The following is a 72,089-nucleotide window of genomic DNA, read 5'->3' on the forward strand; positions in this document are numbered from 1 at the left end:
CTCCATGGGAGTAATGTCTCAGACAGTGTACACTTCGATCATTCCCTGGAAGACCAGTAGTAGTTTCTGATGCACATCTGGAGGAATTCTGTAATCTGAGGACTATCAGAGTGTTGATGAAACACAGAAATTGCATCGGGATTGAATACAACAGTCACCAGGCGCTATTTCCGACATGGGAGTAATGTCTCAAACAGTTTACTCTTTGATCGTTCCCTGGAAGACCAGTAGTAGTTTCCGATGCACATCTGGAGGCATTCTGTAATCTGTGGACTATCAGAGTGTTGATGAAACAAAGAAATTGCATCGGGATTGAATACAACAGTCACCATGCGCACTTTCCTCCATGGGAGTAATGTCTCAAGCAGTCTACACTTCGATCGTTCCCTGGAAGGCCAGTAGTAGTTACCGATGCACATCAGGAGGCATTCTGTAAACTGAGGACTATCAGAGTGTTTATGCAACACAGAAATTGCATCGGGATTGAATACAACAGTCACCATGCGAGCTCTCCTCAATGGGAGTAATGTCTCAAACAGTCTACGCTTTGATCGTTCCCAGGAAGACCAGTATTAGTTTCCGACGCACATCTGGGGCATTCTGTAATCTGTGGACTATCAGAGTGTTGATGAAACAAAGAAATTGCATCGGGATTGAATACAACAGTCACCATGCGCACTTCCCTCCATAGGAGTAATGTCTCAGACAGTCTACACTTCGATCGTTCCCTGGAAGACCAGTAGTAGTTTCCGATGCACATCTGGAGGAATTCTGTAATCTGAGGACTATCAGAGTGTTTATGAAACACAGAAATTGCATCGGGATTGAATACAACAGTCACCATGCGCACTCTCCTCAATGGGAGTAATGTCACAAACAGTCTACGCTTTGATCGTTCCCAGGAAGACCAGTATTACTTTCCGACGCACATCTGTGGGCATTCTGTAATCTGTGGACTATCTGAGTGTTGATGAAACGCCGAAATTGCATCTTGATTGAATACAACAGTCACCATGCGCACTTTCCTCCATGGGAGTAATATCTCAAACAGTCTAAGCTTTGATCGTTCCCTGGAAGACCAGTAGTAGTTTCCGATGCACATCTGAAATCATTCTGTAATCTGTGGACTATCAGAGTGTTGATGAAGCACAGAAATTGCATCGGGATCGAATACAACAGTCACCAGTCGATATTTCCTATATGGGAGTAATGTCTCAAACAGTCTAAGCTTTTGATCGTTCCCTGGGAGTCTAGTAGTTTCCGAAGCACATCTGGAGGCATTCTGTAATAATTGGACCTTTCAAAGTGTTGATGAAACACAGAAATTGCATCGGGATTGAATACAACAGACACCATGCGCACTTTCCTCCATGGGAGTAATGCCTCAAACAGTCTACGCTTTGATCGTTCCCTGGAGGACCAGTAGTAGTTTCCGATGCACATCTGGAGAAATTCTGTAATATGTGGACTATCAGAGTGTTGATGAAACACAGAAATTGCATCGGGATTGAATACAACAGTCACCATCGGCACTTTCCTCCATGGGAGTAATGTCTCAAGCAGTCTACGCTTTGATCGTTTCCTGGAAGACCAGTAGTAGTTTCCGATGCACATCAGGAGACATTCTGTAATCTGTGGACTATCAGAGTGTTAATGAAACACAGTAATTGCATCGGGATTGAATACAACAGTCACCATGCGCACTTTCCTCCATGGGAGTAATGTCTCACACAATCTACGCCTTGATCGTTCCCTGGATCACCAGTAGTAGTTTCCGATGCACATCTGGAGGCAATCTGTAATCTCTGGAACATCAGAGTGTTGATGAAACACAGAAATTGCATCGCGATTGAATACAACAGTCACCATGTGCGCTTTCCTCCATGGGAGTAATGTCTCAAACAGTCTAGGCCTTGATCCTTCCCTGGAAGACAAGTAGTAGTTTCCAATGCACATCTGGAGGTATTCTGTAATCTGTGGACCTTCAAAGTGTTGAAGAAACACAGAAAGTGCCTCGGGATGGAATACAACAGTCACCACGCGCTCTTTCCTCAATGGGAGTAATGTCTCAAACTGTCATCGCTTTGCTCGTTAGCTGAAGACCAGTTTCCGATGCACATCTGGTGGCATTGTGTAATCAGTGGACTATCAGAGTGTTGATGATAACAGAAATTGCGTCGGGATTGAATACAACAGCCACCATTCGCACTTTCCTCCATGGGAGTAATGTCTCAAACAGTCTACCCTTTGATCGTTCCCTGGAAGACCAGTAGTAGTTTCCGATGCACATCTGGACGCATTCTGTAATCTGTCGAATGTCAGTGTGTTGGAAGACCAGTAGTAGTTTCCGATGCACATCTGGACGCATTCTGTAATCTGTGGACTATCTGAGTGTTGATGAAACACAGAAATTGCATCGGGATTGAATACAACAGTCACCATGCGCACTTAACTCCATGGGAGTAATGTCTCAAACATTTTACTCTTTGATCGTTCCCTGGAAGACCAGTAGTAGTTTCCGATGCACATCTGGAGGCATTCTGTAATCTGTGGACTATCTGAGTGTTGATGAAACACAGAAATTGCATCGGGATTGAATACAACAGTCACCATGCGCACTTTCCTTTATGGGAGTAATGTCTCAAACAATCTACGCTTTGATCGTTTCCTGGAAGACCAGTAGTAGTTTCCGATGCACATCTGGAGGCATTCTGTAATCTGTTGACTATCAGAGTGTTGATGAAACACAGAAATTGCATCGGGATTGAATACAACAGTCACCATGCGCACTTACCTCCATGGGAGTAATGTCTCAAAGAGTTTACTCTTTGATCGTTCCCTGGAAGACCAGTAGTAGTTTCCGATGCACATCTGGAGGCATTCTGTAATCTGTGGACTATCAGAGTGTTGATGAAACCCAGAAATTGCATCGGGATTGAATACAACAGTCACGATGCGCACTCTCCTCCATGGGAGTAATGTCTCAAACAGTCTACGCTTTGATCGTTCCCTGGAAGACCAGTAGTAGTTTCCGATGCACATCTGGGGTCATTCTGTAGTCTGTGGACTATCTGAGTGTTGATGAAACACAGAAATTGCATCGGGATTGAATACAAAAGTCACCATGCGCACTCTCCTCCATGGGAGTAATATCTCAAACAGTCTAAGCTTTGATCGTTCCCTGGAAGACCAGTAGTAGTTTCCGATGCACATCTGGAGGCATTCTGTAATCAGTGGACTATCAGAGTGTTGATGAAACACAGAAATTGCATCGGGATTGAATACAACAGTCACCAGTCGCTATTTCCTCCATGGGAGTAATGTCTCAAACAGTCTAAGCTTTTGATCGTTCCCTGGGAGACAAGTAGTAGTTTCCAAAGCACATCTGGAGGCATTCTGTAATCCTTGGACCTTCAAAGTGTTGATGAAACACAGAAATTGCCTCGGGATTGAATACAACAGACACCATGCGCACTTTCCTCCATGGGAGTAATGCCTCAAACAGTCTACGCTTTGATCGTTCCCTGGAAGACCGGTAGTAGTTTCCGATGCACATCTGGAGGCATTCTGTAATCTGTGGACTATCAGAGTGTTGATGAAACACAGAAATTGCATCGGGATTGAATACAACAGTCACCATCGGCACTTTCCTCCATGGGAGTAATGTCTCAAGCAGTCTACGCTTTGATCGTTTCCTGGAAGACCAGTAGTAGTTTCCGATGCACATCAGGAGGCATTCTGTAATCTGTGGACTATCGGAGTGTTGATGAAACACAGAAATTGCATCAGGATTGAATACAACAGTCACCAGGCGCTATAGCCTCAATGGGAGTAATGTCTCAAACAGTCTACGCTTTGATCGTTCCCTGGAAGGCCAGTAGTAGTTTCAATGCAAATCTGGACGCAATCTGTATACCTTGGACCTTCAAAGTGTTGATGAAACACAGAAATTGCCTCGGGATTGAATGCAACAGTCACCATGCGCACTTTCCTCCATGGGAGTAATGTCTCAATCAGTTTACTCTTTGATCGTTCCCTGGAAGACCAGTAGTAGTTTCCGATGCACATCTGGAGGCATTCTGTAATCTGTGGACTATCAGAGTGTTGATGAAACCCAGAAATTGCATCGGCATTGAATACAACAGTCACCATGCGCACTCTCCTCCATGGGAGTAGTGTCTCAAACAGTCTACGCTTTGATCGTTCCCTGGAAGACCAGTAGTAGTTTCCGATGCGCATCTGGGGTCATTATGTAGTCTGTGGACTATCTGAGTGTTGATGAAACACAGAAATTGCATCGGGATTGAATACAAAAGTCACCATGCGCACTCTCCGCCATGGGAGTAATATCTCAAACAGTCTAAGCTTTGATCGTTCCCTGGAAGACCAGTAGTAGTTTCCGATGCACATCTGGAGGCATTCTGTAATCAGTGGACTATCAGAGTGTTGATGAAACACAGAAATTGCATCGGGATTGAATACAACAGTCACCAGTCGCTATTTCCTCCATGGGAGTAATGTCTCAAAGAGTCTAAGCTTTTGATCGTACCCTGGGAGACAAGTAGTAGTTTCCAAAGCACATCTGGAGGCATTCTGTAATCCTTGGACCTTCAAAGTGTTGATGAAACACAGAAATTGCCTCGGGATTGAATACAACAGACACCATGCGCACTTTCCTCCATGGGAGTAATGCCTCAATCAGTCTACGCTTTGATCGTTCCCTGGAAGACCGGTAGTAGTTTCCGATGCACATCTGGAGGCATTCTGTAGTCTGTGGACTATCAGAGTGTTGATGAAACACAGAAATTGCATCGGGATTGAATACAACAGTCACCATCGGCACTTTCCTCCATGGGAGTAATGTCTCAAGCAGTCTACGCTTTGATCGTTCCCTGGAAGGCCAGTAGTAGTTTCAAATGCAAATCTGGACGCAATCTGTATACCTTGGACCTTCAAAGTGTTGATGAAACACAGAAATTGCCTCGGGATTGAATGCAACAGTCACCATGCGCACTTTCCTCCATGGGAGTAATGTCACAATCAGTTTACTCTTTGATCGTTCCCTGGAAGACCAGTAGTAGTTTCCGATGCACATCTGGAGGCATTCTGTAATCTGTGGACTATCAGAGTGTTGATGAAACCCAGAAATTGCATCGGCATTGAATACAACAGTCACCATGCGCACTCTCCTCCATGGGAGTAATGTCTCAAACAGTCTACGCTTTGATCGTTCCCTGGAAGACCAGTAGTAGTTTCCGATGCACATCTGGGGTCATTCTGTAGTCTGTGGACTATCTGAGTGTTGATGAAACACAGAAATTGCATCGGGATTGAATACAAAAGTCACCATGCGCACTCTCCTCCATGGGAGTAATATCTCAAACAGTCTAAGCTTTGATCGTTCCCTGGAAGACCAGTAGTAGTTTCCGATGCACATCTGGAGGCATTCTGTAATCAGTGGACTATCAGAGTGTTGATGAAACACAGTAATTGCATCGGGATTGAGTACAACAGTCACCATGCGCACTTAACTCCATAGGAGTAATGTCTCAACCAGTTTACTCTTTGATCGTTCCCTGGAAGACCAGTAGTAGTTTCCGATGCACATCTGGAGGCATTCTGTAATCTGTGGACTATCTGAGTGTTGATGAAACACAGAAATTGCATCGGGATTGAATACAACAGTCACCATGCGCACTTTCCTCCATGGGAGTAATGTCTCAAACAGTCTACGCTTTGATTGTTCCCTGGAAGACCAGTAGTAGTTTCCGATGCACATCTGGAGGCATTCTGTAATCTGTGGACTATCTGAGTGTTGATGCAACACAGAAATTGCATCGGGATTGCATACAACAGTCACCATGCGCACTTTCCTTTATGTGAGTAATGTCTCAAACAATCTACGCTTTGATCGTTTCCTGGAAGACCAGTAGTAGTTTCCGATGCACATCTGGAGGCACTCTGTAATCTGTGGACTATCAGAGTGTTGATGAAACACAGAAATTGCATCGGGATTGAATACAACAGTCACCATGCGCACTTAACTCCATGGGAGTAATGTCTCAAACAGTTTACTCTTTGATCGTTCCCTGGAAGACCAGTAGTAGTTTCCGATGCACATCTGGAGGCATTCTGTAATCTGTGGACTATCTGAGTGTTGATGAAACACAGAAATTGCATCGGGATTGAATACAACAGTCACCATCGGCACTTTCCTCCATGGGAGTAATGTCTCAAGCAGTCTACGCTTTGATCGTTTCCTGGAAGACCAGTAGTAGTTTCCGATGCACATCAGGAGACATTCTGTAATCTGTGGACTATCAGAGTGTTAATGAAACACAGTAATTGCATCGGGATTGAACACAACAGTCACCATGCGCACTTTCCTCCATGGGAGTAATGTCTCACACAATCTACGCCTTGATCGTTCCCTGGATCACCAGTAGTAGTTTCCGATGCACATCTGGAGGCAATCTGTAATCTCTGGAACATCAGATTGTTGATGAAACACAGAAATTGCATCGCGATTGAATACAACAGTCACCATGTGCGCTTTCCTCCATGGGAGTAATGTCTCAAACAGTCTAGGCCTTGATCCTTCCCTGGAAGACAAGTAGTAGTTTCCAATGCACATCTGGAGGTATTCTGTAATCTGTGGACCTTCAAAGTGTTGAAGAAACACAGAAAGTGCCTCGGGATGGAATACAACAGTCACCACGCGCTCTTTCCTCAATGGGAGTAATGTCTCAAACTGTCATCGCTTTGCTCGTTAGCTGAAGAACAGTTTCCGATGCACATCTGGTGGCATTCTGTAATCAGTGGACTATCAGAGTGTTGATGATAACAGAAATTGCGTCGGGATTGAATACAACAGCCACCATTCGCACTTTCCTCCATGGGAGTAATGTCTCAAACAGTCTACCCTTTGATCGTTCCCTGGAAGACCAGTAGTAGTTTCCGATGCACATCTGGACGCATTCTGTAATCTGTCGAATGTCAGTGTGTTGGAAGACCAGTAGTAGTTTCCGATGCACATCTGGACGCATTCTGTAATCTGAGGACTATCTGAGTGTTGATGAAACACAGAAATTGCATCGGGATTGAATACAACAGTCACCATGCGCACTTAACTCCATGGGAGTAATGTCTCAAACATTTTACTCTTTGATCGTTCCCTGGAAGACCAGTAGTAGTTTCCGATGCACATCTGGAGGCATTCTGTAATCTGTGGACTATCAGAGTGTTGATGAAACACAGAAATTGCATCGGGATTGAATACAACAGTCACCATCGGCACTTTCCTCCATGGGAGTAATGTCTCAAGCAGTCTACGCTTTGATCGTTTCCTGGAAGACCAGTAGTAGTTTCCGATGCACATCAGGAGGCATTCTGTAATCTGTGGACTATCAGAGTGTTGATGAAACACAGATATTGCATCAGGATTGAATACAACAGTCACCAGGCGCTATAGCCTCAATGGGAGTAATGTCTCAAACAGTCTACGCTTTGATCGTTCCCTGGAAGGCCAGTAGTAGTTTCAAATGCAAATCTGGACGCAATCTGTATACCTTGGACCTTCAAAGTGTTGATGAAACACAGAAATTGCCTCGGGATTGAATGCAACAGTCACCATGCGCACTTTCCTCCATGGGAGTAATGTCTCAATCAGTTTACTCTTTGATCGTTCCCTGGAAGACCAGTAGTAGTTACCGATGCACATCAGGAGGCATTCTGTAAACTGAGGACTATCAGAGTGTTTATGCAACACAGAAATTGCATCGGGATTGAAAACAACAGTCACCATGCGAGCTCTCCTCAATGGGAGTAATGTCTCAAACAGTCTACGCTTTGATCGTTCCCAGGAAGACCAGTATTAGTTTCCGACGCACATCTGGGGCATTCTGTAATCTGTGGACTATCAGAGTGTTGATGAAACAAAGAAATTGCATCGGGATTGAATACAACAGTCACCATGCGCACTTCCCTTCATAGGAGTAATGTCTCAGACAGTCTACACTTCGATCGTTCCCTGGAAGACCAGTAGTAGTTTCCGATGCACATCTGGAGGAATTCTGTAATCTGAGGACTATCAGAGTGTTTATGAAACACAGAAATTGCATCGAGATTGAATACAACAGTCACCATGCGCACTCTCCTCAATGGGAGTAATGTCTCAAACAGTCTACGCTTTGATCGTTCCCAGGAAGACCAGTATTACTTTCCGACGCACATCTGTGGGCATTCTGTAATCTGTGGACTATCTGAGTGTTGATGAAACGCCGAAATTGCATCTTGATTGAATACAACAGTCACCATGCGCACTTTCCTCCATGGGAGTAATATCTCAAACAGTCTAAGCTTTGATCGTTCCCTGGAAGACCAGTAGTAGTTTCCGATGCACATCTGAAATCATTCTGTAATCTGTGGACTATCAGAGTGTTGATGAAGCACAGAAATTGCATCGGGATCGAATACAACAGTCACCAGTCGCTATTTCCTATATGGGAGTAATGTCTCAAACAGTCTAAGCTTTTGATCGTTCCCTGGGAGTCTAGTAGTTTCCGAAGCACATCTGGAGGCATTCTGTAATAATTGGACCTTCAAAGTGTTGATGAAACACAGAAATTGCATCGGGATTGAATACAACAGACACCATGCGCACTTTCCTCCATGGGAGTAATGCCTCAAACAGTCTACGCTTTGATCGTTCCCTGGAGGACCAGTAGTAGTTTCCGATGCACATCTGGAGGCATTCTGTAATATGTGGACTATCAGAGTGTTGATGAAACACAGAAATTGCATCGGGATTGAATACAACAGTCACCATCGGCACTTTCCTCCATGGGAGTAATGTCTCAAGCAGTCTACGCTTTGATCGTTTCCTGGAAGACCAGTAGTAGTTTCCGATGCACATCAGGAGACATTCTGTAATCTGTGGACTATCAGAGTGTTAATGAAACACAGTAATTGCATCGGGATTGAATACAACAGTCACCATGCGCACTTTCCTCCATGGGAGTAATGTCTCACACAATCTACGCCTTGATCGTTCCCTGGATCACCAGTAGTAGTTTCCGATGCACATCTGGAGGCAATCTGTAATCTCTGGAACATCAGAGTGTTGATGAAACACAGAAATTGCATCACGATTGAATACAACAGTCACCATGTGCGCTTTCCTCCATGGGAGTAATGTCTCAAACAGTCTAGGCCTTGATCCTTCCCTGGAAGACAAGTAGTAGTTTCCAATGCACATCTGGAGGTATTCTGTAATCTGTGGACCTTCAAAGTGTTGAAGAAACACAGAAAGTGCCTCGGGATGGAATACAACAGTCACCACGCGCTCTTTCCTCAATGGAAGTAATGTCTCAAACTGTCATCGCTTTGCTCGTTAGCTGAAGACCAGTTTCCGATGCACATCTGGTGGCATTCTGTAATCAGTGGACTATCAGAGTGTTGATGATAACAGAAATTGCGTCGGGATTGAATACAACAGCCACCATTCGCACTTTCCTCCATGGGAGTAATGTCTCAAACAGTCTACCCTTTGATCGTTCCCTGGAAGACCAGAAGTAGTTTCCGATGCACATCTGGACGCATTCTGTAATCTGTCGAATGTCAGTGTGTTGGAAGACCAGTAGTAGTTTCCGATGCACATCTGGACGCATTCTGTAATCTGTGGACTATCTGAGTGTTGATGAAACACAGAAATTGCATCGGGATTGAATACAACAGTCACCATGCGCACTTAACTCCATGGGAGTAATGTCTCAAACATTTTACTCTTTGATCGTTCCCTGGAAGACCAGTAGTAGTTTCCGATGCACATCTGGAGGCATTCTGTAATCTGTGGACTATCTGAGTGTTGATGAAACACAGAAATTGCATCGGGATTGAATACAACAGTCACCATGCGCACTTTCCTTTATGGGAGTAATGTCTCAAACAATCTACGCTTTGATCGTTTCCTGGAAAACCAGTAGTAGTTTCCGATGCACATCTGGAGGCATTCTGTAATCTGTTGACTATCAGAGTGTTGATGAAACACAGAAATTGCATCGGGATTGAATACAACAGTCACCATGCGCACTTACCTCCATGGGAGTAATGTCTCAAAGAGTTTACTCTTTGATCGTTCCCTGGAAGACCAGTAGTAGTTTCCGATGCACATCTGGAGGCATTCTGTAATCTGTGGACTATCAGAGTGTTGATGAAACCCAGAAATTGCATCGGCATTGAATACAACAGTCACGATGCGCACTCTCCTCCATGGGAGTAATGTCACAAACAGTCTACGCTTTGATCGTTCCCTGGAAGACCAGTAGTAGTTTCCGATGCACATCTGGGGTCATTCTGTAGTCTGTGGACTATCTGAGTGTTGATGAAACACAGAAATTGCATCGGGATTGAATACAAAAGTCACCATGCGCACTCTCCTCCATGGGAGTAATATCTCAAACAGTCTAAGCTTTGATCGTTCCCTGGAAGACCAGTAGTAGTTTCCGATGCACATCTGGAGGCAATCTGTAATCAGTGGACTATCAGAGTGTTGATGAAACACAGAAATTGCATCGGGATTGAATACAACAGTCACCAGTCGCTATTTCCTCCATGGGAGTAATGTCTCAAACAGTCTAAGCTTTTGATCGTTCCCTGGGAGACAAGTAGTAGTTTCCAAAGCACATCTGGAGGCATTCTGTAATCCTTGGACCTTCAAAGTGTTGATGAAACACAGAAATTGCCTCGGGATTGAATACAACAGACACCATGCGCACTTTCCTCCATGGGAGTAATGCCTCAAACAGTCTAAGCTTTGATCGTTCCCTGGAAGACCGGTAGTAGTTTCCGATGCACATCTGGAGGCATTCTGTAATCTGTGGACTATCAGAGTGTTGATGAAACACAGAAATTGCATCGGGATTGAATACAACAGTCACCATCGGCACTTTCCTCCATGGGAGTAATGTCTCAAGCAGTCTACGCTTTGATCGTTTCCTGGAAGACCAGTAGTAGTTTCCGATGCACATCAGGAGGCATTCTGTAATCTGTGGACTATCGGAGTGTTGATGAAACACAGAAATTGCATCAGGATTGAATACAACAGTCACCAGGCGCTATAGCCTCAATGGGAGTAATGTCTCAAACAGTCTACGCTTTGATCGTTCCCTGGAAGGCCAGTAGTAGTTTCAATGCAAATCTGGACGCAATCTGTATACCTTGGACCTTCAAAGTGTTGATGAAACACAGAAATTGCCTCGGGATTGAATGCAACAGTCACCATGCGCACTTTCCTCCATGGGAGTAATGTCTCAATCAGTTTACTCTTTGATCGTTCCCTGGAAGACCAGTAGTAGTTTCCGATGCACATCTGGAGGCATTCTGTAATCTGTGGACTATCAGAGTGTTGATGAAACCCAGAAATTGCATCGGCATTGAATACAACAGTCACCATGCGCACTCTCCTCCATGGGAGTAATGTCTCAAACAGTCTACGCTTTGATCGTTCCCTGGAAGACCAGTAGTAGTTTCCGATGCGCATCTGGGGTCTTTATGTAGTCTGTGGACTATCTGAGTGTTGATGAAACACAGAAATTGCATCGGGATTGAATACAAAAGTCACCATGCGCACTCTCCTCCAAGGGAGTAATATCTCAAACAGTCTAAGCTTTGATCGTTCCCTGGAAGACCAGTAGTAGTTTCCGATGCACATCTGGAGGCATTCTGTAATCAGTGGACTATCAGAGTGTTGATGAAACACAGAAATTGCATCGGGATTGAATACAACAGTCACCAGTCGCTATTTCCTCCATGGGAGTAATGTCTCAAAGAGTCTAAGCTTTTGATCGTTCCCTGGGAGACAAGTAGTAGTTTCCAAAGCACATCTGGAGGCATTCTGTAATCCTTGGACCTTCAAAGTGTTGATGAAACACAGAAATTGCCTCGGGATTGAATACAACAGACACCATGCGCACCTTCCTCCATGGGAGTAATGCCTCAATCAGTCTACGCTTTGATCGTTCCCTGGAAGACCGGTAGTAGTTTCCAATGCACATCTGGAGGCATTCTGTAGTCTGTGGACTATCAGAGTGTTGATGAAACACAGAAATTGCATCGGGATTGAATACAACAGTCACCATCGGCACTTTCCTCCATGGGAGTAATGTCTCAAGCAGTCTACGCTTTGATCGTTCCCTGGAAGGCCAGTAGTAGTTTCAAATGCAAATCTGGACGCAATCTGTATACCTTGGACCTTCAAAGTGTTGATGAAACACAGAAATTGCCTCGGGATTGAATGCAACAGTCACCATGCGCACTTTCCTCCATGGGAGTAATGTCACAATCAGTTTACTCTTTGATCGTTCCCTGGAAGACCAGTAGTAGTTTCCGATGCACATCTGGAGGCATTCTGTAATCTGTGCACTATCAGAGTGTTGATGAAACCCAGAAATTGCATCGGCATTGAATACAACAGTCACCATGCGCACTCTCCTCCATGGGAGTAATGTCTCAAACAGTCTACGCTTTGATCGTTCCCTGGAAGACCAGTAGTAGTTTCCGATGCACATCTGGGGTCATTCTGTAGTCTGTGGACTATCTGAGTGTTGATGAAACACAGAAATTGCATCGGGATTGAATACAAAAGTCACCATGCGCACTCTCCTCCATGGGAGTAATATCTCAAACAGTCTAAGCTTTGATCGTTCCCTGGAAGACCAGTAGTAGTTTCCGATGCACATCTGGAGGCATTCCGTAATCAGTGGACTATCAGAGTGTTGATGAAACACAGAAATTGCATCGGGATTGAGTACAACAGTCACCATGCGCACTTAACTCCATAGGAGTAATGTCTCAACCAGTTTACTCTTTGATCGTTCCCTGGAAGACCAGTAGTAGTTTCCGATGCACATCTGGAGGCATTCTGTAATCTGTGGACTATCTGAGTGTTGATGAAACACAGAAATTGCATCGGGATTGAATACAACAGTCACCATGCGCACTTTCCTCCATGGGTGTAATGTCTCAAACAGTCTACGCTTTGATCGTTCCCTGGAAGACCAGTAGTAGTTCCCGATGCACATGTGGAGGCATTCTGTAAACTGCGGACTATCTGAGTGTTGATGAAACACTGTAATTGCATCGGGATTGAATACAACAGTCACCATGCGCACTTTCCTCCATGGGAGTAATGTCTCAAACAGTCTAAGCTTTGATCGTTCCCTGGAAGACCAGTAGTAGTTTCCGATGCACATCTGGAGGCATTCTGTAATATGTGGACTATCAGAGTGTTGATGAAACACAGAAATTGCATCAGGATTGAATACAACAGTCACCAGGCGCTATAGCCTCAATGGGAGTAATGTTTTAAACAGTCTACGCTTTAATCGTTCCCTGGAAGGCCAGTAGTAGTTTCAAATGCACATCTGGACGCAATCTGTATACCTTGGACCTTCAAAGTGTTGATGAAACACAGAAATTGCCTCGGGATTGAATACAACAGTCACCATGCGCACTTTCCTCCATGGGAGTAATGTCTCAAACAGTCTACGCTTTGATCGTTCCCTGGAAGACCAGTAGTAGTTTCCGATGCACATCTGGAGGCATTCTGTAATCTGTGGACTATCTGAGTGTTGATGCAACACAGAAATTGCATCGGCATTGCATACAACAGTCACCATGCGCACTTTCCTTTATGTGAGTAATGTCTCAAACAATCTACGCTTTGATCGTTTCCTGGAAGACCAGTAGTAGTTTCCGATGCACATCTGGAGGCACTCTGTAATCTGTGGACTATCAGAGTGTTGATGAAACACAGAAATTGCATCGGGATTGAATACAACAGTCACCATGCGCACTTAACTCCATGGGAGTAATGTCTCAAACAGTTTACTCTTTGATCGTTCCCTGGAAGACCAGTAGTAGTTTCCGATGCACATCTGGAGGCATTCTGTAATCTGTGGACTATCTGAGTGTTGATGAAACACAGAAATTGCATCGGGATTGAATACAACAGTCACCATCGGCACTTTCCTCCATGGGAGTAATGTCTCAAGCAGTCTACGCTTTGATCGTTTCCTGGAAGACCAGTAGTAGTTTCCGATGCACATCAGGAGACATTCTGTAATCTGTGGACTATCAGAGTGTTAATGAAACACAGTAATTGCATCGGGATTGAACACAACAGACACCATGCGCACTTTCCTCCATGGGAGTAATGTCTCACACAATCTACGCCTTGATCGTTCCCTGGATCACCAGTAGTAGTTTCCGATGCACATCTGGAGGCAATCTGTAATCTCTGGAACATCAGAGTGTTGATGAAACACAGAAATTGCATCGCGATTGAATACAACAGTCACCATGTGCGCTTTCCTCCATGGGAGTAATGTCTCAAACAGTCTAGGCCTTGATCCTTCCCTGGAAGACAAGTAGTAGTTTCCAATGCACATCTGGAGGTATTCTGTAATCTGTGGACCTTCAAAGTGTTGAAGAAACACAGAAAGTGCCTCGGGATGGAATACAACAGTCACCACGCGCTCTTTCCTCAATGGGAGTAATGTCTCAAACTGTCATCGCTTTGCTCGTTAGCTGAAGAACAGTTTCCGATGCACATCTGGTGGCATTCTGTAATCAGTGGACTATCAGAGTGTTGATGATAACAGAAATTGCGTCGGGATTGAATACAACAGCCACCATTCGCACTTTCCTCCATGGGAGTAATGTCTCAAACAGTCTACCCTTTGATCGTTCCCTGGAAGACCAGTAGTAGTTTCCGATGCACATCTGGACGCATTCTGTAATCTGTCGAATGTCAGTGTGTTGGAAGACCAGTAGTAGTTTCCGATGCACATCTGGACGCATTCTGTAATCTGTGGACTATCTGAGTGTTGATGAAACACAGAAATTGCATCGGGATTGAATACAACAGTCACCATGCGCACTTAACTCCATGGGAGTAATGTCTCAAACATTTTACTCTTTGATCGTTCCCTGGAAGACCAGTAGTAGTTTCCGATGCACATCTGGAGGCATTCTGTAATCTGTGGACTATCTGAGTGTTGATGAAACACAGAAATTGCATCGGGATTGAATACAACAGTCACCATGCGCACTTTCCTTTATGGGAGTAATGTCTCAAACAATCTACGCTTTGATCGTTTCCTGGAAGACCAGTAGTAGTTTCCGATGCACATCTGGAGGCATTCTGTAATCTGTGGACTATCAGAGTGTTGATGAAACACAGAAATTGCATCGGGATTGAATACAACAGTCAACATGCGCACTTACCTCCATGGGAGTAATGTCTCAAACAGTTTACTCTTTGATCGTATCCTGGAAGACCAGTATTAGTTTCCGATGCACATCTGGAGGCATTCTGTAATCTGTGGACTATCAGAGTGTTGATGAAACCCAGAAATTGCATCGGCATTGAATACAACAGTCACGATGCGCACTCTCCTCCATGGGAGTAATGTCTCAAACAGTCTACGCTTTGATCGTTCCCTGGAAGACCAGTAGTAGTTTCCGATGCACATCTGGGGTCATTCTGTAGTCTGTGGACTATCTGAGTGTTGATGAAACACAGAAATTGCATCGGGATTGAATACAAAAGTCACCATGCGCACTCTCCTCCATGGGAGTAATATCTCAAACAGTCTAAGCTTTGATCGTTCCCTGGAAGACCAGTAGTAGTTTCCGATGCACATCTGGAGGCATTCTGTAATCAGTGGACTATCAGAGTGTTTATGAAACACAGAAATTGCATCGGGATTGAATACAACAGTCACCAGTCGCTATTTCCTCCATGGGAGTAATGTCTCAAACAGTCTAAGCTTTTGATCGTTCCCTGGGAGACAAGTAGTAGTTTCCAAAGCACATCTGGAGGCAATCTGTAATCCTTGGACCTTCAAAGTGTTGATGAAACACAGAAATTGCCTCGGGATTGAATACAACAGACACCATGCGCACTTTCCTCCATGGGAGTAATGCCTCAAACAGTCTACGCTTTGATCGTTCCCTGGAAGACCGGTAGTAGTTTCCGATGCACATCTGGAGGCATTCTGTAATCTGTGGACTATCAGAGTGTTGATGAAACACAGAAATTGCATCGGGATTGAATACAACAGTCACCATCGGCACTTTCCTCCATGGGAGTAATGTCTCAAATAGTCTACGCTTTGATCGTTCCCTGGAAGACCAGTAGTAGTTTCCGATGCGCATCTGGGGTCATTATGTAGTCTGTGGACTATCTGAGTGTTGATCAAACACAGAAATTGCATCGGGATTGAATACAAAAGTCACCATGCGCACTCTCCTCCATGGGAGTAATATCTCAAACAGTCTAAGCTTTGATCGTTCCCTGGAAGACCAGTAGTAGTTTCCGATGCACATCTGGAGGCATTCTGTAATCAGTGGACTATCAGAGTGTTGATGAAACACAGAAATTGCATCGGGATTGAATACAAGAGTCACCAGTCGCTATTTCCTCCATGGGAGTAATGTCTCAAAGAGTCTAAGCTTTTGATCGTTCCCTGGGAGACAAGTAGTAGTTTCCAAAGCACATCTGGAGGCATTCTGTAATCCTTGGACCTTCAAAGTGTTGATGAAACACAGAAATTGCCTCGGGATTGAATACAACAGACACCATGCTCACTTTCCTCCATGGGAGTAATGCCTCAATCAGTCTACGCTTTGATCGTTCCCTGGAAGACCGGTAGTAGTTTCCGATGCACATCTGGAGGCATTCTGTAATCTGTGGACTATCAGAGTGTTGATGAAACACAGAAATTGCATCGGGATTGAATACAACAGTCACCATCGGCACTTTCCTCCATGGGAGTAATGTCTCAAGCAGTCTACGCTTTGATCGTTTCCTGGAAGACCAGTAGTAGTTTCCGATGCACATCAGGAGGCATTCTGTAATCTGTGGACTATCAGAGTGTTGATGAAACACAGATATTGCATCAGGATTGAATACAACAGTCACCAGGCGCTATAGCCTCAATGGGAGTAATGTCTCAAACAGTCTACGCTTTGATCGTTCCCTGGAAGGCCAGTAGTAGTTTCAAATGCAAATCTGGACGCAATCTGTATACCTTGGACCTTCAAAGTGTTGATGAAACACAGAAATTGCCTCGGGATTGAATGCAACAGTCACCATGCGCACTTTCCTCCATGGGAGTAATGTCTCAATCAGTTTACTCTTTGATCGTTCCCTGGAAGACCAGTAGTAGTTACCGATGCACATCAGGAGGCATTCTGTAAACTGAGGACTATCAGAGTGTTTATGCAACACAGAAATTGCATCGGGATTGAAAACAACAGTCACCATGCGAGCTCTCCTCAATGGGAGTAATGTCTCAAACAGTCTACGCTTTGATCGTTCCCAGGAAGACCAGTATTAGTTTCCGACGCACATCTGGGGCATTCTGTAATCTGTGGACTATCAGAGTGTTGATGAAACAAAGAAATTGCATCGGGATTGAATACAACAGTCACCATGCGCACGTCCGTCCATAGGAGTAATGTCTCAGACAGTCTACACTTCGATCGTTCCCTGGAAGACCAGTAGTAGTTTCCGATGCACATCTGGAGGAATTCTGTAATCTGAGGACTATCAGAGTGTTTATGAAACACAGAAATTGCATCTTGATTGAATACAACAGTCACCATGCGCACTTTCCTCCATGGGAGTAATATCTCAAACAGTCTAAGCTTTGATCGTTCCCTGGAAGACCAGTAGTAGTTTCCGATGCACATCTGAAATCATTCTGTAATCTGTGGACTATCAGAGTGTTGATGAAGCACAGAAATTGCATCGGGATCGAATACAACAGTCACCAGTCGCTATTTCCTATATGGGAGTAATGTCTCAAACAGTCTAAGCTTTTGATCGTTCCCTGGGAGTCTAGTAGTTTCCGAAGCACATCTGGAGGCATTCTGTAATAATTGGACCTTCAAAGTGTTGATGAAACACAGAAATTGCATCGGGATTGAATACAACAGACACCATGCGCACTTTCCTTCATGGGAGTAATGCCTCAAACAGTCTACGCTTTGATCGTTCCCTGGAGGACCAGTAGTAGTTTCCGATGCACATCTGGAGGCATTCTGTAATATGTGGACTATCAGAGTGTTGATGAAACACAGAAATTGCATCGGGATTGAATACAACAGTCACCATCGGCACTTTCCTTCATGGGAGTAATGTCTCAAGCAGTCTACGCTTTGATCGTTTCCTGGAAGACCAGTAGTAGTTTCCGATGCACATCAGGAGACATTCTGTAATCTGTGGACTATCAGAGTGTTAATGAAACACAGTAATTGCATCGGGATTGAATACAACAGTCACCATGCGCACTTTCCTCCATGGGAGTAATGTCTCACACAATCTACGCCTTGATCGTTCCCTGGATAACCAGTAGTAGTTTCCGATGCACATCTGGAGGCAATCTGTAATCTCTGGAAGATCAGAGTGTTGCTGAAACACAGAAATTGCATCGCGATTGAATACAACAGTCACCATGTGCGCTTTCCTCCATGGGAGTAATGTCTCAAGCAGTCTACGCTTTGATCGTTTCCTGGAAGACAAGTAGTAGTTTCCAATGCACATCTGGAGGTATTCTGTAATCTGTGGACCTTCAAAGTGTTGAAGAAACACAGAAAGTGCCTCGGGATGGAATACAACAGTCACCACGCGCTCTTTCCTCAATGGGAGTAATGTCTCAAACTGTCATCGCTTTGCTCGTTAGCTGAAGACCAGTTTCCGATGCACATCTGGTGGCATTCTGTAATCAGTGGACTATCAGAGTGTTGATGATAACAGAAATTGCGTCGGGATTGAATACAACAGCCACCATTCGCACTTTCCTCCATGGGAGTAATGTCTCAAACAGTCTACCCTTTGATCGTTCCCTGGAAGACCAGAAGTAGTTTCCGATGCACATCTGGACGCATTCTGTAATCTGTCGAATGTCAGTGTGTTGGAAGACCAGTAGTAGTTTCCGATGCACATCTGGACGCATTCTGTAATCTGTGGACTATCTGAGTGTTGATGAAACACAGAAATTGCATCGGGATTGAATACAACAGTCACCATGCGCACTTTCCTTTATGGGAGTAATGTCTCAAACAATCTACGCTTTGATCGTTTCCTGGAAGACCAGTAGTAGTTTCCGATGCACATCTGGAGGCATTCTGTAATCTGTTGACTATCAGAGTGTTGATGAAACACAGAAATTGCATCGGGATTGAATACAACAGTCACCATGCGCACTTACCTCCATGGGAGTAATGTCTCAAAGAGTTTACTCTTTGATCGTTCCCTGGAAGACCAGTAGTAGTTTCCGATGCACATCTGGAGGCATTCTGTAATCTGTGGACTATCAGAGTGTTGATGAAACCCAGAAATTGCATCGGCATTGAATACAACAGTCACGATGCGCACTCTCCTCCATGGGAGTAATGTCTCAAACAGTCTACGCTTTGATCGTTCCCTGGAAGACCAGTAGTAGTTTCCGATGCACATCTGGGGTCATTCTGTAGTCTGTGGACTATCCGAGTGTTGATGAAACACAGAAATTGCATCGGGATTGAATACAAAAGTCACCATGCGCACTCTCCGCCATGGGAGTAATATCTCAAACAGTCTAAGCTTTGATCGTTCCCTGGAAGACCAGTAGTAGTTTCCGATGCACATCTGGAGGCATTCTGTAATCAGTGGACTATCAGAGTGTTGATGAAACACAGAAATTGCATCGGGATTGAATACAACAGTCACCAGTCGCTATTTCCTCCATGGGAGTAATGTCTCAAACAGTCTAAGCTTTTGATCGTTCCCTGGGAGACAAGTAGTAGTTTCCAAAGCACATCTGGAGGCATTCTGTAATCCTTGGACCTTCAAAGTGTTGATGAAACACAGAAATTGCCTCGGGATTGAATACAACAGACACCATGCGCACTTTCCTCCATGGGAGTAATGCCTCAAACAGTCTACGCTTTGATCGTTCCCTGGAAGACCGGTAGTAGTTTCCGATGCACATCTGGAGGCATTCTGTAATCTGTGGACTATCAGAGTGTTGATGAAACACAGAAATTGCATCGGGATTGAATACAACAGTCACCATCGGCACTTTCCTCCATGGGAGTAATGTCTCAAGCAGTCTACGCTTTGATCGTTTCCTGGAAGACCAGTAGTAGTTTCCGATGCACATCAGGAGGCATTCTGTAATCTGTGGACTATCGGAGTGTTGATGAAACACAGAAATTGCATCAGGATTGAATACAACAGTCACCAGGCGCTATAGCCTCAATGGGAGTAATGTCTCAAACAGTCTACGCTTTGATCGTTCCCTGGAAGGCCAGTAGTAGTTTCAATGCAAATCTGGACGCAATCTGTATACCTTGGACCTTCAAAGTGTTGATGAAACACAGAAATTGCCTCGGGATTGAATGCAACAGTCACCATGCGCACTTTCCTCCATGGGAGTAATGTCTCAATCAGTTTACTCTTTGATCGTTCCCTGGAAGACCAGTAGTAGTTTCCGATGCACATCTGGAGGCATTCTGTAATCTGTGGACTATCAGAGTGTTGATGAAACCCAGAAATTGCATCGGCATTGAATACAACAGTCACCATGCGCACTCTCCTCCATGGGAGTAATGTCTCAAACAGTCTACGCTTTGATCGTTCCCTGGAAGACCAGTAGTAGTTTCCGATGCGCATCTGGGGTCATTATGTAGTCTGTGGACTATCTGAGTGTTGATGAAACACAGAAATTGCATCGGGATTGAATACAAAAGTCACCATGCGCACTCTCCTCCATGGGAGTAATATCTCAAACAGTCTAAGCTTTGATCGTTCCCTGGAAGACCAGTAGTAGTTTCCGATGCACATCTGGAGGCATTCTGTAATCAGTGGACTATCAGAGTGTTGATGAAACACAGAAATTGCATCGGGATTGAATACAACAGTCACCAGTCGCTATTTCCTCCATGGGAGTAATGTCTCAAAGAGTCTAAGCTTTTGATCGTTCCCTGGGAGACAAGTAGTAGTTTCCAAAGCACATCTGGAGGCATTCTGTAATCCTTGGACCTTCAAAGTGTTGATGAAACACAGAAATTGCCTCGGGATTGAATACAACAGACACCATGCGCACTTTCCTCCATGGGAGTAATGCCTCAATCAGTCTACGCTTTGATCGTTCCCTGGAAGACCGGTAGTAGTTTCCGATGCACATCTGGAGGCATTCTGTAATCTGTGGACTATCAGAGTGTTGATGAAACACAGAAATTGCATCGGGATTGAATACAACAGTCACCATCGGCACTTTCCTCCATGGGAGTAATGTCTCAAGCAGTCTACGCTTTGATCGTTCCCTGGAAGGCCAGTAGTAGTTTCAAATGCAAATCTGGACGCAATCTGTATACCTTGGACCTTCAAAGTGTTGATGAAACACAGAAATTGCCTCGGGATTGAATGCAACAGTCACCATGCGCACTTTCCTCCATGGGAGTAATGTCACAATCAGTTTACTCTTTGATCGTTCCCTGGAAGACCAGTAGTAGTTTCCGATGCACATCTGGAGGCATTCTGTAATCTGTGGACTATCAGAGTGTTGATGAAACCCAGAAATTGCATCGGCATTGAATACAACAGTCACCATGCGCACTCTCCTCCATGGGAGTAATGTCTCAAACAGTCTACGCTTTGATCGTTCCCTGGAAGACCAGTAGTAGTTTCCGATGCACATCTGGGGTCATTCTGTAGTCTGTGGACTATCTGAGTGTTGATGAAACACAGAAATTGCATCGGGATTGAATACAAAAGTCACCATGCGCACTCTCCTCCATGGGAGTAATATCTCAAACAGTCTAAGCTTTGATCGTTCCCTGGAAGACCAGTAGTAGTTTCCGATGCACATCTGGAGGCATTCTGTAATCAGTGGACTATCAGAGTGTTGATGAAACACAGAAATTGCATCGGGATTGAGTACAACAGTCACCATGCGCACTTAACTCCATAGGAGTAATGTCTCAACCAGTTTACTCTTTGATCGTTCCCTGGAAGACCAGTAGTAGTTTCCGATGCACATCTGGAGGCATTCTGTAATCTGTGGACTATCTGAGTGTTGATGAAACACAGAAATTGCATCGGGATTGAATACAACAGTCACCATGCGCACTTTCCTCCATGGGTGTAATGTCTCAAACAGTCTACGCTTTGATCGTTCCCTGGAAGACCAGTAGTAGTTCCCGATGCACATGTGGAGGCATTCCGTAAACTGCGGACTATCTGAGTGTTGATGAAACACTGTAATTGCATCGGGATTGAATACAACAGTCACCAGGCGCTATAGCCTCAATGGGAGTAATGTTTTAAACAGTCTACGCTTTAATCGTTCCCTGGAAGGCCAGTAGTAGTTTCAAATGCACATCTGGACGCAATCTGTATACCTTGGACCTTCAAAGTGTTGATGAAACACAGAATATGCCTCGGGATTGAATACAACAGTCACCATGCGCACTTCCCTCCATGGGAGTAATGTCTCAAACAGTCTACGCTTTGATCGTTCCCTGGAAGATCAGTAGTAGTTTCCGATGCACATCTGGAGGCATTCTGTAATCTGTGGACTATCTGAGTGTTGATGCAACACAGAAATTGCATCGGGATTGCATACAACAGTCACCATGCGCACTTTCCTTTATGTGAGTAATGTCTCAAACAATCTACGATTTGATCGTTTCCTGGAAGACCAGTAGTAGTTTCCGATGTACATCTGGAGGCACTCTGTAATCTGTGGACTATCAGAGTGATGATGAAACACAGAAATTGCATCGGGATTGAATACAACAGTCACCATGCGCACTTAACTCCATGGGAGTAATGTCTCAAACAGTTTACTCTTTGATCGTTCCCTGGAAGACCAGTAGTAGTTTCCGATGCACATCTGGAGGCATTCTGTAATCTGTGGACTATCTGAGTGTTGATGAAACACAGAAATTGCATCGGGATTGAATACAACAGTCACCATCGGCACTTTCCTCCATGGGAGTAATGTCTCAAGCAGTCTACGCTTTGATCGTTTCCTGGAAGACCAGTAGTAGTTTCCGATGCACATCAGGAGACATTCTGTAATCTGTGGACTATCAGAGTGTTAATGAAACACAGTAATTGCATCGGGATTGAATACAACAGTCACCATGCGCACTTTCCTCCATGGGAGTAATGTCTCACACAATCTACGCCTTGATCGTTCCCTGGATCACCAGTAGTAGTTTCCGATGCACATCTGGAGGCAATCTGTAATCTCTGGAACATCAGAGTGTTGATGAAACACAGAAATTGCATCGCGATTGAATACAACAGTCACCATGTGCGCTTTCCTCCATGGGAGTAATGTCTCAAACAGTCTAGGCCTTGATCCTTCCCTGGAAGACAAGTAGTAGTTTCCAATGCACATCTGGAGGTATTCTGTAATCTGTGGACCTTCAAAGTGTTGAAGAAACACAGAAAGTGCCTCGGGATGGAATACAACAGTCACCACGCGCTCTTTCCTCAATGGGAGTAATGTCTCAAACTGTCATCGCTTTGCTCGTTAGCTGAAGAACAGTTTCCGATGCACATCTGGTGGCATTCTGTAATCAGTGGACTATCAGAGTGTTGATGATAACAGAAATTGCGTCGGGATTGAATACAACAGCCACCATTCGCACTTTCCTCCATGGGAGTAATGTCTCAAACAGTCTACCCTTTGATCGTTCCCTGGAAGACCAGTAGTAGTTTCCGATGCACATCTGGACGCATTCTGTAATCTGTCGAATGTCAGTGTGTTGGAAGACCAGTAGTAGTTTCCGATGCACATCTGGACGCATTCTGTAATCTGTGGACTATCTGAGTGTTGATGAAACACAGAAATTGCATCGGGATTGAATACAACAGTCACCATTCGCACTTAACTCCATGGGAGTAATGTCTCAAACATTTTACTCTTTGATCGTTCCCTGGAAGACCAGTAGTAGTTTCCGATGCACATCTGGAGGCATTCTGTAATCTGTGGACTATCTGAGTGTTGATGAAACACAGAAATTGCATCGGGATTGAATACAACAGTCACCATGCGCACTTTCCTTTATGGGAGTAATGACTCAAACAATCTACGCTTTGATCGTTTCCTGGAAGACCAGTAGTAGTTTCCGATGCACATCTGGAGGCATTCTGTAATCTGTGGACTATCAGAGTGTTGATGAAACACAGAAATTGCATCGGGATTGAATACAACAGTCACCATGCGCACTTACCTCCATGGGAGTAATGTCTCAAACAGTTTACTCTTTGATCGTTCCATGGAAGACCAGTAGTAGTTTCCGATGCACATCTGGAGGGATTCTGTAATCTGTGGACTATCAGAGTGTTGATGAAACCCAGAAATTGCATCGGCATTGAATACAACAGTCACGATGCGCACTCTCCTCCATGGGAGTAATGTCTCAAACAGTCTACGCTTTGATCGTTCCCTGGAAGACCAGTAGTAGTTTCCGATGCACATCTGGGGTCATTCTGTAGTCTGTGGACTATCTGAGTGTTGATGAAACACAGAAATTGCATCGGGATTGAATACAAAAGTCACCATGCGCACTCTCCTCCATGGGAGTAATATCTCAAACAGTCTAAGCTTTGATCGTTCCCTGGAAGACCAGTAGTAGTTTCCGATGCACATCTGGAGGCATTCTGTAATCAGTGGACTATCAGAGTGTTGATGAAACACAGAAATTGCATCGGGATTGAATACAACAGTCACCAGTCGCTATTTCCTCCATGGGAGTAATGTCTCAAACAGTCTAAGTTTTGATCGTTCCCTGGGAGACAAGTAGTAGTTTCCAAAGCACATCTGGAGGCAATCTGTAATCCTTGGACCTTCAAAGTGTTGATGAAACACAGAAATTGCCTCGGGATTGAATACAACAGACACCATGCGCACTTTCCTCCATGGGAGTAATGCCTCAAAGAGTCTACGCTTTGATCGTTCCCTGGAAGACCGGTAGTAGTTTCCGATGCACATCTGGAGGCATTCTGTAATCTGTGGACTATCAGAGTGTTGATGAAACACAGAAATTGCATCGGGATTGAATACAACAGTCACCATCGGCACTGTCCTCCATGGGAGTAATGTCTCAAACAGTCTACGCTTTGATCGTTCCCTGGAAGACCAGTAGTAGTTTCCGATGCGCATCTGGGGTCATTATGTAGTCTGTGGACTATCTGAGTGTTGATGATACACAGAAATTGCATCGGGATTGAATACAAAAGTCACCATGCGCACTCTCCTCCATGGGAGTAATATCTCAAACAGTCTAAGCTTTGATCGTTCCCTGGAAGACCAGTAGTAGTTTCCGATGCACATCTGGAGGCATTCTGTAATCAGTGGACTATCAGAGTGTTGATGAAACACAGAAACTGCATCGGGATTGAATACAAGAGTCACCAGTCGCTATTTCCTCCATGGGAGTAATGTCTCAAAGAGTCTAAGCTTTTGATCGTTCCCTGGGAGACAAGTAGTAGTTTCCAAAGCACATCTGGAGGCATTCTGTAATCCTTGGACCTTCAAAGTGTTGATGAAACACAGAAATTGCCTCGGGATTGAATACAACAGACACCATGCGCACTTTCCTCCATGGGAGTAATGCCTCAATCAGTCTACGCTTTGATCGTTCCCTGGAAGACCGGTAGTAGTTTCCGATGCACATCTGGAGGCATTCTGTAATCTGTGGACTATCAGAGTGTTGATGAAACACAGAAATTGCATCGGGATTGAATACAACAGTCACCATCGCCACTTTCCTCCATGGGAGTAATGTCTCAAGCAGTCTACGCTTTGATCGTTTCCTGGAAGACCAGTAGTAGTTTCCGATGCACATCAGGAGGCATTCTGTAATCTGTGGACTATCAGAGTGTTGATGAAACACAGAAATTGCATCAGGATTGAATACAACAGTCACCAGGCGCTATAGCCTCAATGGGAGTAATGTCTCAAACAGTCTACGCTTTGATCGTTCCCTGGAAGGCCAGTAGTAGTTTCAAATGCAAATCTGGACGCAATCTGTATACCTTGGACCTTCAAAGTGTTGATGAAACACAGAAATTGCCTCGGGATTGAATGCAACAGTCACCATGCGCACTTTCCTCCATGGGAGTAATGTCTCAATCAGTTTACTCTTTGATCGTTCCCTGGAAGACCAGTAGTAGTTTCCGATGCACATCTGGAGGCATTCTGTAATCTGTGGACTATCAGAGTGTTGATGAAACACAGAAATTGCATCGGGATTGAATACAACAGTCACCATGCGCACTTAACTCCATAGGAGTAATGTCTCAACCAGTTTACTCTTTGATCGTTCCCTGGAAGACCAGTAGTAGTTTCCGATGCACATCTGGAGGCATTCTGTAATCTGTGGACTATCTGAGTGTTGATGAAACACAGAAATTGCATCGGGATTGATTACAACAGTCACCATGCGCACTTTCCTCCATGGGTGTAATGTCTCAAACAGTCTACGCTTTGATCGTTCCCTGGAAGACCAGTAGTAGTTCCCGATGCACATGTGGAGGCATTCTGTAAACTGCGGACTATCTGAGTGTTGATGAAACACTGTAATTGCATCGGGATTGAATACAACAGTCACCATGCGCACTTTCCTCCATGGGAGTAATGTCTCAAACAGTCTAAGCTTTGATCGTTCCCTGGAAGACCAGTAGTAGTTTCCGATGCACATCTGGAGGCATTCTGTAATATGTGGACTATCAGAGTGTTGATGAAACACAGAAACTGCATCAGGATTGAATACAACAGTCACCAGGCGCTATAGCCTCAATGGGAGTAATGTTTTAAACAGTCTACGCTTTAATCGTTCCCTGGAAGGCCAGTAGTAGTTTCAAATGCACATCTGGACGCAATCTGTATACCTTGGACCTTCAAAGTGTTGATGAAACACAGAAATTGCCTCGGGATTGAATACAACAGTCACCATGCGCACTTTCCTCCATGGGAGTAATGTCTCAAACAGGCTACGCTTTGATCGTTCCCTGGAAGACCAGTAGTAGTTCCGATGCACATCTGGAGGCATTCTGTAATCTGTGGACTATCTGAGTGTTGATGCAACACAGAAATTGCATCGGGATTGCATACAACAGTCACCATGCGCACTTTCCTTTATGTGAGTAATGTCTCAAACAATCTACGCTTTGATCGTTTCCTGGAAGACCAGTAGTAGTTTCCGATGCACATCTGGAGGCACTCTGTAATCTGTGGACTATCAGAGTGTTGATGAAACACAGAAATTGCATCGGGATTGAATACAACAGTCACCATGCGCACTTAACTCCATGGGAGTAATGTCTCAAACAGTTTACACTTTGATCGTTCCCTGGAAGACCAGTAGTAGTTTCCGACGCACATCTGTAGGCATTCTGTAATCTGTGGACTATCTGAGTGTTGCTGAAACACAGAAATTGCATCGGGATTGAATACAACAGTCACCATGCGCACTTTCCTTTATGGGAGTAATGTCTCAAACAATCTACGCTTTGATCGTTTCCTGGAAGACCAGTAGTAGTTTCCGATGCACATCTGGAGGCATTCTGTAATCTGTGGACTATCAGAGTGTTGATGAAACACAGAAATTGCATCGGGATTGAATACAACAGTCACCATGCGCACTTACCTCCATGGGAGTAATGTCTCAAACAGTTTACTCTTTGATCGTTCCCTGGAAGACCAGTAGTAGTTTCCGATGCACATCTGGATTCATTCTGTAATCTGTGGACTATCAGAGTGTTGATGAAACACAGAAATTGCATCGGCATTGAATACAACAGTCACCATGCGCACTCTCCTCCATGGGAGTAATGTCTCAAACAGTCTACGCTTTGATCGTTCCCTGGAAGACCAGTAGTATTTTCCGATGCACATATGGGGTCATTCTGTAATCTGTGGACTATCTGAGTGTTGATGAAACACAGAAATTGCATCGGGATTGAATACAACAGTCACCATGCGCACTCTCCTCCATGGGAGTAATATCTCAAACAGTCTAAGCTTTGATCGTTCCCTGGAAGACCAGTAGTAGTTTCCGATGCACATCTGGAGGCATTCTGTAATCAGTGGACCTTCAAAGAGTTGAAGAAAGACAGAAAGTGCCTCGGGATTGAATACAACAGTCACCACGCGCTCTTTCCTCAATGGGAGTAATGTCTCAAACTGTCATCGCTTTGCTCGTTAGCTGAAGACCAGTTTCCGATGCACATCTGGTGGCATTCTGTAATCAGTGGACTATCAGAGTGTTGATGATAACAGAAATTGCGTCGGGATTGAATACAACAGCCACCATTCGCACTTTCCTCCATGGGAGTAATGTCTCAAACAGTCTATCCTTTGATCGTTCCCTGGAAGACCAGTAGTAGTTTCCGATGCACATCTGGACGCATTCTGTAATCTGTCGAATGTCAGTGTGTTGGAAGACCAGTAGTAGTTTCCGATGCACATCTGGACGCATTCTGTAATCTGTGGACTATCTGAGTGTTGATGAAACACAGAAATTGCATCGGGATTGAATACAACAGTCGCCATGCGCTCTTAACTCCATGGGAGTGATGTCTCAAAGATTTTACTCTTTGATCGTTCCCTGGAAGACCAGTAGTAGTTTCCGATGCACATCTGGAGGCATTCTATAATCTGTGGACTATCTGAGTGTTGATGAAACACAGAAATTGCATCGCGATTGAATACAACAGTCACCATGCGCACTTTCCTTTATGGGAGTAATGTCTCAAACAATCTACGCTTTGATCGTTTTCTGGAAGACCAGTAGTAGTTTCCGATGCACATCTGGAGGCATTCTGTAATCTGTGGACTATCAGAGTGTTGATGAAACACAGAAATTGCATCGGGATTGAATACAACAGTCACCATGCGCACTTACCTCCATGGGAGTAATGTCTCAAACAGTTTACTCTTTGATCGTTCCCTGGAAGACCAGTAGTAGTTTCCGATGCACATCTGGAGGCATTCTGTAATCTGTGGAGTATCAGAGTGTTGATGAAACCCAGAAATTGCATCGGCATTGAATACAACAGTCACCATGCGCACTCTACTCCATGGGAGTAATGTCTCAAACAGTCTACGCTTTGATCGTTCCCTGGAAGACCACTAGTAGTTTCCGATGCACATCTGGGGTCATTCTGTAGTCTGTGGACTATCTGAGTGTTGATGAAACACAGAAATTGCATCGGGATTGAATACAACAGTCACCAGTCGCTATTACCTCCATGGGAGTAATGTCTCAAACAGTCTAAGCTTTTGATCGTTCCCTGGGAGACAAGTAGTAGTTTCCAAAGCACATCTGGAGGCATTCTTTAATCCTTGGACCTTCAATGTGTTGATGAAACACAGAAATTGCCTCGGGATTGAATACAACAGACACCATGCGCACTTTCCTCCATGGGAGTAATGTCTCAAGCAGTCTACGCTTTGATCGTTTCCTGGAAGACCAGTAGTAGTTTCCGATGCACATCAGGAGGCATTCTGTAATCTGTGGACTATCAGAGTGTTGATGAAACACAAATTGCATCAGGATTGAATACAACAGTCACCAGGCGCTATAGCCTCAATGGGAGTAATGTCTCAAGCAGTCTACGCTTTGATCGTTCCCTGGAAGGCCAGTAGTAGTTTCAAATGCAAATCTGGACGCAATCTGTATACCTTGGACCTTCAAAGTGTTGATGAAACACAGAAATTGCCTCGGGATTGAATGCAACAGTCACCATGCGCACTTTCCTCCATGGGAGTAATGTCTCAATCAGTTTACTCTTTGATCGTTCCCTGGAAGACCAGTAGTAGTTTCCGATGCACATCTGGAGGCATTCTGTAATCTGTGGACTATCAGAGTGTTGATGAAACCCAGAAATTGCATCGGCATTGAATACAACAGTCACCATGCGCACTCTCCTCCATGGGAGTAATGTCTCAAACAGTCTACGCTTTGATCGTTCCCTGGAAGACCAGTAGTAGTTTCCGATGCACATCTGGGGTCATTCTGTAGTCTGTGGACTATCTGAGTGTTGATGAAACACAGAAATTGCATCGGGATTGAATACAAAAGTCACCATGCGCACTCTCCTCCATGGGAGTATTATCTCAAACAGTCTAAGCTTTGATCGTTCCCTGGAAGACCAGTAGTAGTTTCCGATGCACATCTGGAGGCATTCTGTAATCAGTGGACTATCAGAGTGTTAATGAAACACAGAAATTGCATCGGGATTGAGTACAACAGTCACCATGCGCACTTAACTCCATAGGAGTAATGTCTCAACCAGTTTACTCTTTGATCGTTCCCTGGAAGACCAGTAGTAGTTTCCGATGCACATCTGGAGGCATTCTGTAATCTGTATACTATCTGAGTGTTGATGAAACACAGAAATTGCATCGGGAATGAATACAACAGTCACCATGCGCACTTTCCTCCATGGGAGTAATGTCTCAAACAGTCTAAGCTTTGATCGTTCCCTGGAAGACCAGTAGTAGTTTCCGATGCACATCTGGAGGCATTCTGTAATATGTGGACTATCAGAGTGTTGATGAAACACAGAAATTGCATCAGGATTGAATACAACAGTCACCAGGCGCTATAGCCTCAATGGGAGTAATGTTTTAAACAGTCTACGCTTTGATCGTTCCCTGGAAGGCCAGTAGTAGTTTCAAATGCACATCTGGACGCAATCTGTATACCTTGGACCTTCAAAGTGTTGATGAAACACAGAAATTGCCTCGGGATTGAATACAACAGTCACCATGCGCACTTTCCTCCATGGGAGTAATGTCTCAAACAGTCTACGCTTTGATCGTTCCCTGGAAGACCACTAGTAGTTCCGATGCACATCTGGAGGCATTCTGTAATCAGTGGACTATCAGAGTGTTGATGAAACACAGAAATTGCATCAGGATTGAATACAACAGTCACCAGGCGCTATAGCCTCAATGGGAGTAATGTTTTAAACAGTCTACGCTTTGATCGTTCCCTGGAAGACCAGTAGTAGTTTCCGATGCACATCAGGAGGCATTCTGTAATCAGTGGACTATCAGAGTGTTGATGAAACACAGAAATTGCATCGGGATTGAATACAACAGTCACCAGTCGCTATTTCTTCCATGGGAGTAATGTCTCAAACAGTCTAAGCTTTTGATCGTTCCCTGGGAGACAAGTAGTAGTTTCCAAAGCACATCTGGATTCATTCTGTAATCCTTGGACCTTCAAAGTGTTGATGAAACACAGAAATTGCCTCGGGATTGAATACAACAGACACCATGCGCACTTTCCTCCATGGGAGTAATGCCTCAAACAGTCTACGCTTTGATCGTTCCCTGGAAGACCGGTAGTAGTTTCCGATGCACATCTGGAGGCATTCTGTAATCTGTGGACTATCAGAGGGTTGATGAAACACAGAAATTGCATCGGGATTGAATACAACAGTCACCATCGGCATTTTCCTCCATGGGAGTAATGTCTCAAGCAGTCTACGCTTTGATCGTTTCCTGGAAGACCAGTAGTAGTTTCCGATGCACATCAGGAGGCATTCTGTAATCTGTGGACTATCAGAGTGTTGATGAAACACAGAAATTGCATCGGGATTGAATACAACAGTCACCATGCGCACTTAACTCCATGGGAGTAATGTCTCAAACAGTTTACTTTTTGATCGTTCCCTGGAAGACCAGTAGTAGTTTCCGATGCACATCTGGAGGCATTCTGTAATCTGTGGACTATCTGAGTGTTGATGAAACACAGAAATTGCATCGGGATTGAATACAACAGTCACCATGCGCACTTTCCTTTATGGGAGTAATGTCTCAAACAATCTACGCTTTGATCGTTTCCTGGAAGACCAGTAGTAGTTTCCGATGCACATCTGGAGGCATTCTGTAATTTGTGGACTATCAGAGTGTTGATGAAACACAGAAATTGCATCGGGATTGAATACAACAGTCACCATGCGCACTTACCTCCATGGGAGTAATGTCTCAAACAGTTTACTCTTTGATCGTTCCCTGGAAGACCAGTAGTAGTTTCCGATGCACATCTGGATTCATTCTGTAATCTGTGGACTATCAGAGTGTTGATGAAACACAGAAATTGCATCGGCATTGAATACAACAGTCACCATGCGCACTCTCCTCCATGGGAGTAATGTCTCAAACAGTCTACGCTTTGATCGTTCCCTGGAAGACCAGTAGTAGTTTCCGATGCACATATGGGGTCATTCTGTAATCTGTGGACTATCTGAGTGTTGATGAAACACAGAAATTGCATCGGGATTGAATACAACAGTCACCATGCGCACTCTCCTCCATGGGAGTAATATCTCAAACAGTCTAAGCTTTGATCGTTCCCTGGAAGACCAGTAGTAGTTTCCGATGCACATCTGGAGGCATTCTGTAATCTGTGGACTATCAGAGTGTTGATGACACACAGAAATTGCATCGGGATTGAATACAACAGTCACTATGCGCACTTTCCTCCATGGGAGTAATGTCTCAAGCAGTCTACACTTCGATCGTTCCCTGGAAGACCAGTAGTAGTTACCGATGCACATCAGGAGGCATTCTGTAAACTGAGGACTATCAGAGTGTTTATGAAACACAGAAATTGCATCGGGATTGAGTACAACAGTCACCATGCGCACTCTCCTCAATGGGAGTAATGTCTCAAACAGTCTACGCTTTGATCGTTCCCAGGAAGACCAGTATTAGTTTCCGACGCACATCTGGGGCATTCTGTAATCTGTGGACTATCAGAGTGTTGATGAAACAAAGAAATTGCATCGGGATTGAATACAACAGTCACCATGCGCACTTACCTCCATGGGAGTAATGTCTCAAACAGTTTACTCTTTGATCGTTCCCTGGAAGACCAGTAGTAGTTTCCGATGCACATCTGGATTCATTCTGTAATCTGTGGACTATCAGAGTGTTGATGAAACACAGAAATTGCATCGGGATTGAATACAACAGTCACCATGCGCACTCTCCTCCATGGGAGTAATATCTCAAACAGTCTAAGCTTTGATCGTTCCCTGGAAGACCAGTAGTAGTTTCCGATGCACATCTGGAGGCATTCTGTAATCTGTGGACTATCAGTGTGTTAATGAAACACAGAAATTGCATCGGGATTGAATACAACAGTCACCAGGCGGTATTTCCTCCATGGGAGTAATGTCTCAAACAGTCTAAGCTTTTGATCGTTCCCTGGGAGACAAGTAGTCGTTTCCGAAGCACATCTGGAGGCATTCTGTAATCCTTTGACCTTCAAAGTGTTGATGAAACACAGAAATTGCCTCGGGATTGAATACAACAGACACCATGCGCACTTTTCTCCATGGGAGTAATGCCTCAAACAGTCTACGCTTTGATCGTTCCCTGGAAGAGCGGCAGTAGTTTCCGATGCACATCTAGAGGCATTCTGTAATCTGTGGACTATCAGAGTGTTGATGAAACACAGAAATTGCATCGGGATTGAATACAACAGTCACCTTCGGCACTTTCCTCCATGGGAGTAATGTCTTAAGCAGTCTACGCTTTGATCGTTTCCTGGAAGACCAGTAGTAGTTTCCGATGCACATCAGGAGGCATTCTGTAATCTGTGGACTATCAGAGTGTTGATGAGATACAGTAATTGCATCGGGATTGAATACAACAGACACCATGCGCACTTTTCTATATGGGAGTAATGCCTCAAACAGTCTACGCTTTGATCGTTCCCTGGAAGACCGGTAGTAGTTCCGATGCCCATCTGGAGGCATTCTGTAATCTGTGGACTATCTGAGTGTTGATGAAACACTGAAATTTCATCGGGATTGTATACAACAGTCACCATGCGCACTTTCCTTTATGGGAGTAATGTCTCAAACAATCGACGCTTTGATCGTTTCCTGGAAGACCAGTAGTAGTTTCCGATGCACATCTGGATGCACTCTGTAATCTGTGGACTATCTGAGTGTTGATGAAACATAGAAATTGCATCGGGATTGAATACAACAGTCACCATGCGCACTTAACTCCATAAGAGTAATGTCTCAAACAGTTTACTCTTTGATCGTTCCCTGGAAGACCAGTAGTAGTTTCCGATGCACATCTGGAGGCATTCTGTAATCTGTGGACTATCTGAGTGTTGATGAAACACAGAAATTGCATCGGGATTGAATACAACAGTCACCATGCGCACTTTCCTTTATGGGAGTAATGTCTCAAACAATCTACGCTATGATCGTTTCTTGGAAGACCAGTAGTAGTTTCCGATGCACATCTGGAGGCATTCTGTAATCTGTGGACTATCAGAGTGTTGATGAAACACAGAAATTGCATCGGGATTGAATACAACAGTCACCATGCGCACTTACCTCCATGGGAGTAATGTCTCAAACAGTTTACTCTTTGATCTTTCCCTGGAAGACCAGTAGTAGTTTCCGATGCACATCTGGAGGCATTCTATAATCTCTGGAACATCAGAGTGTTGATGAAACACAGAAATTGCATCGGGATTGAATACAACAGTCACCATGCGCACTTTCCGCCATGTGAGTAATGTCTCAAACAGTCTAAACTTTGATCGTTCCCTGGAAAACCAGTAGTAGTTTCCGATGCACATCTGAAGTCATTCTGTAATCTGTGGACTATCAGAGTGTTGATGAAACACAGAAATTGCATCGGGATTGAATACAACAGTCACCAGGCGCTATTTCCTCCATGGGAGTAATGTCTCAAACAGTTTACTCTTTGATCGTTCCCTGGAAGACCAGTAGTAGTTTCCGATGCACATCTGGAGGCATTCTGTAATCTGTGGACTATCAGAGTGTTGATGAAACAAAGAAATTGCATCGGGATTGAATACAACAGTCACCATTCGCACTTTCCTCCATGGGAGTAATGTCTCAAGCAGTCTACACTTCGATCGTTCCCTGGAAGACCAGTAGTAGTTACCGATGCACATCAGGAGGCATTCTGTAAACTGAGGACTATCAGAGTGTTTATGCAACACAGAAATTGCATCGGGATTGAATACAACAGTCACCATGCGCGCTCTCCTCAATGGGAGTAATGTCTCAAACAGTCTACGCTTTGATCGTTCCCAGGAAGACCAGTATTAGTTTCCGACGCACATCTGGGGCATTCTGTAATCTGTGGACTATCAGAGTGTTGATGAAACAAAGAAATTGCATCGGGATTGAATACAACAGTCACCATGCGCACTTTCCTCCATGGGAGTAATGTCTCAGACATTCTACACTTCGATCGTTCCCTGGAAGACCAGTAGTAGTTTCCGATGCACATCTGGAGGAATTCTGTAATCTGAGGACTATCAGAGTGTTTATGAAACACAGAAATTGCATCGGGATTGAATACAACAGTCACCATGCGCACTCTCCTCAATGGGAGTAATGTCTAAACAGTCTACGCTTTGATCGTTCCCAGGAAGACCAGTATTACTTTCCGACGCACATCTGTGGGCATTCTGTAATATGTGGACTATCTGAGTGTTGATGAAACGCAGAAATTGCATCTTGATTGAATACAACAGTCACCATGCGCACTTTCCTCCATGGGAGTAATATCTCAAACAGTCTAAGCTTTGATCGTTCCCTGGAAGACCAGTAGTAGTTTCCGATGCACATCTGAAGGCATTCTGTAATCTGTGGACAATCAGAGTGTTGATGAAACACAGAAATTGCATCGGGATTGAATACAACAGTCACCAGTCGCTATTTCCTCCATGGGAGTAATGTCTCAAACAGTCTAAGCTTTTGATCGTTCCCTGGGAGACCAGTAGTTTCCGAAGCACATCTGGAGGCATTCTGTAATAATTGGACCTTCAAAGTGTTGATGAAACACAGAAATTGCATCAGGATTGAATACAACAGACACCATGCGCACTTTCCTCCATGGGAGTAATGCCTCAAACAGTCTACGCTTTGATCGTTCCCTGGAAGACCAGTAGTAGTTTTCTATGCACATTTGGAGGCATTCTGTAATATGTGGACTATCAGAATGTTGATGAAACACAGAAATTGCATCGGGATTGAATACAACAGTCACCATCGGCACTTTCCTCCATGGGAGTAATGTCTCACACAATCTACGCCTTGATCGTTCCCTGGATCACCAGTAGTAGTTTCCGATGCACATCTGGAGGCAATCTGTAATCTCTGGAACATCAGAGTGTTTATGAAACACAGAAATAGCATCGCGATTGAATACAACAGTCACCATGTGCGCTTTCCTCCATGGGAGTAATGTCTCAAACAGTCTAGGCCTTGATCCTTCCCTGGAAGACAAGTAGTAGTTTCCAATGCACATCTGGAGGTATTCTGTAATCTGTGGACCTTCAAAGTGTTGAAGAAACACAGAAAGTGCCTCGGGATGGAATACAACAGTCACCACGCCCTCTTTCCTCAGTGGGAGTAATGTCTCAAACTGTCGTCGCATTGCTCGTTAGCTGAAGACCAGTTTCCGATGCACATCTGGTGGCATTCTGTAATCAGTGGACTATCAGAGTGTTGATGATAACAGAAATTGCATCGGGATTGAATACAACAGCCACCATTCGCACTTTCCTTAATGGGAGTAATGTCTCAAACAGTCTACCCTTTGATCGTTCCCTGGAAGTCCAGTAGTAGTTTCCGATGCACATCTGGACGCATTCTGTAATCTGTCGAATGTCAGTGTGTTGTTGAAACACAGAAATTGAATCGGGATTGAATACAACAGACACCATGCGCACTTTCCTCCATGGGAGTAATGTCTCAAACAGTCTACGCTTTAATCGTTCCCTGGAGGACCAGTAGTAGTCTCCGATGCACATCTGGAGGCATTCTGCAATTTGTGGGCTATCCGAGTGTTATGAAACACAGAAATTGCATCGGGATTGAATACAACAGTCACCATGCGCACTTTCCTCCATGGGAGTAATGTCTCAAAGAGTCTACGCTTTCGTCGTTCCCTGGAAGACCAGTAGTAGTTTCCGATGCACATCTGGAGGCATTCTGTAATCAGTGGACTATCAGAGTGTTGATGAAACACAGAAATCGCATCGCGATTGAATACAACAGTCACCATGCGCACCTTCCTCCATGGGAGTAATGGCTCAAAGAGTCTACGCTTTCGTCGTTCCCTGGAAGACCAGTAGTAGTTTCCGATGCACATCTGGAGGCATTCTGTAAACTGTGGACTATCAGAATGTTGATGAAAACACAGAAATTGCATCGGGATTGAATACAACATTCACCATTCGCACGTTCTTCCATGGGAGTAATGACTCAAACAGTCTACGCTTTGATCGTTCCCTGGAAGACCAGTAGTAGTTTCTGATGCACACCAGGAGGCATTCTGTAATCTGTGGACCTTCAAAGTGTTGAAGAAACACAGAAAGTGCCTCGGGATTGAACACAACAGTCACCATGCGCACTTTCCTCCATGAGAATAATGTCTCAAACAGTCTCCGCTTTGATCGTTCCCTGGAAGACCAGTAGTAGTTTCCGATGCACATCTGGAGGCATTCTGTAATCTGTGGACTATCTGAGTGTTGATGAAACACAGAAATTGCATCGGGATTGAATACAACAGTCGCCATGCGCACTTTCCTTTATGGGAGTAATGTCTCAAACAATCTACGCTTTGATCGTTTCCTGGAAGACCAGTAGTAGTTTCCGATGCACATCTGGAGGCATTCTGTAATCAGAGGACTATCAGAGTGTTGATGAAACACAAAAATTGCATCGGGATTGAATACAACAGTCACCATGCTTATGTTCCTCCATGGGAGTAATGTCTCAAAAAATCTACGCTTTGATCGTTTCCTGAAAGACCAGTTGTAGTTTCCGATGGACATCTGGAGGCATTCTGTAATCTGTGGACATTAAAAGTGTTGATGAAACACAGAAATTGCATCGGGATTGCATACAACAGTCACCATGCGCACTTTCCTTTATGGGAGTAATGTCTCAAACAATCTACGCTTTGATCGTTTCCTGGGAGACCAGTAGTAGTTTCCGATGCACATCTAAAGGCACTCTGTAGTCTGTGGACTATCAGAGTGTTGATGAAACACAGAAATATCATCGGGATTGAATACAACAGTCACCATGCGCACTTAACTCCATGGGAGTAATGTCTCAAACACTTTACTCTTTGATCGTTCCTTGGAAGACCAGTAGTAGTTTCCGATGCACATCTGGAGGCATTCTGTAATCTGTGGACTATCAGAGTGTTGATGAAACACAGAAATTGCATCGGGATTGAATACAACAGTCACCATGCGCACTTTCCTTTATGGGAGTAATGTCTCAAACAATCTACGATTTGATCGTTTCCTGGAAGACCAGTAGTAGTTTCCGATGCACATCTGGAGGCATTCAGTAATCTGTGGACTATCAGAGTGTTGATGAAACACAGAAATTGCATCGGGATTGAATACAACAGTCACCATGCGCTCTTACCTCCATGGGAGTAATGTCTCAAACAGTTTACTATTTGATCGTTCCCTGGAAGACCGGTAGTAGTTTCCGATGCACATCTGGAGGCATTCTGTAATCTGTGGACTATCAAAGTGTTGATGAAACACAGAAATTGCATCGGCATTGAATACAACAGTCACCATGCGCACTCTCCTCCATTTGAGTATTGTCTCAAACAGTCTACGCTTTGATCGTTCCCTGGAAGACTAGTAGTAGTTTCCGATGCACATCTGGGGTCATTCTGTAAACTGAGGACTATCAGAGTGTTTATGAAACACAGAAATTGCATCGAGATTGAATACAACAGTCACCATGCGCACTCTCCTCAATGGGAGTAATGTCTCAAACAGTCTACGCTTTGATCGTTCCCAGGAAGACCAGTATTAGTTCCCGACGCACATCTGGGGGCATTCTGTAATCTGTGGACTATCAGTGTGTTGATGAAACAAAGAAATTGCATCGGGATTGAATACAACAGTCACCATGCGCACTCTCCTCAATGGGAGTAATGTCTCAAAATGTCTACTCTTTGATCGTTCCCTGGAAGACCAGTAGTAGTTTCCGATGCACATCTGGAGGCATTCTGTAATCTTTGGACTATCAGAGTGTTGATGAAACACAGAAATTGCATCGGCATTGAATACAACAATCACCATGCGCACTCTCCTACATGGGGTAATGTCTCAAACAGTCTACGCTTTGATCGTTCCCTGGAAGACAAGTAGTAGTTTCCGATGCACATCTGGGGTCATTCTGTAATCTGTGGACTATCTGAGTGTTGATGAAACACAGAAATTGCATCGGGATTGAATACAACAGTCACCATGCGCACTCTCCTCCATGGGAGTAATATCTCAAACAGTCTAAGCTTTGATCGTTCCCTGGAAGACCAGTAGTAGTTTCCGATGCACATCTGGATGCATTCTGTAATCTGTGGACTATCAGAGTGTTGATGAAACACAGAAATTGCATCGGGGTTGAATACAACAGTAACCAGGCGCTATTTCCTCCATGGGAGTAATGTCTCAAACAGTCTAAGCTTTGATCGTTCCCTGGAAGACCAGTAGTAGTTTCCGATGCACATCTGGAGGCATTCTGTAATCTGCGGTCTATCAGAGTGTTGATGAAACACTGTAATTGCATCGGGATTGAATACAACAGTCACCATGCGCACTTTCCGCCATGGGAGTAATGTCTCAAACAGTCTAAACTTTGATCGTTCCCTGGAAAACCAGTAGTAGTTTCCGATGCACATCTGAAGGCATTCTGTAATCTATGGACTATCAGAGTGTTGATTAAACACAGAAATTGCATCGGGATTGAATACAACAGTCACCAGGCGCTATTTCCTCGATGGGAGTAATGTCTCAAACAGTCTACGCTTTGATCGTTTCCTGGAAGTCCAGTAGCAGTTTCCGATGCACATCTGGAGGCATTCTGTAATCTGTGGACTATCAGAGTGTTGATGAAACAAAGAAATTGCATCGGAATGAATACAACAGTCACCATGCGCACTTTCCTCCATGGGAGTAATGTCTCAGACAGTCTACACTTCGATCGTTCCCTGGAAGACGAGTAGTAGTTACCGATGCACATCTGGAGGCATTCTGTAAACTGAGGACTATCAGAGTGTTTATGAAACACAGAAATTGCATCGGGATTGAATACAACAGTCACCATGCGCACTCTCCTCAATGGGAATAATGTCTCAAACAGTCTACGCTTTGATCGTTCCCAGGAAGACCAGTATTAGTTTCCGACGCACATCTTGGGGCATTCTGTAATCTGCGGTCTATCAGAGTGTTGATGAAACACTGTAATTGCATCGGGATTGAATACAACAGTCACCATGCGCACTTTCCGCCATGGGAGTAATGTCTCAAACAGTCTAAACTTTGATCGTTCCCTGGAAAACCAGTAGTAGTTTCCGATGCACATCTGAAGGCATTCTGTAATCTATGGACTATCAGAGTGTTGATTAAACACAGAAATTGCATCGGGATTGAATACAACAGTCACCAGGCGCTATTTCCTCGATGGGAGTAATGTCTCAAACAGTCTACGCTTTGATCGTTTCCTGGAAGTCCAGTAGCAGTTTCCGATGCACATCTGGAGGCATTCTGTAATCTGTGGACTATCAGAGTGTTGATGAAACAAAGAAATTGCATCGGAATGAATACAACAGTCACCATGCGCACTTTCCTCCATGGGAGTAATGTCTCAGACAGTCTACACTTCGATCGTTCCCTGGAAGACGAGTAGTAGTTACCGATGCACATCTGGAGGCATTCTGTAAACTGAGGACTATCAGAGTGTTTATGAAACACAGAAATTGCATCGGGATTGAATACAACAGTCACCATGCGCACTCTCCTCAATGGGAGTAATGTCTCAAACAGTCTACGCTTTGATCGTTCCCAGGAAGACCAGTATTAGTTTCCGACGCACATCTTGGGGCATTCTGTAATCTGTGGACTATCAGAGTGTTGATGAAACAAAGAAATTGCATCCGGATTGAATACAACAGTCACCATGCGCACTTTCCTCCATGGGAGTAATGTCTCAGACAGTCTACACTTCGATCGTTCCCTGGAAGACCAGTAGTAGTTTCCGATGCACATCTGGAGGAATTCTGTAATCTGTGGACTATCAGAGTGTTTATGAAACACTGAAATTGCATCCGGATTGAATACAACAGTCACCATGCGCACTCTCCTCAATGGGAATAATGTCTCAAACAGTCTACGCTTTGATCGTTCCCAGGAAGACCAGTATTACTTTCCGACGCACATCTGTGGGCATTCTGTAATCTGCGGACCATCTGAGTGTTGATGAAACACAGAAATTGCATCTTGATTGAATACAAAAGTCACCATGCACACTTTCCTCCATGGGAGTAATATCTCAAACAGTCTAAGCTTTGATCGTTCCCAGGAAGACCAGTAGTAGTTTCCGATGCACATCTGGAGGAATTCTGTAATCTGTGGACTATCAGAGTGTTTATGAAACACAGAAATTGCATCGGGATTGAATACAACAGTCACCATGCGCACTTTCCTCCATGGGAGTAATGCCTCAAACAGTCTACGCTTTGATCGTTCCCTGGAAGACCGGTAGTAGTTTCCGATGCACATCTGGAGGCATTCTGTAATCTGTGGACTTTCAGAGTGTTGATGAAACACAGAAATTGCATCGGGATTGAATACAACAGTCACCATCGGCACTTTCCTCCATGGGAGTAATGTCTCAAGCAGTCTACGCTTTGATCGTTTCCTGGAAGACCAGTAGTAGTTTCCGATGCACATCAGGAGGCATTCTGTAATCTGTGGACTATCAGAGTGTTGATGAAACACAGTAATTGCATCGGGATTGAATACAACAGTCCCCATGCGCAATTTCCTCCATGGGTGTAATGTCTCAAGCAGTCAACGCTTTGATCGTTTCCTGGAAGACCAGTAGTAGTTTCCGATGCACATCAGGAGGCATTCTGTAATCTGTGGACTATCAGAGTGTTGATGAAACACAGTAATTGCATCGGGATTGAATACAACTGTCCCCATGCGCACTTTCCTCCATGGGAGTAATGTCTCAGACAATCTACGACTTGATCGTTCCCTGGATCACCATTAGTAGTTTCCGATGCACATCTGGAGGCAATCTGTAATCTGTGATCTATCAGACTGTTGATGAAACACAGAAATTGCGTCGGGATTGAATACAACAGTCACCATGCGCACTTTAATCCATGGGAGTAATGTCTCAAACAGTTTAGGCTTTGATCGTTCCCTAGAAGACCATTAGTAGTTTCCGATGCACATCTGGAGGCATTCCGTAATCTGTCGAATGTCAGTGTGTTGTTGAAATACAGAAATTGCATCGGGATTGAATACAACAGACACCATGCGCACTTTCCTTCACGGGAGTAATGTCTCAAACAGTCTAAGCTTTGATCGTTCCCTGGAAGACCAGTAGTAGTTTAAGATGCACATCTGGAGGCATTCTGTAATCTGTGGACAATCAGATTGTTGTAGAAACACCGAAATTGCATCGGGATTGAATACAACAGTCACCATGCGCACTTTCCTCCATAGGAGTAATGTCTCAAACAGTCTACGCTTTGATCGTTCCCTAGAAGACCATTAGTAGTTTCCGATGCACATCTGGAGGCATTCTGTAATCTGTGGACTATCAGAGTGTTGTTGAAACCCGAAAATGCATTGGGATTGAATACAACAGTCACCATGCGCACTTTCCTATATTGGAGTAATGTCTCAAACAGTCTACGCTTTGATCGTTTCCTGGAAGACCAGTAGTAGTTTCCGATGCACGTCTGGAGGCATTCTGTAATCTGTGGACCTTCCAGATGTTAATGAAACAGAGAAATTGCATCGGGATTGATACTACAGTCACCATGCGCACTTTCCTCCATGGGAGTAATGTCTCAAACAGTCTCCGCTTTGATCGTTCCCTGGAAGGCCAGTATTAGTTTCCAATGCACATCTGGAGGCATTCTGTTATCTGTGGAACATCAGAGTGTTGATGAAACACAGAAATTGCATCGGGATTAAATACAACAGTCACCATGCGCACTTTCCTCCATGGGAGTAATGTCTCAAAGAGTCAGCGCTTTGATCGTTCCCTGGAAGACCTGTAGTAGTTTCTGATGCACATCAGGAGGCATTCTGTAATCAGTGGTCTATCAGAGTGTTGATGAAACACAGAAATTGCGTCGGGATTGAATACAACAGTCACCATGCGCACTTTAATCCATGGGAGTAATGTCTCAAACAGTTTAGGCTTTGATCGTTCCCTGGAAGACCAGTAGTGGTTTCCGATTCACATCTGGAGGCATTCTGTAACCTGTCGAATGTCAGTGTGTTGTTGAAACACAGAAATTGCCTCGGGATTGAATACAACAGTCACCATGCGCACTTTCCTCCATGGGAGTAATGTCTCAAACAGTCTACGCTTTGATCGTTCCCTGGAAGACCGGTAGTAGTTTCCGATGCACATCTGGAGGCATTCTGTAATCTGTGGACTATCAGAGTGTTGATGAAACACAGAAATTGCATCGGGATTGAATACAACAGTCACCATCGGCACTTTCCTCCATGGGAGTAATGTCTCAAGCAGTCTACGCTTTGATCGTTTCCTGGAAGACCAGTAGTAGTTTCCGATGCACATCAGGAGGCATTCTGTAATCTGTGGACTATCAGAGTGTTGATGAAACACAGTAATTGCATCGGGATTGAATACAACAGTCCCCATGCGCACTTTCCTCCATGGGAGTAGTGTCTCAGACAATCTACGCCTTGATCGTTCCCTGGATCACCATTAGTAGTTTCCGATGCACATCTGGAGGCAATCTGTAATCTGTGATCTATCAGAGTGTTGATGAAACACAGAAATTGCATCGGTTATGATTACAACATTCGACATGCGCACTTTCCTCCATGGGTGTAATGTCTCAAACAGTCTACGCTTTGATCGTTCCCTGGAAGACCAGTAGTAGTTCCCGATGCACATGTGGAGGCATTCTGTAATCTGCGGACTATCTGAGTGTTGATGAAACACCGTAATTGCATCGGGATTGAATACAACAGTCACCATGCGCACTTTCCGCCATGGGGGTAATGTCTCAACCAGTCTACGCTTTGATCGTTCCCTGGAAGACCAGTATTAGTTTCCGATGCACATCTGGAGGCATTCTGTAATCTGTGGACTATGAGAGTGTTATAAAACACAGAAATTGCATCGGGATTGAATACAACAGTCACCATGCGCACGTTCCTCGATGAGAGTAATTTCTCATACAGACTACGCTTTGATCGTTCCCTGGAAGGCCAGTAGTAGTTTCCAATACACATCTGGAGGCATTCTGTAATCTCTGGAACATCAGAGTGTTGATGAAACACAGAAATTGCATCGCGATTGAATCCAACAGTCACCATGTGCGCTTCCTCCATGGGAGTAATGTCTCAAACAGTCTAGGACTTGATCGTTCCCTGGAAGACAAGTAGTAGTTTCCGAAGCATATCTGGAGGTATTCTGTAATCTGTGGACCTTCAAAGTGTTGAAGAAACACAGGAAGTGCCTCGGGATGGAATACAACAGTCACCATGCGCTCTTTCCTCCATGGGAGTAATGTCTCAAACTGTCATCGCTTTGCTCGTTAGCTGAAGAACAGTTTCCGATGCACATCTGGTGGCATTCTGTAATCAGTGGACTATCAGAGTGTTGATGATAACAGAAATTGCGTCGGGATTGAATACAACAGTCACCATTCGTACTTTCCTCCATGGGAGTAATGTCTCAAACAGTCTTCCCTTTGATCGTTCCCTGGAAGACCAGTAGTAGTTTCCGATGCACATCTGGAAGCATTCTGTAATCTGTCGAATGTCAGTGTGTTGTTGAAACAAAGAAATTGTATCCGGATTGAATACAACAGACACCATGCGCACTTTCATCCACGGGAGTAATGTCTCAAACAGTCTACGCTTTGATCGTTCCCTGGAAGACCAGTAGTAGTTTAAGATGCACATCTGGAGGCATTCTGCAATCTGCGGACTATCAGATTGTTGTAGAAACACAGAAATTGCATCGGGATTGAATACAACAGTCACCATGCGCATGTTCCTCCATGGGAGTAATTTCTCAAACAGTCTACGCTTTGATCGTTCCCTGGAAATCCAGTTGTAGTTTAGAATTCACATCTGGAGGTATTCTGTAATCTCTGGAATATCAGTGTGTTGATGAAACACAGAAATAGCATCGCGATTGAATACAACAGTCACCATTCGCACGTTCCTCCATGGGAGTAATGACTCAAACAGTCTACGCTTTGATCATCCCCTGGAAGACCAGTTGTAGCTTCCGATGCACATCTGGAGGCATTCTGTAATCTGTTGACCTTCAAAGTGTTGATGAAACACAGAAATTGCATCGGGATTGAATATAACTTTCACCATGCGCACTTTCCTCCATGGGAGTAATGTCCCAAAGAGTCTACGCTTTGATCGTTCCCTGGAAGACCAGTAGTAGTTTCTGATGCACATCAGGAGGCATTCTGTACTCTGTGGACCTTCAAAGTGTTGAAGAAACACAGAAAGTGATTCGGGATTGAACACAACAGTCACTATGCGCACTTTCCTCCATGAGAATAATGTCTCAAACTGTCTCCGCTTTGATCGTTCCCTGGAAGACCAGTAGTAGTTTCCGATGCACATCTGGAGGTATTCTGTAATCTGTGGACCTTCAAAGTGTTGATGAAACACAGAGATTGCATCGGGATTGAATCCAACAGTCACCATACGAACTTTCCTCCATGGGAGCAATGTCTCAAACAGTCTAAGTTTTAATTGTTCCCTGGATGACCACTAGTAGTTTCCGATGCACATCTGGAGGCATTCTGTAATCTGTGGACTATCAGATTGTTGATGAAACACTGAAATTGCATCGGGATTGAATACAACAGTCACCATGCTTATGTTCCTCCATGGGAGTAATGTCTCAAACAATCTACGCTTTGATCGTTTCCTGAAAGACCAGTTGTAGTTTCCGATGCACATCTGGAGGCATTCTGTAATCTGTGGACCTTCAAATTGTTGATGAAACACAGAAATGGCATCGGGATTGAATACAACAATCACCATGTGCACTTTCCTTCATGAAAGTAAAGTCTCAAACAGTCTACGCTTTGATCATTCCCTGGAAGACCAGTAGTAGTATCCGATGCACATCTGGAGGCATTCTGTAATCAGTGGACTATCAGAGTGTTGATGATACACAGAAACTGCGTCGGGATTGAATACAACAGTCACCATTAGCACTTTCCTCCTTGGGAGTAATGTCTCAAACAGTCAACCCTTTGATCGTTCCCTGGAAGACCAGTAGTAGTTTCCGATGCACATCTGGAGGCATTCCGTAATTTGTCGAATGTCAGTGTGTTGTTGAAACACAGAAATTGCATCGGGATTGAATACAACAGACACCATGCGCACTTTCCTTCACGGGAGTAATGTCTCAAACAGTCTAAGCTTTGATCGTTCCCTGGAAGACCAGTAGTAGTTTAAGATGCACATCTGGAGGCATTCTGCAATCTGTGGACTATCAGATTGTTGTAGAAACACCGAAATTGCATCGGGATTGAATACAACAGTCACCATGCGCACTTTCCTCCATAGGAGTAATGTCTCAAACAGTCTACGCTTTGATCGTTCCCTAGAAGACCATTAGTAGTTTCCGATGCACATCTGGAGGCATTCTGTAATCTGTGGACTATCAGAGTGTTGTTGAAACCCGAAATTGCATTGGGATTGAATACAACAGTCACCATGCGCACTTTCCTATATTGGAGTAATGTCTCAAACAGTCTACGCTTTTATCGTTTCCTGGAAGACCAGTAGTAGTTTCCGATGCACGTCTGGAGGCATTCTGTAATCTGTGTACCTTCCAGATGTTAATGAAACACAGAAATTGCATCGGGATTGATACTACAGTCACCATGCGCACTTTCCTCCATGGGAGTAATGTCTCAAACAGTCTCCGCTTTGATCGTTCCCTGGAAGGCCAGTATTAGTTTCCAATGCACATCTGGAGGCATTCTGTTATCTGTGGAACATCAGAGTGTTGATGAAACACAGAAATGGCATCGGGATTAAATACAACAGTCACCATGCGCACTTTCCTCCATGGGAGTAATGTCTCAAAGAGTCTGCGCTTTGATCGTTCCCTGGAAGACCAGTAGTAGTTTCTGATGCACATCAGGAGGCATTCTGTAATCAGTGGTCTATCAGAGTGTTGATGAAACACAGAAATTGCGTCGGGATTGAATACAACAGTCACCATGCGCACTTTAATCCATGGGAGTAATGTCTCAAACAGTTTAGGCTTTGATCGTTCCCTGGAAGACCAATAGTGGTTTCCGATTCACATCTGGAGGCATTCTGTAACCTGTCGAATGTCAGTGTGTTGTTGAAACACAGAAATTGCCTCGGGATTGAATACAACAGTCACCATGCGCACTTTCCTCCATGGGAGTAATGTCTCAAACAGTCTACGCTTTGATCGTTCCCTGGAAGACCGGTAGTAGTTTCCGATGCACATCTGGAGGCATTCTGTAATCTGTGGACTATCAGAGTGTTGATGAAACACAGAAATTGCATCGGGATTGAATACAACAGTCACCATCGGCACTTTCCTCCATGGGAGTAATGTCTCAAGCAGTCTACGCTTTGATCGTTTCCTGGAAGACCAGTAGTAGTTTCTGATGCACATCAGGAGGCATTCTGTAATCTGTGGACTATCAGAGTGTTGATGAAACACAGTAATTGCATCGGGATTGAATACAACAGTCCCCATGCGATCTTTCCTCCATGGGAGTAATGTCTCAGACAATCTACGCCTTGATCGTTCCCTGGATCACCATTAGTAGTTTCCAATGCACATCTGGAGGCATTCTGAAATCTCTGGATCATCAGTGTGTTGATGAAACACAGAAATTGCATCGTGATTGAATACAACAGTCACCATTCGCACGTTCCTCCATGGGAGTAACGACTCAAACAGTCTACGATTTGATCATCCTCTGGAAGACCAGTTGTAGCTTCCGAAGCACATCTGGAGGCATTCTGTAATCTGTTGACCTTCAAAGTGTTGATGAAACACAGAAATTGCATCGGGATTGAATATAACTTTCACCATGCGCACTTTCCTCCATGGGTGTAATGTCTCAAACTGTCTCCGGCTTGATCGTTCCCTGGAAGACCAGTAGTAGTTTCCGATGCACATCTGGAGGCATTCTGTAATCTGTGGACCTTCAAAGTGTTGATGAAACACAGAGATTGCATCGGGATTGAATACAACAGTCACCATACGAACTTTCCTCCATGGGAGTAATGTCTCAAACAGTCTAAGCTTTAATTGTTCCCTGGATGACCACTAGTAGTTTCCGATGCACATCTGGAGGCATTCTGTAATCTGTGGACTATCAGATTGTTGATGAAACACTGAAATTGCATCGGGATTGAATACAACAGTCACCATGCTTATGTTCCTCCATGGGAGTAATGTCTAAAACAATCTACGCTTTGATCGTTTCCTGAAAGACCAGTTCTAGTTTCCGATGCACATCTGGAGGCATTCTGTAATCTGTGGACCTTCAAAGTGTTGATGAGACACAGAAATGGCATTGGGATTGAATACAACAATCACCATGTGCACTTTCCTTCATGAAAGTAAAGTCTCAAACAGTCTACGCTTTGATCATTCCCTGGAAGACCAGTAGTAGTATCCGATGCACATCTGGAGGCATTCTGTAATCAGTGGACTATCAGAGTGTTGATGATACACAGAAACTGCGTCGGGATTGAATACAACAGTCACCATTAGCACTTTCCTCCTTGGGAGTAATGTCTCAAACAGTCAACCCTTTGATCGTTCCCTGGAAGAGCAGTAGTAGTTTCCGATGCACATCTGGAGGCATTCTGTAATCTGTCGAATGTCAGTGTGTTGTTGAAACACAGAAATTGCATCGGGATTGAATACAACAGACACCATGTGCACTTTCCTTCACGGGAGTAATGTCTCAAACAGTCTACGCTTTGATCGTTCCCTGGAAGACCAGTAGTAGTTTAAGATGCATATCTGGAGCCATTCTGCAATATGTGGACTATCAGATTGTTGTAGAAACACCGAAATTGCATCGGGATTGAATGCAACAGTCACCATGCGCACTTTCCTCCATAGGAGTAATGTTTCAAACAGTCTACGCTTTGATCGTTCCCTAGAAGACCATAAGTAGTTTCCGATGCACATCTGGAGGCATTCTGTAATCTGTGGACTATCAGAGTGTTGTTGAAACCCGAAATTGCATTGGGATTGAATACAACAGTCACCATGCGCACTTTCCTATATTGGAGTAATGTCTCAAACAGTCTACGCTTTGATCGTTTCCTGGAAGACCAGTAGTAGTTTCCGATGCACGTCTGGAGGCATTCTGTAATCTGTGGACCTTCCAGATGTTAATGAAACACAGAAATTGCATCGGGATTGATACTACAGTCACCATGCGCACTTTCCTCCATGGGAGTAATGTCTCAAACAGTCTCCGCTTTGATCGTTCCCTGGAAGGCCAGTATTAGTTTCCAATGCACATCTGGAGGCATTCTGTAATCTGTGGACCTTCCAGATGTAAATGAAACACAGAAATTGCATCGGGATTGATACTACAGTCACCATGCGCACTTTCCTCCATGGGAGTAATGTCTCAAACAGTCTACGCTTTGATCGTTTCCTGGAAGACCAGTAGTAGTTTCCGATGCACATCTGGAGGCAATCTGTAATCTGTGATCTATCAGAGTGTTGATGAAACACAGAAATTGCATCGCGATTGAATACAACAGTCACCATGCGCACTTTCCTCCATGGGAGTAATGTCTCAAACAGTCTATTCCTTGATCGTTCCCTGGAAGACAAGTAGTAGATTCCGATGCACATCTGGAGGTATTCTGTAATCTGTGGACCTTCAAAGTGTTGAAGAAACACAGAAAGTGCCTCGGGATAGAATACAACAGTCACCATGCGTTCTTTCCTCCATGGGAGTAATGTCTCAAACTGTCATCGCTTTGCTCGTTAGCTGAAGACCAGTTTCCGATGCACATCTGGAGGCATTCTGTAATCAGTGGACTATCAGATTGTTGATGATAACAGAAATAGCGTCGGGATTGAATACAACAGTCACCATGCGCACTTTCCTCCATGGGAGTAATGTCTCAAAGATTCTACGCTTTCGTCGTTCCCTGGAGGACCAGTAGTAGTTTCCGATGCACATCTGGAGGCATTCTGTATTCAGTGGACTATCAGAGTGTTGATGAAACACAGAAATCGCATCGCGATTGAATACAACAGTCACCAAGCGCACTTTCCTCCATGGGAGTAATGTCTCAATGAGTCTACATTTTGATCGTTTCCTGGAAGACCAGTAGTAGTGTCCGATGCACATCTGGAGGCATTCTGTAATCTGTGGACTATCAGAGTGTTGTTGAAACACTGAAATTGCATCGGGATTGAATACAACAGTCACCATGCACACTTTCCTCCATGGGAGTAATGTCTCAAACAGTCTACGCTTTGAACATTCCCTGGAAGACCAGTAGTAGTTTCCGATGCACATCTGGTGGCATTCTGTAAACTGTGGACTATCAGAGTGTTGATGAAACACTGAAATTGCATCGGGATTGAATACAACAGTCACCATGCTAATGTTCCTCCATGGGAGTAATGTCTCAAACAGTCTACGCTTTGATCGTTCCCTGAAAGACCAGTTGTAGTTTCCGATGCACATCTGGAGGCATTCTGTAATCTGTGGACCTTCAAAGTGTTGATGAAACACAGAAATTGCATCGGGATTGAATACAACAGTCACCATGTGCACTTTCCTTCATGAAAGTAAAGTCTCAAACAGTCTACGCTTTGATCATTCCCTGGAAGACCAGTAGTAGTTTCGATGCACATCTGGAGGCATTCTGTAATCAGTGGACTATCAGAGTGTTGATGATACACAGAAATTGCGTCGGGATTAAATACAACACTCACCATTAGCACTTTCCTCCTTGGGGGTAATGTCTCAAACAGTCTACCCTTTGATCGTTCCCTGGAAGACCAGTAGTAGTTTCCGATGCACATCTGGAGGCATTCCGTAATCTGTCGAATGTCAGTGTGTTGTTGAAACACAGAAATTGCATCGGGATTGAATACAACAGACACCATGCGCACTTTCCTCCACAGGAGGAATGTCTCAAACAGTCTACGCTTTGATCGTTCCCTGGAAGACCAGTAGTAGTTTAAGATGCACATCTGGAGGCATTCTGCAATCTGTGGACTATCAGATTGTTGTAGAAACACAGAAATTGCGTCGGGATTGAATACAACAGTCACCATGCACACTTTCCTTCATGGGAGTAATGTCTCAAACAGTCTACGATTTGATCGTTCCCTGGAAGACCAGTAGTGGTTTCCGATGCAAATCTGGAGTCATTCAGTATTCTGTGGACTATCAGAGTGTTGGTGAAACACAGAAACTGCATCGGGATTGAATACAACAGTCAAGATGCGCACTTTCCTCCATGGGAGTAATGTCTCAAACAGTCTACGCTTTGATCGTTCCCTAGAAGACCATTAGTAGTTTCCGACGCACATCTGGAGGCATTTTGTAATCTGTGGACTATCAGAGTGTTGTCGAAACCCGAAATTGCATTGGGATTGAATACAACAATCACCATGCGCACTTTCCTATATTGGAGTAATGTCTCAAACAGTCTACGCTTTGATCGTTTCCTGGAAGACCAGTAGTAGTTTAAGATGCACATCTGGAGGCATTCTGCAATCTGTGGACTATCAGATTGTTGTAGAAACACAGAAATTGCATCGGGATTGAATACAACAGTCACCTTGCGCACTTTCCTCCATGGGAGTAATGTCTCAAACAGTCTACGCTATGATCGTTCCCTGGAAGACCAGTAGTAGTTTCCGATGCACATCTGGAGGCATTCTGTAAACTGTGGACTATCAGAGTGATGATGAAACACAGAAATTGCATCGGGATTGATTACAACAGTCACCATTCTCACGTTCTTCCATGGGAGTAATGTCTCAAAAAGTCTGCGCTTTAATCATTCCCTGGAAGACCTGTTGTAGCTTCCGATGCACATCTGGAGGCATTCTGTAATCTGTTGACCTTCAAAGTGTTGATGAAACACAGAAATCGCATCGCGATTGAATACAACAGTCACCATGCGCACTTTCCTCCATGGGAGTAATGTCTCAATGAGTCTACATTTTGATCGTTCCCTGGAAGACCAGTAGTAGTTTCCGATGCACATCTGGAGGCATTCTGTAATCTGTGGACCTTCAAAGTGTTGATGAAACACAGAGATTGCATTGGGATCGAATACAACAGTCACCATACGCACTTTCCTCCATGGGAGTAATGTCTCAAAGATTCTACGCTTTCCTCGTTCCCTGGAAGACCAGTAGTAGTTTCCGATGCACATCTGGAGGCATTCTGTATTCAGTGGACTATCAGAGTGTTGATGAAACACAGAAATCGCATCGCGATTGAATACAACAGTCACCATGCGCACTTTCCTCCATGGGAGTAATGTCTCAATGAGTCTACATTTTGATCGTTTCCTGGAAGACCAGTAGTAGTGTCCGATGCACATCTGGAGGCATTCTGTAATCTGTGGACTATCAGAGTGTTGTTGAAACACTGAAATTGCATCGGGATTGAATACAACAGTAACCATGCACACGTTCCTCCATGGGAGTAATGTCTCAAACAGTCTACGCTTTGATCATTCCCTGGAAGACCAGTTGTAGCTTCCGATGCACATCTGGAGACATTCTTTAATCTGTTGACCTTCAAAGTGTTAATGAAACACAGAAATTGCATCGGGATTCAATACAACTTTCACCTTGCGCACTTTCCTCCATGGAAGTAATGTCTCTAAGAGTCTACGATTTGATCGTTCCCTGGAAGACCAGTAGTAGTTTCTGATTCACATCAGGAGGCATTCTGTAATCTGTGGACCTTCAAAGTGTTGAAGAAACACAGAAAGTGCGTCGGGATTGATCACAACAGTCACTATGCGCACTTTCCTCCATGCGAATAATGTCTCAAACAGTCTCCGCTTTGATCGTTCCCTGGAAGACCAGTAGTAGTATCCGATGCACATCTGGAGGTATTCTGTAATCTGTGGACTATCAGATTGTTGATGAAACACTGAAATTGCATCGGGATTGAATACAACAGTCACCATGCTAATGTTCCTCCATGGGAGTAATGTCTCAAACAATCTACGCTTTGATCGTTCCCTGAAAGACCAGTTGTAGTTTCCGATGCACATCTGGAGGCATTCTGTAATCTGTGGACCTTCAAAGTGTTGATGAAACACAGAGATTGCATTGGGATCGAATACAACAGTCACCATACGCACTTTCCTCCATGGGAGTAATGTCTCAAACAGTCTAAGTTTTAATTGTTCCCTGTAAGACCTCTAATAGTTTCCGATGCACATCTGGAGGCATTCTGTAATCTGTGGACTATCTGATTGTTGATGAAACACTGAAATTGCATCGGGATTGAATACAACAGTCACCATGCTTATGTTCCTCCATGGGAGTAATGTCTCAAACAATCTACGCTTTGATCGTTCCCTGAAAGACCAGTTGTAGTTTCCGATGCACATCTGGAGGCATTCTGTAATCTGTGGACCTTCAAAGTGTTAATGAAACACAGAAATTGCATCGGGATTGAATACAACAGTCACCATGTGCACTTTCCTTCATGAAAGTAAAGTCTCAAAGAGTCTACGCTTTGATCATTCCCTGGTAGACCAGTAGTAGTATCCGATGCACATCTGGAGGCATTCTGTAATCAGTGGACTATCAGAGTGTTGATGATACACAGAAGTTGCGTCGGGATTGAATACAACATTCACCATTAGCACTTTCCTCCTTGGGAGTAATGTCTCAAACAGTCAACCCTTTGATCGTTCCCTGGAGGACCAGTAGTAGTTTCCGATGCACATCTGGAGGCTTTCTGTAATCTGTCGAATGTCAGTGTGTTGCTGAAACACAGAAATTGCATCGGGATTGAATACAACAGTCACCATGCGCACTTTCCTTCACAGGAGTAATGTCTCAAACAGTCTACGCTTTGATCATTCCCTGGAAGACCAGTAGTAGTTTAAGATTCACATCTGGAGGCATTCTGCAATCTGTTGACTATCAGATTGTTGTAGAAACACAGTAATTGCATCGGGATTGAATACAACAGTCCCCATGCGCACTTTCCTCCATGGGAGTAATGTCTCAGACAATCTACGCCTTGATCGTTCCCTGGATCACCATTAGTAGTTTCCGATGCACATCTGGAGGCAATCTGTAATCTGTGATCTATCAGAGTGTTGATGAAACACAGAAATTGCATCGGTTATGATTACAACATTCGACATGCGCACTTTCCTCCATGGGTGTAATGTCTCAAACAGTCTACGCTTTGATCGTTCCCTGGAAGACCAGTAGTGGTTCCCGATGCACATGTGGAGGCATTCTGTAATCTGCGGACTATCTGAGTGTTGATGAAACACCGTAATTGCATCGGGATTGAATACAACAGTCACCATGCGCACTTTCCGCCATGGGGGTAATGTCTCAACCAGTCTACGCTGTGATCGTTCCCTGGAAGACCAGTATTAGTTTCCGATGCACATCTGGAGGCATTCTGTAATCTGTGGACTATGAGAGTGTTATAAAACACTGAAATTGCATCGGGATTGAATACAACAGTCACCATGCGCACGTTCCTCGATGAGAGTAATTTCTCAAACAGACTACGCTTTGATCGTTCCCTGGAAGGCCAGTAGTAGTTTCCAATACACATCTGGAGGCATTCTGTAATCTCTGGAACATCAGAGTGTTGATGAAACACAGAAATTGCATCGCGATTGAATCCAACAGTCACCATGTGCGCTTCCTCCATGGGAGTAATGTCTCAAACAGTCTAGGACTTGATCGTTCCCTGGAAGACAAGTAATAGTTTCCGATGCATATCTGGAGGTATTCTGTAATCTGTGGACCTTCAAAGTGTTGAAGAAACACAGGAAGTGCCTCGGGATGGAATACAACAGTCACCATGCGCTCTTTCCTCCATGGGAGTAATGTCTCAAACTGTCATCGCTTTGCTCGTTAGCTGAAGAACAGTTTCCGATGCACATCTGGTGGCATTCTGTAATCAGTGGACTATCAGAGTGTTGATGATAACAGAAATTGCGTCGGGATTGAATACAACAGTCACCATTCGTACTTTCCTCCATGGGAGTAATGCCTCAAACAGTCTTCCCTTTGATCGTTCCCTGGAAGACCAGTAGTAGTTTCCGATGCACATCTGGAAGCATTCTGTAATCTGTCGAATGTCAGTGTGTTGTTGAAACAAAGAAATTGTATCCGGATTGAATACAACAGACACCATGCGCACTTTCATCCACGGGAGTAATGTCTCAAACAGTCTACGCTTTGATCGTTCCCTGGAAGACCAGTAGTAGTTTAAGATGCACATCTGGAGGCATTCTGCAATCTGTGGGCTATCCGAGTGTTATGAAACACAGAAATTGCATCGGGATTGAATACAACAGTCACCATGCGCATGTTCCTCCATGGGAGTAATTTCTCAAACAGTCTACGCTTTGATCGTTCCCTGGAAATCCAGTTGTAGTTTAGAATTCACATCTGGAGGCATTCTGTAATCTCTGGAATATCAGTGTGTTGATGAAACACAGAAATAGCATCGCGATTGAATACAACAGTCACCATTCGCACGTTCCTCCATGGGAGTAATGACTCAAACAGTCTACGCTTTGATCATCCCCTGGAAGACCAGTTGTAGCTTCCGATGCACATCTGGAGGCATTCTGTAATCTGTTGACCTTCAAAGTGTTGATGAAACACAGAAATTGCATCGGGATTGAATATAACTTTCACCATGCGCACTTTCCTCCATGGGAGTAATGTCCCAAAGAGTCTACGCTTTGATCGTTCCCTGGAAGACCAGTAATAGTTTCCGATGCACATCTGGAGGTATTCTGTAATCTGTGGACCTTCAAAGTGTTGATGAAACACAGAGATTGCATCGGGATTGAATCCAACAGTCACCATACGAACTTTCCTCCATGGGAGCAATGTCTCAAACAGTCTAAGTTTTAATTGTTCCCTGGATGACCACTAGTAGTTTCCGATGCACATCTGGAGGCATTCTGTAATCTGTGGACTATCAGATTGTTGATGAAACACTGAAATTGCATCGGGATTGAATACAACAGTCACCATGCTTATGTTCCTCCATGGGAGTAATGTCTCAAACAATCTACGCTTTGATCGTTTCCTGAAAGACCAGTTGTAGTTTCCGATGCACATCTGGAGGCATTCTGTAATCTGTGGACCTTCAAAGTGTTGATGAAACACAGAAATGGCATCGGGATTGAATACAACAATCACCATGTGCACTTTCCTTCATGAAAGTAAAGTCTCAAACAGTCTACGCTTTGATCATTCCGTGGAAGACCAGTAGTAGTATCCGATGCACATCTGGAGGCATTCTGTAATCAGTGGACTATCAGAGTGTTGATGATACACAGAAACTGCGTCGGGATTGAATACAACAGTCACCATTAGCACTTTCCTCCTTGGGAGTAATGTCTCAAACAGTCAACCCTTTGATCGTTCCCTGGAAGACCAGTAGTAGTTTCCGATGCACATCTGGAGGCATTCTGTAATCTGTCGAATGTCAGTGTGTTGTTGAAACACAGAAATTGCATCGGGATTGAATACAACAGACACCATGTGCACTTTCCTTCACGGGAGTAATGTCTCAAACAGTCTACGCTTTGATCGTTCCCTGGAAGACCAGTAGTAGTTTAAGATGCACATCTGGAGGCATTCTGCAATCTGTGGACTATCAGATTGTTGTAGAAACACCGAAATTGCATCGGGATTGAATGCAACAGTCACCATGCGCACTTTCCTCCATAGGAGTAATGTTTCAAACAGTCTACGCTTTGATCGTTCCCTAGAAGACCATTAGTAGTTTCCGATGCACATCTGGAGGCATTCTGTAATCTGTGGACTATCAGAGTGTTGTTGAAACCCGAAATTGCATTGGGATTGAATACAACAGTCACCATGCGCACTTTCCTATATTGGAGTAATGTCTCAAACAGTCTACGCTTTGATCGTTTCCTGGAAGACCAGTAGTAGTTTCCGATGCACGTCTGGAGGCATTCTGTAATCTGTGGACCTTCCAGATGTTAATGAAACACAGAAATTGCATCGGGATTGATACTACAGTCACCATGCGCACTTTCCTCCATGGGAGTAATGTCTCAAACAGTCTCCGCTTTGATCGTTCCCTGGAAGGCCAGTATTAGTTTCCAATGCACATCTGGAGGCATTCTGTAATCTGTGGACCTTCCAGATGTAAATGAAACACAGAAATTGCATCGGGATTGATACTACAGTCACCCTGCGCACTTTCCTCCATGGGAGTAATGTCTCAAACAGTCTACGCTTTGATCGTTTCCTGGAAGACCAGTAGTAGTTTCCGATGCACATCTGGTGGCATTCTGTAATCAGTGGACTATCAGAGTGTTGATGATAACAGAAATTGCGTCGGGATTGAATACAACAGTCACCATTCGTACTTTCCTCCATGGGAGTAATGCCTCAAACAGTCTTCCCTTTTATCGTTCCCTGGAAGACCAGTAGTAGTTTCCGATGCACATCTGGAAGCATTCTGTAATCTGTCGAATGTCAGTGTGTTGTTGAAACAAAGAAATTGTATCCGGATTGAATACAACAGACACCATGCGCACTTTCATCCACGGGAGTAATGTCTCAAACAGTCTACGCTTTGATCGTTCCCTGGAAGACCAGTAGTAGTTTAAGATGCACATCTGGAGGCATTCTGCAATCTGTGGGTTATCCGAGTGTTATGAAACACAGAAATTGCGTCGGGATTGAATACAACAGTCACCATGCGCATGTTCCTCCATGGGAGTAATTTCTCAAACAGTCTACGCTTTGATCGTTCCCTGGAAATCCAGTTGTAGTTTAGAATTCACATCTGGAGGCATTCTGTAATCTCTGGAATATCAGTGTGTTGATGAAACACAGAAATAGCATCGCGATTGAATACAACAGTCACCATTCGCACGTTCCTCCATGGGAGTAATGACTCAAACAGTCTACGCTTTGATCATCCCCTGGAAGACCAGTTGTAGCTTCCGATGCACATCTGGAGGCATTCTGTAATCTGTTGACCTTCAAAGTGTTGATGAAACACAGAAATTGCATCGGGATTGAATATAACTTTCACCATGCGCACTTTCCTCCATGGGAGTAATGTCCCAAAGAGTCTACGATTTGATCGTTCCCTGGAAGACCAGTAGTAGTTTCTGATGCACATCAGGAGGCATTCTGTAATCTGTGGACCTTCAAAGTGCTGAAGAAACACAGAAAGTGATTCGGGATTGAACACAACAGTCACCATGCGCACTTTCCTCCATGAGAATAATGTCTCAAACTGTCTCCGCTTTGATCGTTCCCTGGAAGACCAGTAATAGTTTCCGATGCACATCTGGAGGTATTCTGTAATCTGTGGACCTTCAAAGTGTTGATGAAACACAGAGATTGCATCGGGATTGAATCCAACAGTCACCATACGAACTTTCCTCCATGGGAGCAATGTCTCAAACAGTCTAAGTTTTAATTGTTCCCTGGATGACCACTAGTAGTTTCCGATGCACATCTGGAGGCATTCTGTAATCTGTGGACTATCAGATTGTTGATGAAACACTGAAATTGCATCGGGATTGAATACAACAGTCACCATGCTTATGTTCCTCCATGGGAGTAATGTCTCAAACAATCTACGCTTTGATCGTTTCCTGAAAGACCAGTTGTAGTTTCCGATGCACATCTGGAGGCATTCTGTAATCTGTGGACCTTCAAAGTGTTGATGAAACAGAGAAATGGCATCGGGATTGAATACAACAATCACCATGTGCACTTTCCTTCATGAAAGTAAAGTCTCAAACAGTCTACGCTTTGATCATTCCCTGGAAGACCAGTAGTAGTATCCGATGCACATCTGGAGGCATTCTGTAATCAGTGGACTATCAGAGTGTTGATGATACACAGAAACTGCGTCGGGATTGAATACAACAGTCACCATTAGCACTTTCCTCCTTGGGAGTAATGTCTCAAACAGTCAACCCTTTGATCGTTCCCTGGAAGACCAGTAGTAGTTTCCGATGCACATCTGGAGGCATTCCGTAATTTGTCGAATGTCAGTGTGTTGTTGAAACACAGAAATTGCATCGGGATTGAATACAACAGACACCATGCGCACTTTCCTTCACGGGAGTACTGTCTCAAACAGTCTAAGCTTTGATCGTTCCCTGGAAGACCAGTAGTAGTTTAAGATGCACATCTGGAGGCATTCTGCAATCTGTGGACTATCAGATTGTTGTAGAAACACTGAAATTGCATCGGGATTGAATACAACAGTCACCATGCGCACTTTCCTCCATAGGAGTAATGTCTCAAACAGTCTACGCTTTGATCGTTCCCTAGAAGACCATTAGTAGTTTCCGATGCACATCTGGAGGCATTCTGTAATCTGTGGACTATCAGAGTGTTGTTGAAACCCGAAATTGCATTGGGATTGAATACAACAGTTTCCATGCGCACTTTCCTATATTGGAGTAATGTCTCAAACAGTCTACGCTTTTATCGTTTCCTGGAAGACCAGTAGTAGTTTCCGATGCACGTCTGGAGGCATTCTGTAATCTGTGTACCTTCCAGATGTTAATGAAACACAGAAATTGCATCGTGATTGATACTACAGTCACCATGCGCACTTTCCTCCATGGGAGTAATGTCTCAAACAGTCTCCGCTTTGATCGTTCCCTGGAAGGCCAGTATTAGTTTCCAATGCACATCTGGAGGCATTCTGTTATCTGTGGAACATCAGAGTGTTGATGAAACACAGAAATGGCATCGGGATTAAATACAACAATCACCATGCGCACTTTCCTCCATGGGAGTAATGTCTCAAAGAGTCTGCGCTTTGATCGTTCCCTGGAAGACCAGTAGTAGTTTCTGATGCACATCAGGAGGCATTCTGTAATCAGTGGTCTATCAGAGTGTTGATGAAACACAGAAATTGCGTCGGGATTGAATACAACAGTCACCATGCGCACTTTAATCCATGGGAGTAATGTCTCAAACAGTTTAGGCTTTGATCGTTCCCTGGAAGACCAATAGTGGTTTCCGATTCACATCTGGAGGCATTCTGTAACCTGTCGAATGTCAGTGTGTTGTTGAAACACAGAAATTGCCTCGGGATTGAATACAACAGTCACCATGCGCACTTTCCTCCATGGGAGTAATGTCTCAAACAGTCTACGCTTTGATCGTTCCCTGGAAGACCGGTAGTAGTTTCCGATGCACATCTGGAGGCATTCTGTAATCTGTGGACTATCAGAGTGTTGATGAAACACAGAAATTGCATCGGGATTGAATACAACAGTCACCATCGGCACTTTCCTCCATGGGAGTAATGTCTCAAGCAGTCTACGCTTTGATCGTTTCCTGGAAGACCAGTAGTAGTTTCCGATGCACATCAGGAGGCATTCTGTAATCTGTGGACTATCAGAGTGTTGATGAAACACAGTAATTGCATCGGGATTGAATACAACAGTCCCCATGCGATCTTTCCTCCATGGGAGTAATGTCTCAGACAATCTACGCCTTGATCGTTCCCTGGATCACCATTAGTAGTTTCCGATGCACATCTGGAGGCAATCTGTAATCTGTGATCTATCAGAGTGTTGATGAAACACAGAAATTGCATCGCGATTGAACACAACAGTCACCATGCGCACTTTAATCCATGGGAGTAATGTCTCAAAGAGTCTACGCTTTCGTCGTTCCCTGGAAGACCAGTAGCAGTTTCTGATGCACATCTGGTGGCATTCTGTAATCTGTGGACTATCAGAGTGTTGTTGAAACACAGAAATTGCATCGGGAATGAATACAACAGTCACCATGCACACTTTCCTCCATGGGAGTAATGTCTCAAATAGTCTACGCTTTCGTCGTTCCCTGGAAGCCCAGTAGTAGTTTCCAATGCACATCTGGAGGCATTCTGAAATCTCTGGATCATCAGTGTGTTGATGAAACACAGAAATTGCATCGCGATTGAATACAACAGTCACCATTCGCACGTTCCTCCATGGGAGTAACGACTCAAACAGTCTACGCTTTGATCATCCTCTGGAAGACCAGTTGTAGCTTCCGATCACATCTGGAGGCATTCTGTAATCTGTGGACCTTCAAAGTGTTGATGAGACACAGAAATGGCATTGGGATTGAATACAACAATCACCATGTGCACTTTCCTTCATGAAAGTAAAGTCTCAAACAGTCTACGCTTTGATCATTCCCTGGAAGACCAGTAGTAGTATCCGATGCACATCTGGAGGCATTCTGTAATCAGTGGACTATCAGAGTGTTGATGATACACAGAAACTGCGTCGGGATTGAATACAACAGTCACCATTAGCACTTTCCTCCTTGGGAGTAATGTCTCAAACAGTCAACCTTTTGATCGTTCCCTGGAAGACCAGTAGTAGTTTCCAATGCACATCTGGAGGCATTCTGTAATCTGTCGAATGTCAGTGTGTTGTTGAAACACAGAAATTGCATCGGGATTGAATACAACAGACACCATGTGCACTTTCCTTCACGGGAGTAATGTCTCAAACAGTCTACGCTTTGATCGTTCCCTGGAAGACCAGTAGTAGTTTAAGATGCACATCTGGAGGCATTCTGCAATCTGTGGACTATCAGATTGTTGTAGAAACACCGAAATTGCATCGGGATTGAATGCAACAGTCACCATGCGCACTTTCCTCCATAGGAGTAATGTTTCAAACAGTCTACGCTTTGATCGTTTCCTAGAAGACCATTAGTAGTTTCCGATGCACATCTGGAGGCATTCTGTAATCTGTGGACTATCAGAGTGTTGTTGAAACCCGAAATTGCATTGGGATTGAATACAACAGTCACCATGCGCACTTTCCTATATTGGAGTAATGTCTCAAACAGTCTACGCTTTGATCGTTTCCTGGAAGACCAGTAGTAGTTTCCGATGCACGTCTGGAGGCATTCTGTAATCTGTGGACCTTCCAGATGTTAATGAAACACAGAAATTGCATCGGGATTGATACTACAGTCACCATGCGCACTTTCCTCCATGGGAGTAATGTCTCAAACAGTCTCCGCTTTGATCGTTCCCTGGAAGGCCAGTATTAGTTTCCAATGCACATCTGGAGGCATTCTGTAATCTGTGGACCTTCCAGATGTAAATGAAACACAGAAATTGCATCGGGATTGATACTACAGTCACCATGCGCACTTTCCTCCATGGGAGTAATGTCTCAAACAGTCTACGCTTTGATCGTTTCCTGGAAGACCAGTAGTAGTTTCCGATGCACATCTGGAGGCAATCTGTAATCTGTGATCTATCAGAGTGTTGATGAAACACAGAAATTGCATCGCGATTGAATACAACAGTCACCATGCGCACTTTCCTCCATGGGAGTAATGTCTCAAACAGTCTATTCCTTGATCGTTCCCTGGAAGACAAGTAGTAGATTCCGATGCACATCTGGAGGTATTCTGTAATCTGTGGACCTTCAAAGTGTTGAAGAAACACAGAAAGTGCCTCGGGATAGAATACAACAGTCACCATGCGTTCTTTCCTCCATGGGAGTAATGTCTCAAACTGTCATCGCTTTGCTCGTTAGCTGAAGACCAGTTTCCGATGCACATCTGGAGGCATTCTGTAATCAGTGGACTATCAGATTGTTGATGATAACAGAAATAGCGTCGGGATTGAATACAACAGTCACCATTCGCACTTTCCACCATGGGAGTAATGTCTCAAACAGTCTACCCTTTGATCGTTCCCTGGAAGACCAGTAGTAGTTTCCGATGCACATCTGGAGGCATTCTGTAATCTGTCGAATGTCAGTGTGTTGTTGAAACACAGAAATTGCATAGGGATTAAATATAACAGACACCATGCGCACTTTCCTCCACGGGAGTAATGTCTCAAACAGTCTACGCTTTGATCGTTCCCTGGAAGACCAGTAGTAGTTTAAGATGCACATTTGGAGGCATTCTGCAATCTGTGGACTATCAGATTGTTGTAGAAACACAGAAATTGCATCGGGATTGAATACAACAGTCACCATGCGCACGTTTCTACATTGGAGTAATTTCTCAAACATTCTACGCTTTGATCGTTCCCTGGAAGGCCAGTAGTATTTTCTAATGCACATCTGGAGGCATTCTGTAATCTCTGGATCAGCAGTGTGTTGATGAAACACAGAAATTGCATTGCGATTGAATACAACAGTCACCATGCGCACTTTCCTCCATGGGAGTAATGTCTCAAAGATTCTACGCTTTCGTCGTTCCCTGGAGGACCAGTAGTAGTTTCCGATGCACATCTGGAGGCATTCTGTATTCAGTGGACTATCAGAGTGTTGATGAAACACAGAAATCGCATCGCGATTGAATACAACAGTCACCAAGCGCACATTCCTCCATGGGAGTAATGTCTCAATGAGTCTACATTTTGATCGTTTCCTGGAAGACCAGTAGTAGTGTCCGATGCACATCTGGAGGCATTCTGTAATCTGTGGACTATCAGAGTGTTGTTGAAACATTGAAATTGCATCGGGATTGAATACAACAGTCAACATGCACACTTTCCTCCATGGGAGTAATGTCTCAAACAGTCTACGCTTTGATCGTTCCCTGGAAGACCAGTAGTAGTTTCCGATGCACATCTGGTGGCATTCTGTAAACTGTGGACTATCAGAGTGTTGATGAAACACTGAAATTGCATCGGGATTGAATACAACAGTCACCATGCTAATGTTCCTCCATGGGAGTAATGTCTCAAACAGTCTACGCTTTGATCGTTCCCTGAAAGACCAGTTGTAGTTTCCGATGCACATCTGGAGGCATTCTGTAATCTGTGGACCTTCAAAGTGTTGATGAAACACAGAAATTGCATCGGGATTGAATACAACAGTCACCATGTGCACTTTCCTTCATGAAAGTAAAGTCTCAAACAGTCTACGCTTTGATCATTCCCTGGAAGACCAGTAGTAGTTTCGATGCACATCTGGAGGCATTCTGTAATCAGTGGACTATCAGAGTGTTGATGATACACAGAAATTGCGTCGGGATTAAATACAACACTCACCATTAGCACTTTCCTCCTTGGGGGTAATGTCTCAAACAGTCTACCATTTGATCGTTCCCTGGAAGACCAGTAGTAGTTTCCGATGCACATCTGGAGGCATTCCGTAATCTGTCGAATGTCAGTGTGTTGTTGAAACACAGAAATTGCATCGGGATTGAATACAACAGACACCATGCGCAGTTTCCTCCACGGGAGGAATGTCTCAAACAGTCTACGCTTTGATCGTTCCCTGGAAGACCAGTAGTAGTTTAAGATGCACATCTGGAGGCATTCTGCAATCTGTGGACTATCAGATTGTTGTAGAAACACAGAAATTGCGTCGGGATTGAATACAACAGTCACCATGCACACTTTCCTTCATGGGAGTAATGTCTCAAACAGTCTACGATTTGATCGTTCCCTGGAAGACCAGTAGTGGTTTCCGATGCAAATCTGGAGTCATTCTGTATTCTGTGGACTATCAGAGTGTTGGTGAAACACAGAAACTGCATCGGGATTGAATACAACAGTCAAGATGCGCACTTTCCTCCATGGGAGTAATGTCTCAAACAGTCTACGCTTTGATCGTTCCCTAGAAGACCATTAGTAGTTTCCGATGCACATCTGGAGGCATTTTGTAATCTGTGGACTATCAGAGTGTTGTCGAAACCCGAAATTGCATTGGGATTGAATACAACAATCACCATGCGCACTTTCCTATATTGGAGTAATGTCTCAAACAGTCTACGCTTTGATCGTTTCCTGGAAGACCAGTAGTAGTTTAAGATGCACATCTGGAGGCATTCTGCAATCTGTGGACTATCAGATTGTTGTAGAAACACAGAAATTGCATCGGGATTGAATACAACAGTCACCTTGCGCACTTTCCTCCATGGGAGTAATGTCTCAAACAGTCTACGCTATGATCGTTCCCTGGAAGACCAGTAGTAGTTTCCGATGCACATCTGGAGGCATTCTGTAAACTGTGGACTATCAGAGTGATGATGAAACACAGAAATTGCATCGGGATTGATTACAACAGTCACCATTCGCACGTTCTTCCATGGGAGTAATGTCTCAAACAGTCTGCGCTTTAATCATTCCCTGGAAGACCTGTTGTAGCTTCCGATGCACATCTGGAGGCATTCTGTAATCTGTTGACCTTCAGAGTGTTGATGAAACACAGAAATTGCATCGGGATTGAATACAACTTTCACTATGCGCACTTTCCTCCTTGAGAATAATGTCTCAAACAGTCTCCGTTTTGATCGTTCCCTGGAAGACCAGTAGTAGTTTCTGATGCACATCTGGAGGCATTCTGTATTCAGTGGACTATCAGAGTGTTGATGAAACACAGAAATCGCATCGCGATTGAATACAACAGTCACCATGCGCACTTTCCTCCATGGGAGTAATGTCTCAATGAGTCTACATTTTGATCGTTTCCTGGAAGACCAGTAGTAGTGTCCGATGCACATCTGGAGGCATTCTGTAATCTGTGAACTATCAGAGTGTTGTTGAAACACTGAAATTGCATCGGGATTGAATACAACAGTCACCATGCACACTTTCCTCCATGGGAGTAATGTCTCAAACAGTCTACGCTTTGATCGTTAACTGGAAGACCAGTAGTAGTTTCCGATGCACATCTGGTGGCATTCTGTAAACTGTGGACTATCAGAGTGTTGATGAAACACAGAAATTGCATCGGGATTGAATACAACAGTCACCATTCGCACGTTCCTCCATGGGAGTAATGTCTCAAACAGTCTACGCTTTGATCATTCCCTGGAAGACCAGTTGTAGCTTCCGATGCACATCTGGAGACATTCTTTAATCTGTTGACCTTCAAAGTGTTAATCAAACACAGAAATTGCATCGGGATTCAATACAACTTTCACCTTGCGCACTTTCCTCCATGGAAGTAATGTCTCTAAGAGTCTACGATTTGATCGTTCCCTGGAAGACCAGTAGTAGTTTCTGATGCACATCAGGAGGCTATCTGTAATCTGTGGACCTTCAAAGTGTTGAAGAAACACAGAAAGTGCTTCGGGATTGATCACAACAGTCACTATGCGCACTTTCCTCCATGCGAATAATGTCTCAAACAGTCTCCGCTTTGATCGTTCCCTGGAAGACCAGTAGTAGTATCCGATGCACATCTGGAGGTATTCTGTAATCTGTGGACTATCAGATTGTTGATGAAACACTGAAATTGCATCGGGATTGAATACAACAGTCACCATGCTAATGTTCCTCCATGGGAGTAATGTCTCAAACAGTCTACGCTTTGATCGTTCCCTGAAAGACCAGTTGTAGTTTCCGATGCACATCTGGAGGCATTCTGTAATCTGTGGACCTTCAAAGTGTTGATGAAACACAGAAATTGCATCGGGATTGAATACAACAGTCACCATGTGCACTTTCCTTCATGAAAGTAAAGTCTCAAACAGTCTACGCTTTGATCATTCCCTGGAAGACCAGTAGTAGTTTCGATGCACATCTGGAGGCATTCTGTAATCAGTGGACTATCAGAGTGTTGATGATACACAGAAATTGCGTCGGGATTAAATACAACACTCACCATTAGCACTTTCCTCCTTGGGGGTAATGTCTCAAACAGTCTACCCTTTGATCGTTCCCTGGAAGACCAGTAGTAGTTTCCGATGCACATCTGGAGGCATTCCGTAATCTGTCGAATGTCAGTGTGTTGTTGAAACACAGAAATTGCATCGGGATTGAATACAACAGACACCATGCGCACTTTGTCCACGGGAGGAATGTCTCAAACAGTCTACGCTTTGATCGTTCCCTGAAAGACCAGTAGTAGTTTAAGATGCACATCTGGAGGCATTCTGCAATCTGTGGACTATCAGATTGTTGTAGAAACACAGAAATTGCATCGGGATTGAATACAACAGTCACCATGCGCACTTTCCTCCATGGGAGTAATGTCTCAAACAGTCTACGCTATGATCGTTCCCTGGAAGACCAGTAGTAGTTTCCGATGCACATCTGGAGGCATTCTGTAAACTGTGGACTATCAGAGTGTTGATGAAACACAGAAATTGCATCGGGATTGAATACAACAGTCACCATTCGCACGTTCTTCCATGGGAGTAATGTCTCAAACAGTCTGCGCTTTGATCATTCCCTGGAAGACCTGTTGTAGCTTCCGATGCACATCTGGAGGCATTCTGTAATCTGTTGAACTTCAAAGTGTTGATGAAACACAGAAATTGCATCGGGATTAAATACAACTTTCACTATGCGCACTTTCCTCCATGAGAATAATGTCTGAAACAGTCTCCGTTTTGATCGTTCCCTGGAAGACCAGTAGTAGTTTCCGATGCACATCTGGAGGCATTCTGTAATCTGTGGACCTTCAAAGTGTTGATGAAACACAGAGATTGCATTGGGATCGAATACAACAGTCACCATACGCACTTTCCTCCATGGGAGTAATGTCTCAAACAGTCTAAGTTTTAATTGTTCCCTGTAAGACCTCTAATAGTTTCCGATGCACATCTGGAGGCATTCTGTAATCTGTGGACTATCTGATTGTTGATGAAACACTGAAATTGCATCGGGATTGAATACAACAGTCACCATGCTTATGTTCCTCCATGGGAGTAATGTCTCAAACAATCTACGCTTTGATCGTTCCCTGAAAGACCAGTTGTAGTTTCCGATGCACATCTGGAGGCATTCTGTAATCTGTGGACCTTCAAAGTGTTAATGAAACACAGAAATTGCATCGGGATTGAATACAACAGTCACCATGTGCACTTTCCTTCATGAAAGTAAAGTCTCAAACAGTCTACGCTTTGATCATTCCCTGGTAGACCAGTAGTAGTATCCGATGCACATCTGGAGGCATTCTGTAATCAGTGGACTATCAGAGTGTTGATGATACACAGAAGTTGCGTCGGGATTGAATACAACATTCACCATTAGCACTTTCCTCCTTGGGAGTAATGTCTCAAACAGTCAACCCTTTGATCGTTCCCTGGAGGACCAGTAGTAGTTTCCGATGCACATCTGGAGGCTTTCTGTAATCTGTCGAATGTCAGTGTGTTGCTGAAACACAGAAATTGCATCGGGATTGAATACAACAGTCACCATGCTCACTTTCCTCCATAGGAGTAATGTCTCAAACTATCTACGCTTTGATCGTTCCCTAGAAGACCATTAGTAGTTTCCGATGCACATCTGGAGGCGTTCTGTAATCTGTGGACTATCAGAGTGTTGTTGAAACCCGAAATTGCTTTGGGATTGAATACAACAGTCACCATGCGCACTTTCCTATATTGGAGTAATGTCTCAAACAGTCTACGCTTTGATCGTTTCCTGGAAGACCAGTAATAGTTTCCGATGCACGTCTGGAGGCATTCTGTAATCTTTGGACCTTCCAGGTGTTAATGAAACACAGAAATTGCATCGGGATTAATACTACAGTCACCAGGCGCACTTTCCTCAATGGGAGTAATGTCTCAAACAGTCTCCGCTTTGATCGTTCCCTGGAAGGCCAGTAGTAGTTTCCAATGCACATCTGGAGGCATTCTGTTATCTGTGGAACATCAGAGTGTTGATGAAACACAGAAATTGCATCGGGAATAAATACAACAGTCACCATGCGCACTTTCCTCCATGGGAGTAATGTCTCAAAGAGTCTGCGCTTTGATCGTTCCCTGGAAGACCAGTAGTAGTTTCTGATGAACATCAGGAGGCATTCTGTAATCTGTGGACTATCTGAGTGTTGATGAAACACAGAAATTGCATCGCGATTGAATACAACAGTCACCATGCGCACTTGCCTCCATGGGAGTAATGTCTCAAACAGTCTACGCTTTGATCGTTCCCTGGAAGACCAGTAGTAGTTTCCGATGCACATCTGGAGGTACTCTGTAATCTGTGGACCTTCAAAGTGTTGAAGAAACACAGAAAGTGCCTCGGGATCGAACACAACAGTCACCATGCGCACTTTCCTCCATGGGAGTAATGTCTCAAACAGTCTAAGCTTTGATCGTTCCCTGGAAGACCAGTAGTAGTTACGATGCACATCTGGAGGCATTCTGCAATCTGTGCACTATCAGAGTGTTGTAGAAACACCGAAATTGCATCGTGATTGAATACAACAGTCACCATGCACACTTTCCTTCATGGGAGTAATGTCTCAAACAGTCTACGCTTTGATCGTTCCCTGGAAGACCAGTAGTGGTTTCCGATGCAAATCTGGAGGCATTCTGTATTCTGTGGAGTATCAGAGTGTTAGTGCAACACAGAAATTGCATCGGGATTCAATACAACAGTCACCATGCGCACTTTCCTCCATAGGAGTAATGTCTCAAACAGTCTACGCTTTGATCGTTCCCTAGAAGACCATTAGTAGTTTCCGATGCACATCTGGAGGCATTCTGTAATCTGTGGACTATCAGAGTGTTTTTGAAACCCGAAATTGCATTGGGATTGAATACAACAGTCACCATGCGCACTTTCCTATATTGGAGTAATGTCTCAAACAGTCTACGATTTGATCGTTTCCTGGAAGACCAGTAGTAGTTTCCGATGCACGTCTGGAGGCATTCTGTAACCTTTGGACCTTCCAGGTGTTAATGAAACACAGAAATTGCATCGGGATTGATACTACAGTCACCATGCGCACTTTCCTCCATGGGAGTAATGTCTCAAACAGTCTCTTCTTTGATCGTTCCCTGGATGCCCAGTAGTAGTTTCCAATGCACATCTGGAGGCATTCTGATATCTGTGGAACATCAGAGTGTTGATGAAACACAGAAATTGCATCGGGATTAAATACAACAGTCACCATGCGCACTTTCCTCCATGGGGGTAATGTCTCAAAGAGTCTGCGCTTTGATCGTTCCTTGGAAGACCAGTAGTAGTTTCTGATGCACATCAGGAGGCATTCTGTAATCTGTGGACTATCTGAGTGTTGATGAAACACAGAAATTGCATCGGGATTGAATACAATAGTCAAGATGCGCACTTTCCTCCATGGGAGTAATGTCTCAAACAGTCTACGCTTTGATCGTTCCCTAGAAGACCATTAGTAGTTTCCGATGCACATCTGGAGGCATTTTGTAATCTGTGGACTATCAGAGTGTTGTTGAAACCCGACATTGCTTTGGGATTGAATACAACAATCACCTTGCGCACTTTCCTATATTGGAGTAATGTCTCAAACAGTCTACGCTTTGATCGTTTCCTGGAAGACCAGTAGTAGTTTAAGATGCACATCTGGAGGCATGCTGCAATCTGTGGACTATCAGACTGTTGTAGAAACACAGAAATTGCATCGGGATTGAATACAACAGTCACCATGCGCACTTTCCTCCATGGGAGTAATGTCTCAAACAGTCTACGCTATGATCGTTCCCTGGAAGACCAGTAGTAGTTTCCGATGCACATCTGGAGGCATTCTGTAAACTGTGGACTATCAGAGTGTTGATGAAACACAGAAATTGCATCGGGATTGAATACAACAGTCACCATTCGCACGTTCTTCCATGGGAGTATTGTCTCAAACAGTCTGCGCTTTGATCATTCCGTGGAAGACCTGTTGTAGCTTCCGATGCACATCTGGAGGCATTCTGTAATCTGTTGACCTCCAAAGTGTTGATGAAACACAGAAATTGCATCGGGATTGAATACAACTTTCACTATGCGCACTTTCCTCCATGTGAATAATGTCTCAAACAGTCTCCGTTTTGATCGTTCCCTGGAAGACCAGTAGTAGTTTCCGATGCACATCTGGAGGCATTCTGTAATCTGTGGACCTTCAAAGTGTTGATGAAACACAGAGATTGCATTGGGATCGAATACAACAGTCACCATACGCACTTTCCTCCATGGGGGTAATGTCTCAAATAGTCTAAGTTTTAATTGTTCCCTGGAAGACCACTAGTAGTTTCCGATGCACATCTGGAGGCATTCTGTAATCTGTGGACTATCTGATTGTTGATGAAACACTGAAATTGCATCGGGATTGAATACAACAGTCACCATGCTTATGTTCCTCCATGGGAGTAATGTCTCAAACAATCTACGCTTTGATCGTTCCCTGAAAGACCAGTTGTAGTTTCCGATGCACATCTGGAGGCATTCTGTAATCAGTGGACTATCAGAGTGTTGATGATAAACAGAAGTTGCGTCGGGAATGAATACAACAGTCACCATTAGCACTTTCCTCCTTGGGAGTAATGTCTCAAACAGTCAACCCTTTGATCGTTCCCTAGAAGACCATTAGTAGTTTCCGATGCACATTTGGAGGCATTCTGTAATCTGTGGACTATCAGAGTGTTTTTGAAACCAGAAATTGCATTGGGATTGAATACAACAGTCACCATGCGCACTTTCCTATATTGGAGTAATGTCTCAAACAGTCTACGATTTGATCGTTTCCTGGAAGACCAGTAGTAGTTTCCGATGCACGTCTGGAGGCATTCTGTAACCTTTGGACCTTCCAGGTGTTAATGAAACACAGAAATTGCATCGGGATTGATACTACAGTCACCATGCGCACTTTCCTCCATGGGAGTAATGTCTCAAACAGTCTCTTCTTTGATCGTTCCCTGGATGCCCAGTAGTAGTTTCCAGTGCACATCTGGAGGCATTCTGATATCTGAGGAACATCAG

The sequence above is a fragment of the Schistocerca gregaria genome, unplaced genomic scaffold (assembly GCF_023897955.1).
Source record: "Schistocerca gregaria isolate iqSchGreg1 unplaced genomic scaffold, iqSchGreg1.2 ptg000174l, whole genome shotgun sequence".
Lineage (NCBI taxonomy): Eukaryota > Metazoa > Arthropoda > Insecta > Orthoptera > Acrididae > Schistocerca > Schistocerca gregaria.